General features: G+C 43.2%; 1 protein-coding gene across 2 annotated transcripts; it reads right to left on the reverse strand.

The window, feature by feature from the left end:
- Window positions 1–24,819: 24,819 nt before the first annotated feature.
- Window positions 24,820–30,756, reverse strand: LOC127325958 (uncharacterized). Of its 2 annotated transcripts, none has more exons than XM_051352773.2 (5): window positions 30,453–30,756; window positions 28,832–28,992; window positions 27,391–27,421; window positions 25,444–25,546; window positions 24,820–25,304 (listed from the first exon to the last, which is right to left on the reverse strand). In XM_051352773.2, the coding sequence occupies exons 1-5, from the start codon at window positions 30,726–30,728 to the stop codon at window positions 25,105–25,107; spliced, it is 771 nt and encodes a 256-aa protein (XP_051208733.1). In that variant the 5' UTR covers window positions 30,729–30,756; the 3' UTR covers window positions 24,820–25,104. The 2 variants fall into 2 exon arrangements, with proteins under 2 accessions (XP_051208733.1, XP_051208732.1); XM_051352772.2 differs by having other exon boundaries at window positions 27,391–27,424; window positions 30,453–30,755.
- Window positions 30,757–72,089: the final 41,333 nt, after the last annotated feature.

Below are 72,089 nucleotides of genomic sequence, written 5' to 3' on the forward strand. Positions count from 1 at the left end.
ATTTCAAAGTGAATCACAAATACAATATTTATTCCAGAATATAAATGTCACATAATCAAAAGCTCATAAACAAAAACTTGGGCTTTATTGATAACAACACAGATTACAAAGTCTTTACAATATTCTTGATACAAGAATTGATAAATAAGAAACAGAAATGAAAATGAAGATTACAAGTTTATTCCTAAACTAAAACCTAGACTAAATGGCTTGGAGAGTATCTTCTGGCCATGTCCATCTTCACAAACCTGCAATAATAAAGCACCAACACTAGCCAGAATATAAGTGTTAGCTCAAGATTCAGTTTAGACAGTTAGCAAGTGACACAATATTCAGTTTGGACAGAACCAAGTCCCAGCACACTTGTGATTCTCCAAAACCGAGGGACAAGACACAAGATAAGGGCGACGGACCAAACACGAGCACACACCGGGGCTCAAGTTTCAGCATATGAGAGCACACAGCTCAAGTGTCTTTGGGCAGCAACAAGCAAGGCCATGCAAAAGCATAGTCACCAAGCATGCCAGGCTTGTGTGTCAATGCGAGGAGAGAAGTAGGGATCATATAAAAGGAGTACAAACCCTAAAACCGGTGACCGATCGACCGAGATAAGATCACCGGGTGGGGGAAGCAAAAACAAGCATAGTTCATCTGTTCTTGAGCAAGAACAGAACCAACACACACAACCATTCAAGCCACCAGAGATCATGGTGACCTAGAAGATCATCCAAGCTCACGGAGGTGAAGGGTCTGTGAACAAACCCAACTCTGCATCAACAAAGCATTACTTTCTAGGAGCTGGAACAAGGTATACCTAGTTCCTGGAAAAGATCCAATGGATCTAATCCATCATATGCATAAGCATGGGATGAGCAGATGCTCATATGGGTAGATCATCACTTGGTTTTCACCAAGGATTCTTGCCGATCAAAAGCTACTAAGACAGAAACCATCCAGGATACGAGATCATGTGCACAGAGGCTAGAAAGCATGCACAGATGCACACTAGCAAGATCACATGCCTGAGATAGCACCGATAGATAGCATAGATTAGCAGCTAAGACTACACGAGAAGATCCTAAGCAAGCAACCATCGAAACCCTAGATTTCTTCACGAGGCAAGCATATTGGCATTCATACTTACTATGATCCCCTAATATGCAAGCAAAGTTGAGTAGCCAACAAGATCCAACCAATCATGTGAGCAACCGATCGGTAGCAAGGCTGCGAGGTCACATCACACTTAGCACCAATTAACGAAAGCCAAATAGATCACATCACTATCCAGAAATGGATTCAGATTTTAATTGCTTGTAAAAGAATCATGAACGACAAACTCATATACAAGCAAGACATTTAAATCATCTTTGCATAAGCGATTCATCATAATTAAGTAATCCAAGCATGAATTTATCACGAGATCCATGCTAAGCATGACAAAGACATCTTGTTAAGCAATACAACTTAATTCATAGCCACTAGAGCAAGTCTAGATAGCTAGAAATAAGCAACGAGTACAAGTAAGCAACGACACGGGGATGCTTGCGCATCGGCATCACCGGATAAGTGAATCATATAGCCACGGTGTTAGCCGGTAAACAATCATCGACAATCAATTGATCAAATTGATCAATCATAGCAAGCCAAGCTACACGAGAGAGATTAGCCAACAAGCAAGAAATGATCCAATGGATCATTGGCTTGCATAAGATCTTGAATCATATCACGGGCACCTACGCACACACACAAGTGTCACAGATGCAACACAAGTACACCTAGACAAGCAAGCATGATAAACCAGTAAGCATAGCAAGCCCATAAGCATGAACAGCAGGGTATATCAAGCCATAAGCAAGCACAACATAGCATGATAAGTAGAGAGCATGCTAGGAGTAGCAGAAAAGCAAGCATAGCATGAACAGCAAGCAAAGCATCATGTGCCAGTACCAAGAAATGGTGAATGGGCCATGAGCTTGCAAATAACTGAAACACAGGCAGCTTGCGCAGCCATAGCATGGCTCTAGATGATCACAGGACCACCAGAGAGCATCAGAGTATGAGGAGGAAGAAGAACAGTGGCAAGGGAGGCGCACAGAAGAGTAGGAGGAGGAGCAGAGGACCTTACCCGCGCACGGAGGCGAAGCTATGGCATGGCGAGGCGGTGCCCGCGCGGCCATAGCAGTGCAAAGCCAGGGAAGTCGCGGCGTTACGCCGACGAACACCACCACAAGAAGACACGGCATGGAGACGATGGCACGGGCGCGCAGCGCACCCGCGCCAGGTCGGTCTCGGAAGCGCACACGTCGTCGGCGAGGACGAGATCTCGCCGGAGTTCGTCGAGGCGATTCTCCAGTGGATCCAGATCGAGGCGATTCGCCAGGAGAGGACGAGAGGGGAAAAACGGCGCGGACAGATCGATAGATCTGCTCGCGGCGGTTCCGAATCGATAGGTGGCTACGGCGGAGAAACTCGGCGATGGCCGGAGCAGGGCGGCGGCCATGGCGGCGACGCCATCGCCACGGGGTCGCCAGAGGCTAGGGTTAGATCGAGTAAGGAGAGGGCCGAGTGCGAGTGAGTGAGGTGGGCCGCTTCGGCGCCACCGAACCCAAAAGGGGGCCAGCCTATTTGGGCCGTCCCTGGGTTTGAGTTATTGGGCTGGGCCCAATATGAGTCCAGGGGTATTTTGGTCTTTTTACATTTAATAAAAGACCAAAACTTTACCAAATTTTAATAAATCATAAACAACTTTAAAAATCCAATAAAAATTGGATTTATGAATGAAAAATAAATCTTAACAAGAATAAAATATGAAATGGAATTTATGAAACAAATTCAAAATGATGAATTTTCAGAATTTAAATAATAACTTGGAATTTAAAATTATTATTTCCTTGTAATTAAAATTCAAGGAAAAATCTCAAATAAGTTCAAATACTTATTTTCAAATATTTCAAAATGAAATTCTATTATTCCAAGTCATTTCTTTTAAAAGGGGGATTTTACCCAGAAAAATCCTATATTCCTTTTTATTCCAAAAACTATAGAGATAACTCTATAATTTCAAATTATTTTTGGAATAACTAAGGTAATTATCAAGTAAAATCATTTTACTTTAAATTGTTGTACTTTGTGTGAATTACAATGATTAATACTTTTAAATTAATTGTAAATTACCGTCAAAGACATAAATCTTAAATACAACCCTAAATTGTAATAACTCATTGGGATAAAGGGATTCAGCATAAAATAATCCATCCATGATTGCATTATTTGGATTTTCATAACATTGTCCTTACCGGACAATGATGCTTCTCTGAGAACCCGAGGTCCAGGTTCCATCAAGCGCATTGAAGCGCACTATCTCGCAGTCCACGGGCAAGTTCACCCTTGCTCATGTCAACTTGATTATTTTCTACTACTTTAATGCAAAGCTATATACTTATCATTCTGCATCGCAAATGAAATGTTATTTTCCAACTATGAATATGACTATGTGGTGGCAATGGAACCATGGTATGTGTTGATATGGTGGAGGTTCCATTGCAATGGGTTATATCACCCTAGGATTAATTACCAATGCCGTCCGGTGATTCTAGCGCCGTACAAATCGCGTTGACCATGAGATCTATAATGGCTCAGGAAAGCCAGCTGTATCTTTTCCCTTACGCACGCCAACGGATCGGAGAGACGGTGGGGTCTTTGAAGGCACCGCCGCAATAGGTTGGGAAATCCTTTTAAATCCCCATCCATTGGTGATGTTAATCTCTTCCGATCTATGAAGGATTGTCCAAAGTACACCATGAGTAAAGCCGTATTATCGGGGGAAAGTCTACTGGAGGTGTGCGGGTGGACAAAAGGGTGGGTTTGCAGTCGCGGAGAAGGCGGTGTGGGCTTGGATCTTTATACCTGGCCTCACACCAAAGGAAGTGTGAACGGGGGCAAGTCCTGCGGATGGCAAAAAGGGTGAGATCTCTTGTGGGAAAAGTAACGCACCTCTGCGAGTGTATCAAATTGTGGCTGTCACTCCCTGTTCGGGAAGGGAACTGCGAACGCGGGCAGAAAGGAACTCCACGAAGTTCTAGTCAACTGTGAAGACCGACGGGCATAGTTTTCATAATAAAAGCAACCTTTTGAAGAAATGTTTTCAAAACATGCATTGACCTGCGATTTCTGATCAATGGTCGTAGCTAGTGCATCAAACACCTTTTATTCTTTTAGAACTTCTTTGAGTACCTCTGTACTCACTTTCTTTCGACACCCTTGCTAGACCGTGATCGGAAGTGGAGGCTATCAACGATGGAGCACCGAGGAAGGAAGCTACGAGTTGGTCTACGATGAACCTGATCTTACGGCGGAGTGGAAGGTGTAGACTATGGGATAGTCTACGGACCGGATGACACGGAGGTGGAGGAGTAGTGACATACCCTAGTATCTTAGAGCCGAGCAACGTAGAATTTACCTAAATAAGTTGTTGAGCTCTTTATATATTTGTTATGAGTTGTAATCGTACTTAAGTAATATCTTAGGTTGTTCTCATAGGACCTATGAGAATACCAACTTGTTAAGACAATGTTTGTAATAAAGTATGGAGTGTTATGACCTGCAATGTTTCTGTTGTACGACTACGTGTTATTTGGGAACTTGTTAGGAAGCCCATTCAATAAGATAATTTCAACGACTTGTATACTACAACATGCGCAGTGGTATCTTTGGGTCACCGCAGTGGTATCGAGCAAATGTTGCGACCTTAGGTTGGAAAAACCTAGTATAGGGAAGAAACCTGTAGGAGTCTAGTAGAAATAGTAAAGGATTCTCTAGAAATATGGTGATTATTCACTTGAGAATAGCAAAACCATATATTTTAGTGCGATAATTCTTTATTATAGCTATTATGATGCATTATCACCACTAATATTCTGTTTTTGTATACAGCCATAATGGCGAACACTTTTCCTAAGAGGACTTTGAGGAAAGTTGAGGGTTGGCTCGGTGATTATGATGGACCAATAACAGCTCTCTGTGTGGGATCTTGAAGGAACTTCATTGTGATCCACGGATACTGTTATCAAGTATACTTACTATGATGGGGAAATCCTAGCCAAGTGCGAGTATCGGTCCAACTACCGGAAAAGCTGCTGATGAGTCGTATAATGCCATACGGAGAAGCCAAAACTATCACCACAGCCTACCATATGGGCCTATTCAAGGCAATCCTTGAGATAAGGCAGCACAAGTCGATAGAACTGCTATGTTCGAGTTTTCTCATATACCTCATGCCGAGGAAGATGAGGATCCCACTCTTAATCATTTGGTGTTAGCACACGAAGTCTGAAGCTGCAGCACAGCACATGGATAGCTGTAAGTCTTTATTGACCACGATGTACCTTTTACACATGAAGATGAGAGGTGAGATTGACCACATGCTAGCTGAGTTCACGGACCCTGACAAAGTCCAAACTCGGATGCGTGATTTGAGGGCACAACCACAACATACTACACCCTTCTTTAACCCAGATAGCGATGTAGATTTGAGTGACCAGTGGTTCAAGAGAAATCTACCTACAAGAGATCCACTTACACCTAACTTTGTTCCGCACTATCCACACGTGTCAGCATCATATGATACTGGATATGGGGGAGATCATTCATGGAACATAAACTGCTCGGAGTCGCCGATCGAGAACTCGACGGGTTGGCGTTTCGGGGAACCTTTCGGTGATGAGGAGGAGCCAATTCCATGTGATACAGGAGATGAGAGTGATGCGGTTAACCAGAATGTTAACCAAAGCTTTGAGCAGAAAGAGAAAGACACCAACTCCATTTCTTTAGATTTGGAGATGGGATTACCCAAAACATCCCAGTACGTCGTAGGTGAGAGTTCTGGAACAAAGAAGAAGAAGAAGAAGAAGAAGATGAGGGGTCAAGTGAATAGGAATCCTCCATGGATGACTGGGGAAGAGGAGATGTATTCCACTGGGGATATGTATGAGTCTTTATCTAGTTACTTTGGCATGACAGATCTCTGTCTCGGCACTTCGTCCGATTCAGACTACATACCTACGGGAAGAACTTTCATTCCGGACGGTCTTCGGAGGACAGACCGTTGTACCGGATGGACCCCAGGGATGTACGCGGAGGCGAATGAAGACGATGAGGAGTAGGGCTCCAATGAAGAATAAAGTAATCTAGGTGGTATTGTAATAGAACGTATTTTAAATTCCCGTTGGCTTGGGCTTTGAGCCAAATAAGTGGTTTATATATCCCACATGTAATATAAGTTTGTGAGTGTGTTATGTATTATACGGTGTATATACATAATAAATGTTTGTTTTGGATTTGCTTCTTGATTTCATTGTGTGACTAGTTCTGGGCATTGAGTTGAGCTCAGAAAACATTCGCATGGTGTAATTATGAGTAATCGCTCTTTGTTACAGGACTAGGGGGAAATGGCGTTAGTAGAAACCGAAGAGGCTCGCAGAGAGCGGGAAGCAAGAGAGAAAGAGGAGGCAGATGCAGCAGCTAGAGCAGAAAACGCACCACCACCACCACATCCAATGTTGCACCCAGACTTCCAACAGTATATGAGGTCAATGGAGGAAGATAGGAGGCGTTACCAGGAAAGCCAGAGCAAGAATTGAAGGAGATATGCCCTAGAGGCAATAATAAAGTGGTTATTATTTATATCTTTATGTTTATGATAAATGTTTATATATCATGCTAGAATTGTATTAACCGAAACATTAGTACATGTGTGATATGTAGACAAACAAGAAGTCCCTAGTATGCCTCTTAAACTAGCTTGTTGATTAATGGATGATTAGTTTCATAATCATGAACATTGGATGTTATTAATAACAAGGTTATGTCATTGTGTGAATGATATAATGGACACACCCAATTAAGCGTAGCATAAGATCTCGTCATTAAGTTATTTGCTATAAGCTTTCGATACATAGTTACCTAGTCCTTATGACCATGAGATCATGTAAATCACTTATACCGGAAAGGTACTTTGATTACACCAAACACCACTGCGTAAATGGGTGGCTATAAAGGTGGGATTAAGTATCCGGAAAGTATGAGTTGAGGCATATGGATCAACAGTGGGATTTGTCCATCCCGATGACGGATAGATATACTCTGGGCCCTCTCGGTGGAATGTCGTCTAATGTCTTGCAAGCATATGAATGAGTTCATAAGAGACCACATACCACGGTACGAGTAAAGAGTACTTGTCAGGAGACGAGGTTGAACAAGGTATAGAGTGATACCGAAGATCAAACCTCGGACAAGTAAAATATCGCGAGACAAAGGGAATTGGTAATGTATGTGAATGGTTCATTCGATCACTAAAGTCATCGTTGAATATGTGGGAGCCATTATGGATCTCCAGATCCCGCTATTGGTTATTGGTCGGAGTGAGTACTCAACCATGTCCGCATAGTTCTCGAACCGTAGGGTGACACACTTAAAGTTGGATGTTGAAATGGCAGCACTTGAATTATGGAATGGAGTTCGAATATTTGTTCGGAGTCCCGGATGAGATCCCGGACATCACGAGGAGTTCCGGAATGGTCCGGAGAATAAGATTCATATATAGGATGTCATTTTATGTGAAATAAAATGTCGCGGAAGGTTCTATGGAAGGTTCTAGAAAAGTCCGGAAGAAACCACCAAGGAAGGTGGAGTCCACAAGGGACTCCACCTCCATGGCCGGCCAGCCCTAGTGGGGGTGGAGTCCCAAGTGGACTCCACCATAGGGGGCCGACCACCCCACATGGGAGGTGGGAATCCCACCTTTGGGTGGGAGTCCTAGTTGGGCTAGGTTTCCCCCCTCCTATGGAAGGTTTTGGTTTCGGGTCTTATTCGAAGACTTGGACACCAACACTTGGGATCCACCTATATAATGAGGGGCCAAGGGAGGGGGCCGGCCACCCTAAGACCATAAGCTGGCCGCCCCCCTTGAGTGGCCGGCCACCCCCTCCCAAACCCTAGCTTTGCTCCTCCACTCCATATTGCCCGCGTAGCTTAGCGAAGCTCCGCCGGACTTCTACACCGCCACCGACACCACGCCGTCGTGCTGTCGGATTCAAGAGGAGCTACTACTTCCGCTGCCCGCTGGAACGGGGAGGTGGACGTCGTCTTCATCAACAACCGAACGTGTGACCGAGTACGGAGGTGCTGCCCGTTCGTGGCGCCGGAACCGATCGTGATCAAGATCTTCTACGCGCTTTTGCAAGCGGCAAGTGATCGTCTACCGCAGCAACAAGAGCCTCATCTTGTAGGCTTTGGAATCTCTTCAAGGGTGAGACTCGATACCCCCTCGTTGCTACCGTCTTCTAGATTGCATCTTGGCTTGGATTGCGTGTTCGCCGTAGGAAAATTTTTGTTTTTCTATGCAACGTTATCCTACAGTGGTATCAGAGCCGTGTCTATGCATAGATGGTTGCACGAGTAGAACACAATGGTTTGTGGGCGTTGATGCTCTTGTTATCTTTAGTTTGAGTACTTTGCATCTTTATGGCATAGTGGGATGAAGCGGCTCGGACTAACTTTACATGACCGCGTTCATGAGACTTGTTCCTCGTTCGACATGCAACTTGTATTGCATAAGAGGCTTTGCGGGTGTCTGTCTCTCCTACTATAGTAAAGATTCAATTTACTCTTCTATTGAAAACATTAGTATCAACGTTGTGGTTCATGTTCGTAGGTAGATTAGATCTCTCTCGAAAACCCTAAACCACGTAAAATATGCAAACCAAATTAGAGACGTCTAACTTGTTTTTGCAGGGTTTGGTGATGTGATATGGCCATAATGTGATGATGAATATGTATGAGATGATCATTATTGTATTGTGGCAACTGGCAGGAGCCTTATGGTTGTCTTTAAATTTCATGTTGAGTAGTATTTCAAAGTAGTTGTAATAGTTGCTACATGGAGGACAATCATGAAGACGGCGCCATTGACCTTGACGCTATGCCGACGATGATGGAGATCATGCCCGAAGATGATGGAGATCATATCCGTGCTTTGGAGATGAAGATCAAAGGCGCAAGAACAAAAGGGCCATATCATATCACATATGAAGCGCATGTGATGTTAATCCTTTTTATGCATCTTATTTTGCTTAGATCGCGACGGTAGCATTATAAGATGATCCCTCACTAAAATCTCAAGATAATAAAGTGTTCATCCTTAGTAGCACCGTTGCCAAGTCTTGCCGTTTCGAAGCACCTCGTGATGATCGGGTGTGATAGATTCAATAAGTACATATGACGGGTGCAAGACAGTTTTGCACATGCGGATACTAAGGTGGCCTTGACGAGCCTAGCATGTACAGACATGGTCTCGGAACACGTGATACCGAAAGGTAGAGCATGAATCATATGGTTGATATGATGAACACTTTGAGTGTTCGCCATTGAAATCACACCTTTTCTCGTGATGATCGGGTTTAGGTGCGGTGGATTTGGTTCATGTGATCACTAAGACAATGCGAGGGATATTGTTTTGAGTGGGAGTTCACTTAGTTTTTTAATTATATTGAATTAAAATTTGAACTCAATTTGTCATAAACTTAGTCTAAACTATTGCAAATATATGTTGTAGAGATGGCGTCCCCAATCAATTTTAATCAGTTCCTAGAGAAAGAGAAACTTAAGAGCAACGGTAGCAACTTCACCGAATGTTTCCGTCATGTGAGGATCTTCCTCTCTGGCGGAAATCTGCAATTTGTGCTTGATGCACCGCTAGGTGACCCTCCTGAGAAGATGAATCCGATGAAGTAAAAGCATTTACGCGACTCGGAAAACTCGGTACTCTCAAGTTCGGTGTGCCATCTGTGCGATCTGGAATCCGATCTTCAAAAACGTTTTGAGCACCATGATCCTCATGAGTTGATGAATGAGCTGAAAGCTATATTCGAGACTCATGCGGCCGTGGAATGCTATGAAGCATCGAAACATTTCTTCGTTTGTATGATGGAAGAAGGCAGCTCCGTTAGTGAGCACATGCTCGCCATGACCGGGCATGCGAAGAAACTCGGTGACTTGGGAATAGTGATTCCTAACAGATCGGGGATTAATCGTGTCCTTCAATCACTTGCCACCAAGTTACAAGAACTTTGTGATGAACTACAATATGCGAACATGAACAAGGAGTTACCTGAACTCTTTGGCATGCTAAAAGCTGCTGAGATTGAGATCAAGAAAGAGCACCAAGTGTTGATGGTCAACAAGACCACCAGTTTCAAGAAACAGGGCAAGTCTAAGGGAAAATTCAAGAAGGGTGGCAAGAAAGCTGCCACGCCTCCTATGAAGCCTAAGAACGGCCCTAAGCCCGATCTTTGAGTGTTATTCTTGCAAGGAGAAGGGACACCGGAAGCGTAATTGCTCCAAGTATCGGCTGATCTGAAGAGCGGCCTTGTCAAGAAGAAGAAAGAAGGTATATTTGATATACATGTTATAGATGTTCATTTCACTTTGGTTCTCGTTCTAGTACACGGGTATTTGATCTTGGTTCGGTTGCTCATATTTGTAACTCAAAGCAGGAACTAAAGAATAAACGACAAGCTGCTGAAAGATGAAGTGACGATGCGCGTTGGAAACGGATCCAAGGTCAATGTGATCGCAGTCGGCACACTTCCTCTACATCTACCTTCGGGATTAGTTTTAAGCCTAAATAATTGCTATTATGTACTGCGTTGAGCATGAACATTATATCTGGATCTTGTTTAATGCAAGACGGTTATTCATTCAAGTCTGAGAATAATGGTTGTTCTATTTTTATGAATAATATCTTTTATGGTCGAGCACCACAAAAGAATGGCTTATTTCTATTAGATCTCGATAGTAGTGATACGCATATACATAACATTGATGCTAAGCGAATTAAACTTAATGATAATTCTACTTATATGTGGCAATCGTCTTGGTCATATTGGAGTGAAACGCATGAAGAAACTCCATCTTGATGGATTACTTGAATCACTTGACTTTGAGTCACTTGATAGATGCGAAGCATGTCTAATGGGAAAAATGACAAAGACTCCATTTTACGGTATGATGGAGCGAGCTACGACTTATTGGAAATCATACATACCGATGTATGTGGACCAATGAGCGTAGCATCGCGCGGTGGTTATCGTTATGTTCTAACCTTCACGGATGATCTGAGTAGATATGGGTATATCTATTTCATGAAACATAAATCCGAAACTTTCGAGAAGTTTAAGGAATTTCAAAGTGAAGTAGAAAATCAACGTAACAAGAAGATCAAATTTCTACGATCTGATCGTGGAGGTGAATATCTGAGTTATGAGTTTGGCATGCATTTAAAGAAATGCGGAATACTTTCACAATTGACACCGCCGGGAACACCTCAACGAAACGGTGTGTCCGAACGTCGTAATCGAACTCTCTTAGATATGGTTCGTAGTATGATGTCTCTTCTTGATTTGCCGTTATCTTTTTGGAGTTATGCATTAGAGACAGCCGCATTCACTTTAAATAGAGCACCATCAAAATCCGTAGAAACGACACCGTATGAATTATGGTTTAATAAGAAACCTAAGCTGTCGTTCTGAAAGTTTGGGGTTGCGAAGCCTATGTAAAGAAGTTACAACCGGACAAGCTAGAACCCAAAGCGGAGAAATGCGTCTTCATAGGATACCCTAAGGAAACTATAGGGTACACTTTCTATCACAGATCCGAAGGCAAAATCTTTGTTGCTAAGAACGGAACCTTTCTTGAGAAAGAATTTCTCACTAAAGAAGTGACTGGAAGAAAAGTAGAACTTCGATGAGATTGATGAATCTATACTCGTTGATCGAGTAGCGCGATGCGGAAGTTGTACTGTACCGCCTACACCGGCAACAGAGGAAGCTAATGATAATGATCATGAAACTTCGAACGAGGAAACTACGAACCTCGCAGATCGACAAGGGAACGTGCCACTCCTGATTGGTATGATCCTTGTCTAAATGTCATGATTGTGGATAACAATGATGAGGACCTGCGACGTATGAAGAAGCGATGATGAGCCCAGATTCCAACAAATGGCAAGAAGCCATGAAATCCGAAATGGGATCCATGTATGATAACAAAGTATGGACTTTGGTAGACTTACCCGATAGCCGTAAGGCTGTCGAGAATAAATGGATCTTCAAGAGAAAAAGCAGATGTCGATGGTAATATTCTGTCTATAAAGCTCGACTTGTCGCAAAGGGTTTCCGACAAATTCAAGGAGTTGACTACGATGAGACATTCTCACCTGTAGCGAAGCTAAAATCTGTGAGGATTTTGTTAGCAATAGCTGCATTTTTCGATTATGAGATTTGGCGAGATGGATGTCAAAACGGCGTTCCTTAATGGAGACATTGAGGAAGAGTTGTATATGGTACAACCCAAAGGTTTTGTCGATCCTAAAAATGCTTGACAAAGTATGCAAACTTCAGCGTTCAATCTATGGACTGAAGCAAGCATCAAGAAGTTGGAACCGACGCTTTGATAAGGTGATCAAAGACTTCGGGTTTATACAGTGTCATGGAGAGGCCTGTATTTACAAGAAAGTGAGTGGGAGCTCTGTAGCATTCCTGATATTATATGTAGATGACATATTATTGATCGGGAATGATATAGAACTATTAAGCAGTGTTAAGGGTTATTTGAATAATAGTTTTTCAATGAAAGACCTTGGTGAAGCATCGTATATATTAGGCATCAAGATTTATAGAGATAGATCAAGACGCCTAATAGGGCTATCACAGAGTACATATCTGGACAAGATTCTAAAGAAGTTTAGAATGGACGAAAGTAAGAAAGGGTTCTTACCTATGTTACCTGGATAGGTATTGAGTAAAACTCCAGGACCGGCTACGGCGGAAGAATGAGAAAGGATGGGTACCATCCCCTATGCTTCGGCGATAGGCTCTATTATGTATGCCATGCTATGTACAAGACCGGATATAGCACATGCTTTGTTAGTTTGACTAGCGAGATATCAAAGTGATCCGGGAATGGAACAACGGACAGCGGTCAAGAATATCTGAAGTACTTGAAAAGAACTAAGGATATGTTTCTTTGTTATGGAGGTGACCAAGAGCTCGTTGTAACAAGTTACACCGATGCAAGTTGGAACAACGATCACGATGACTCTAAGTCACAATGCAGGTACGTGTTTATATTGAATGGTGCTGCGATGGCTGGGCAAGCTCGAAGCAGTGCACGGTGGCGAAGTCTTCAACAGAATCGAGTACATAAGCGGCTTCGGAGGCTTCATCGAAGCGGTATGGATGAAGAGGTTCATTGTAGAGCTCGGTGTGGTTCCTAGTGCATTGGACCCATTAATCATTCTTTGTGATAACATGGGTGCCATCGCCAATGCACAAGAGCCAAGGTCACACAAGAGGCTGAAGCATATCAAGCTGCGTTACCACTCGATTCGCGAGTACATCGAAGATGGAGAAGTAAAGATTTGCAAAGTACACACCGATCCGAATGTAGCAGATCCGTTGACTAAAGCTCTCCCTAGGGCAAAGCATGACCAACACCAGAATGCCATGGGTGTTAGGTATATTACAATGTAATCTAGATTATTGACTCTAGTGCAAGTGGGAGAATGAAGGAGATATGCCCTAGAGGCAATAATAAAGTGGTTATTATTTATATCTTTATGTTTATGATAAATGTTTATATATCATGCTAGAATTGTATTAACCGAAACATTAGTACATGTGTGATATGTAGACAAACAAGAAGTCCCTAGTATGCCTCTTAAACTAGCTTGTTGATTAATGGATGATTAGTTTCATAATCATGAACATTGGATGTTATTAATAACAAGGTTATGTCATTGTGTGAATGATATAATGGACACACCCAATTAAGCGTAGCATAAGATCTCGTCATTAAGTTATTTGCTATAAGCTTTCGATACATAGTTACCTAGTCCTTATGACCATGAGATCATGTAAATCACTTATACCGGAAAGGTACTTTGATTACACCAAACACCACTGCGTAAATGGGTGGCTATAAAGGTGGGTTTAAGTATCCGAAAGTATGAGTTGAGGCATATGGTTCAACTGTTTGATTTGTCCATCCCGATTACGGATAGATATACTCTGGGCCCTCTCGGTGGAATGTCGTCTAATGTCTTGCAAGCATATGAATGAGTTCATAAGAGACCACATACCACGGTACGAGTAAAGAGTATTTATCGGAGACGAGGTTGAACAAGGTATAGAGTGATACCGAAGATCAAACCTCGGACAAGTAAAATATCGCGAGACAAAGGGAATTGGTAATGTATGTGAATGGTTCATTCGATCACTAAAGTCATCGTTGAATATGTGGGAGCCATTATGGATCTCCAGATCCCGCTATTGGTTATTGGTCGGAGTGAGTACTCAACCATGTCCGCATAGTTCTCGAACCGTAGGGTGACACACTTAAAGTTGGATGTTGAAATGGCAGCACTTGAATTATGGAATGGAGTTCGAATATTTGTTCGGAGTCCGGATGAGATCCGGACATCACGAGGAGTTAGGAATGGTCAGGAGAATAAGATTCATATATAGGATGTCATTTTATGTGAAATAAAATGTCGCGGAAGGTTCTATGGAAGGTTCTAGAAGGTTCTAGAAAAGTCCGGAAGAAACCACCAAGGAAGGTGGAGTCCACAAGGGACTCCACCTCCATGGCCGGCCAGCCCTAGTGGGGGTGGAGTCCCAAGTGGACTCCACCATAGGGGGCCGGCCCCCCCCCACATGGGAGGTGGGAATCCCACCTTTGGGTGGGAGTCCTAGTTGGGCTAGGTTTCCCCCCTCCTATGGAAGGTTTTGGTTTCGGGTCTTATTCGAAGACTTGGACACCAACACTTGGGATCCACCTATATAATGAGGGGCCAAGGGAGGGGGCCGGCCACCCTAAGACCATAAGCTGGCCGCCCCCCTTGAGTGGCCGGCCACCCCCTCCCAAACCCTAGCTTTGCTCCTCCACTCCATATTGCCCGCGTAGCTTAGCGAAGCTCCGCCGGACTTCTACACCGCCACCGACACCACGCCGTCGTGCTGTCGGATTCAAGAGGAGCTACTACTTCCGCTGCCCGCTGGAACGGGGAGGTGGACGTCGTCTTCATCAACAACCGAACGTGTGACCGAGTACGGAGGTGCTGCCCGTTCGTGGCGCCGGAACCGATCGTGATCAAGATCTTCTACGCGCTTTTGCAAGCGGCAAGTGATCGTCTACCGCAGCAACAAGAGCCTCATCTTGTAGGCTTTGGAATCTCTTCAAGGGTGAGACTCGATACCCCCTCGTTGCTACCGTCTTCTAGATTGCATCTTGGCTTGGATTGCGTGTTCGCCGTAGGAAAATTTTTGTTTTTCTATGCAACGTTATCCTACAAGAATATGCAGGATTTCTTTACCCATGTCATCAATGATAGGGGTAATGAAGGCAAGGGAGTAACACTATCGGACTTCCAAAATGCAAGACCACTACCATTTACATCAGCTCCAGAACCAATGGACGCTGAAGATTGGCTCATGGATACGGAACGGAAGTTGAAGACCGTTGGTTGTAACGATGAGGAGAAGATTAGATTCACCACTTATCTGTTGTCAGGACCAGCAGCATCATGGTGGGAGAACCTTGTAGCAGTACACCCTCCAGATAAGGTATTCACCTGGGAGGAGTTCAAGAAGAAGTTTCGGGATGCTCATGTTCCGGACAGCGTGGTGGAGCTAAAGAAGAGGGAGTTTGAAGAACTAAGGCAGAATACTGCACCAATCATGCAGTATGTTCGGGATTTCAATAGGTTATCCAGGTATGCACCTGAGGATGTGGATACAGAGGAGAAGCGGAAGAAGCGGTTCATGAAAGGCATGAATCCATACATGAAGATGCAATCGAGGTTGGCACGGACTGCCGAATTCCGAGAACCGATTGACTCGGCAATCACTTTCGAGGATGACTACGAGCAAGTCCGGGAGGACGGGAGGAAGAGAGCTCGTATAGAGCCAAGGAAGTACCCAATCGGTAAACCATTACCTGATCGGAGTTTCAAACCTCGATACGGACCTACTGCGGTAATCAATACAACCGGGGAGGTCGAGTCGAACCCAATTAACCGAGATCATCTGCAAGTTGTGGCACGAGAGGGCATTTGCGGAAGGACATCGAAACCCAGAATCATCTGCTATGGTTGTGGGAAGGAAGGACACATCAAGCCGGAGTGTCCGAACAAGTCATCTTGGAGCGGACAGAGCTCTGGAGGACGAGGTGGAAACAACAACAACAACAACAATAACCGCAACTATAACTACAACAACAAGAAGGGAAAGCCTTATGGGAAGCTGAATTGCACATCTTTGGAACAAGCGGAAGAGTCAGATCAAACAGTCTTAGGTACGCTAAGCATTCTTACTCATCCTGGCAAAGTATTATTTGATACTGGAGCAACCACATCATTTCTTGCATTGGAATTTGTGGAAAAATTCGGGCTTAGATGTTCTAAGTTAGAAACCCCTATAACTGTCCTATCCGCGGGGGGAACGATCTTAGTAACCCACGTGAAAGAAGCACAAGTCCTAACCATATGCGACTGTGTGTATTTCGCGGACCTATTCATCATACCCATGAAGGACATATCAGTCATCTTAGGGATGGATTGGTTGACAGAAAATGGAGCGGTGATTAACTGTGGAGACAAAACAGTATCACTTCGCAACTCCATAGGAGGTCGAATAGTGTTCCAAGGAGATAGGTACAGTGAGTTGGAGATCGGATTGGAACTCAATAGCTTGAAGGAAGTGAGAATTGAAGATATCCCTGTAGTGAATGAGTTTAAGGATGTATTTCCTAAGGAACTACCGGGAATGCCACCCGATAGAGAGATTGAATTCACAATCGATCTGATCCCAGGCACAGCACCGGTATTGGCAGTTCCTGAACCTGGAAAGGATTATACGGTGTATTGTGATGCTTCCAAGAATGGACTTGGATGTGTTCTTATGCAAGATCGGAAGGTAATCACTTATGGATCAAGACAGTTGAAACCACGTGAACACAACTACCCAGTACATGATCTCGAGTTAGCAGCAGTTGTGTATGCTCTGAAGAGTTGGAGACAATTTCTATATGGATCCAAGTGTGAGTTATACACCGATCGCAAAAGCTTGAAATATTTCTTCACCCAGAAAGAATTAAACATGAGGCAGAAGAGATGGCTAGAGTTGATTAAGGATTACGATCTTAAGATCAACTATACCCCAGGCAAAGCTAATGTAGTAGCAGATGCTTTAAGTAGGAAGAGTACGGAGAATCAACCTACGGAATGGGAGATTCCAAAGGAACTTCGGAAAGAGTTAGAGGATGCTCAGATTTTGTTTATTCAAGGTGATGTCAAAGGAAGTATAGCAACCATGAGGATTATGGATGAGATGTACTCAGACTTGAAATATGAGATTATCCGAAAGCAAGCGGATGATTTGTTCATTCAAGAGGAGATCAAAAGGATTGGCAAAGGAAGACCATCGGAATTCCATCTAGGGGATTTTGATTCATTATACTTCCAGAAAAGGATCTGTGTACCAGATGATCCAGAAGTGAAGTCAATCATATTAAAAGAAGCACATGAAACCCCTTATTCCATACACCCGGGAAGTACGAAGATGTATATGGATTTGAAGGAGATGTTCTGGTGGAACAACATGAAAAGAGAAATAGCATAATATGTCTCAGAATGTCATACATGTCAACGAGTGAAGGCAGAGCATCAAAGTCCTGCGGGATTACTCAAACCACTAGAGATACCGGAATGGAAATGGGATGAAATAGGAATGGATTTTGTTACTGGTTTACCAATGACTAGTAAGAAGAAGGATATGATATGGGTAATAGTGGACAGACTTACCAAGAGTGCTCATTTCATAGCCGTAAACACAAAAGATACTGCGGAAAAGCTTGTGGATATATATGTAAAGGAAATTGTGAGTAAGCATGGAGTACCAAAGAAGATAGTCTCAGATAGAGGTTCGATTTTCACATCAGCATTCTGGAAACAACTACAAGAATCTTTGGGATCCAAGTTGGATTTCAGTACAGCATATCATCCACAAACCGGAGGACAAACCGAAAGAACCAATCAGATACTAGAAGACATGCTTAGAGCTTGTGCTCTAAACTTTGGAGGCTCATGGGAGGATCATTTACCTTTAGCGGAGTTCTCATATAACAATAGTTATCAGAGTAGCATTCAGATGGCACCGTACGAAACCTTTGTACGGAAGGAAGTGTAGATCACCAATTTGTTGGTTTGAAACTGGAGAAAACAAGGAGTTTACACCGGACTACATCAAGGAGAGACAAGACGTCATCGAGGTGATCCGAGATAGACTCAAGATAGCTCAGAGTCGTCAGAAGAGTTACGCCGACTTAAAAAGAAGAGATTGGGAACCGAAAGTGGGAGACATGGTTTATCTGAAGGTTAGCCCAATGAAAGGACTTAAGAGGTTCGGAGTGAAAGGAAAGTTAAGCCCTCGATATATCGGACCATTTAAGATACTCAGTCAGAATCGAGGAACAGCTTTTGAGTTGGAGTTACCGGCACAATTAAGTCAAGTTCATAATGTATTTCATGTATCACAACTCAGAAAATGTTTGAAGGCACCGGATGATCCTATCACATATGAAGAAATAGAATTGCAATCTGACCTAACTTATGTGGAAAGGCCTGAAAAGATCTTAGAAGTTCAATGGAAGAAGTTAAGAAACAGGGCAATCAAATATTGTAAAGTGCAATGGCAACATCATCCTGAGCGAGAAGCAACTTGGGAGACGGAAGAAGAACTCAGGAAGTCTTACCCCGAGATGTTCAGGTACCAAATCTTAACTTCGGGACGAAGTTTCTGTTAAGGGGGAGAGGCTGTAATAACCCAGAACATAGGAACAACGAAGGGTAGATTTAGAAATGGGATGTGCATTTCATTGCAAAACGGGGGAAATTTTCGCGCCTTATTGCAACTAAACCTAAGAGGGATCGAGGTTCTCTCTCATTTTGCACTTAGGGTTAGGCATTGTGAGTTAGGGAAATTTCGACATGATCTCTTTTGTATCTTGTTGATTTGGGGAATTGATTTCATTTGACAAGTGTCAAAACATTTAACAATAAGTATTGAACAAAATGAAAATGGAATTCATAATTTAAAAACACAACTCATGAATTCAAATCACTTTGAATTTCAAAGTGAATCACAAATACAATATTTATTCCAGAATATAAATGTCACATAATCAAAAGCTCATAAACAAAAACTTGGGCTTTATTGATAACAACACAGATTACAAAGTCTTTACAATATTCTTGATACAAGAATTGATAAATAAGAAACAGAAATGAAAATGAAGATTACAAGTTTATTCCTAAACTAAAACCTAGACTAAATGGCTTGGAGAGTATCTTCTGGCCATGTCCATCTTCACAAACCTGCAATAATAAAGCACCAACACTAGCCAGAATATAAGTGTTAGCTCAAGATTCAGTTTAGACAGTTAGCAAGTGACACAATATTCAGTTTGGACAGAACCAAGTCACAGCACACTTGTGCTTGTCCAAAACCAGGGACAGCACAAGATAAGGGCAGCAGCAGACCAAACCCGAGCACACACCGGGCTCAAGTTTCAAAGCATATGAGAGCACACGGCTCAAGTGTCTTTGGCGACAACAGCAAGGCCATGCAAAAGCATAGTCACCAAGCATGCCAGGCTTGTGTGTCAATGCAGGGAGAGAAGTAGGGATCATATAAAAGGAGTACAAACCCTAAAACCAGTGACCAGTCGACCAGATAAGATCACCAGGTGGGGGGAAGCAAAAACAAGCATAGTTCATCTGTTCTTGAGCAAGAACAGAACCAACACACACAACCATTCAAGCCACCAGAGATCATGGTGACCTAGAAGATCATCCAAGCTCTGGAGGTGAAGGGCTGTGAACAAACCCAAGTCTGCATCAACAAAGCATTACTTTCTAGGAGCTGGAACAAGGTATACCTAGTTCCTGGAAAAGATCCAATGGATCTAATCCATCATATGCATAAGCATGGGATGAGCAGATGCTCATATGGGTAGATCATCACTTGGTTTTCACTAAGGATTCTTGCCGGTCAAAAGCTACTAAGACAGAAACCATCCGGATACGAGATCATGTGCACGAGAGGCTAGAAAGCATGCACAGATGCACACTAGCAAGATCACATGCATGAGATAGCACCGATAGATAGCATAGATTAGCAGCTAAGACTACACAGAAGATCCTAAGCAAGCAACCATCAGAAACCCTAGATTTCTTCACAGGCAAGCATATTGGCATTCATACTTACTATGATCCCCTAATATGCAAGCAAAGTTGAGTAGCCAACAAGATCCAACCAATCATGTGAGCAACCGATCGGTAGCAAGGCTACCGAGGTCACATCACACTTAGCACCAATTAACGAAAGCCAAATAGATCACATCACTATCCAGAAATGGATTCAGATTTTAATTGCTTGTAAAAGAATCATGAACAGCAAACTCATATACAAGCAAGACATTTAAATCATCACTGCATAAGCAGTTCATCATAATTAAGTAATCCAAGCATGAATTTATCACAGATCCATGCTAAGCATGACAATGACATCTTGTTAAGCAATACAACTTAATTCATAGCCACTAGAGCAAGTCTAGATAGCTAGAAATAAGCAACGGTACAAGTAAGCAACAAGACACGGGATGCTTGCGCATCAAGATCACCAGATAAGTGAATCATATAGCCACGGTGTTAGCCGGTAAACAATCATCGACAATCAATTGATCAAATTGATCAATCATAGCAAGCCAAGCTACACAGAGATTAGCCAACAAGCAAGAAATGATCCAATGGATCATTGGCTTGCATAAGAAGTCTTGAATCATATCACAGCACCTCTGGCACACACACAAGTGTCACGAGATGCAACACAAGTACACCTAGACAAGCAAGCATGATAAACCGGTAAGCATAGCAAGCCCATAAGCATGAACAGCGGGGTATATCAAGCCATAAGCAAGCACGACATAGCATGATAAGTAGAGAGCATGCTAGGAGTAGCGAGAAAAGCAAGCATAGCATGAACAAGAAGCAAAGCATCATGTGCCGATTACCAAGAAATGGTGAATGGGCCATGAGCTTGCAAATAATCGAAACACGTGCAGCGGCTTGCGCAGCCATGGCATGGCTCTAGATGATCACAGGACCACCAGAGAGCATCAGAGTATGAGGAGGAAGAAGAACAGTGGCAAGGGAGGCGCACAGAAGAGTAGGAGGAGGAGCAGAGGACCTTACCCGCGCCTGGAGGCAGAAGCTATGGCATGGCGAGGCAGTGCCCGCGCGGCCATAGCAGCTGCAAAGCCAGGGAAGTCGCCGGCGTTACGCCGACGAACACCACCACGACGGCAAAGCATGGAGACGACGGCACGGCGCGCAGCGCACCCGCGCCAGGGTCGGTCTCGGAAGCGCACACGTCGTCGGCGAGGACGAGATCTCGCCGGAGTTCGTCGAGGCGATTCTCCAGTGGATCCAGATCGAGGCGATTCGCCAGGAGAGGACGAGAGGGGAAAAACGGCGCGGACAGATCGATAGATCTGCTCGCGGCGGTTCCGAATCGATAGGTGGCTACGGCGGAGAAACTCGGCGATGGCCGGAGCAGGCGGCGGCCATGGCGGCGACGCCATCGCCACGGGGTCGCCGAGAGGCTAGGGTTAGATCGAGTAAGGAGAGGGCCGAGTGCGAGTGAGTGAGGTGGGCCGCAGGCGCCACCGAACCCAAAAGGGGGCCAGCCTATTTGGGCCGTCCCTGGGTTTGAGTTATTGGGCTGGGCCCAATATGAGTCCAGGGGGTATTTTGGTCTTTTTACATTTAATAAAAGACCAAAACTTTACCAAATTTTAATAAATCATAAACAACTTTAAAAATCCAATAAAAATTGGATTTATGAATGAAAAATAAATCTTAACAAGAATAAAATATGAAATGGAATTTATGAAACAAATTCAAAATGATGAATTTTCTAAATTTAAATAATAACTTGGAATTTAAAATTATTATTTCCTTGTAATTAAAATTCAAGGAAAAATCTCAAATAAGTTCAAATACTTATTTTCAAATATTTCAAAATGAAATTCTATTATTCCAAGTCATTTCTTTTAAAAGGGGGATTTTACCCAGAAAAATCCTATATTCCTTTTTATTCCAAAAACTATAGAGATAACTCTATAATTTCAAATTATTTTTGGAATAACTAAGGTAATTATCAAGTAAAATCATTTTACTTTAAATTGTTGTACTTTGTGTGAATTACAATGATTAATACTTTTAAATTAATTGTAAATTACCGTCAAAGACATAAATCTTAAATACAACCCTAAATTGTAATAACTCATTGGGATAAAGGGATTCAGCATAAAATAATCCATCCATGATTGCATTATTTGGATTTTCATAACATTGTCCTTACTGGGACAATGATGCTTCTTCTGAGAACCCGAGGTCCAGGTTCCATCAACCGCATTGAATCGCACTATCTCGCAGTCCACGTGCAAGTTCACCCTTGCTCATGTCAACTTGATTATTTTCTACTACTTTAATGCAAAGCTATATACTTATCATTCCTGCATCGCAAATGAAATGTTATTTTCCAACTATGAATATGACTATGTGGCTGGCAATGGAACCATGGTATGTGTTGATATGGTGGAGGTTCCATTGCAATGGGTTATATCACCCTAGGATTAATTACCAATGCCGTCCAGTGATTCTAGCGCCGTACAAATCGCGTTGACCATGAGATCTATAATGGCTCTGGGAAAGCCGGCTGTATCTTTTCCCTTCGCACGCCAACGGATCGGAGAGACGGTGGGGTCTTTAGGCTGCCCGCATAATAGGTTGGGAAATCCTTTTAAATCCCCATCCATTGGTGATGTTAATCTCTTCCGATCTAGGAAGGATTGTCCAAAGTACACCATGAGTCAAGCCGTAGTATCGGGGGAAAGTCTCCTGGAGGTGTGCGGGTGGACACATGGGTGGGTTTGCAGTCGCGGAGAAGGCGGTGTGGGCTTGGATCTTTATACCTGGCCTCACACCAAAGGAAGTGTGAACGGGGGCAAGTCCCTGCGGATGGCAAAAAGGGTGAGATCTCTTGTGGGAAAAGTAACGCACCTCTGCAGAGTGTATCAAATTGTGGCTGTCACTCCCTGTTAGGAAGGGAATCGCGAACGCGGCAGAAAGGAACTCCACGAAGTTCTAGTCAACCTGTGAAGACTGACGGGCATAGTTTTCATAATAAAAGCAACCTTTTGAAGAAATGTTTTCAAAACATGCATTGACCTGCGATTTCCTGATCAATGGTCGTAGCTAGTGCATCAAACACCTTTTATTCTTTTAGAACTTGCTGAGTACCTCTGTACTCACTTTCTTTCGACACCCTTGCTAGACTGTGATCCGGAAGTGGAGGCTATCAACGATGGAGCACCAGAAGGAAGCTACGAGTTGGTCTACGATGAACCTGATCTTACCGGCGGAGTGGAAGGCGTAGACTATGGGATAGTGTACGGACCAGATGACACGGAGGTGGAGGAGTAGTGACATACCCTAGTATCTTAGAGCCGAGCAACGTAGAATTTACCTAAATAAGTTGTTGAGCTCTTTATATATTTGTTATGAGTTGTAATCGTACTTAAGTAATATCTTAGGTTGTTCTCATAGGACCTATGAGAATACCAACTTGTTAAGACAATGTTTGTAATAAAGTATGGAGTGTTATGACCTGCAATGTTTCTGTTGTACCACTCTGAGGGATATGGCAACTTGTGAGGAAGCCCCTTCACAAAGATCATATCAACGACTTGTATACTACAACATGCAGTGGTATGCTGGGTCACCGCAATGGACGAAGGTTAGGGCGAGGTGCACGGACCGGCACGCCATGATCCTGTCAAAGAGGAGAGCTCCACTGGCAATCCAAGCCAACACCACTGCACCACCAACTTCAACTCAATCAGCGACAGAGACCCCACCAGCGACAGATACCCCACCGGTGACCGAGGCTTCACCAGCGACATATACCTCGCCAGCAGCAACCCCGGAGGAAGTGCCTTGTACCCGGTGGATGATCTCGTCCTTTTATTTCCGCAGCTATGTAGTGCTGGCCGGCACACGGCCTTTTTTTAGTTCGCTAGACATTGATTTGCTCTCGAGATGACTCTGAATCTGCCAAAACTGTGAATTATGCAGTTTCCAGCGTTTCTGGCACGTAAGTATTCGGGCCGGCTCAGCTATTCAATTATCACGATTTTGTCTCCCCAAGGCCCTGCTAGCTACTAAACACGCCCATAGCTCCGCCACTATTGAGCAGCACGAGACATGAAGTACCTCCCCGCCAAGCATCACGTGAACCACATATTCCCGGTTTGAGTTGAATCCCGTAGAATTAATTTTCTCATGGGTAAATTGGAGCGGTTTTCATACATAATATTGAAGAAAATGTAGTAATTGGTAGGGTCCAAAATGTAGTCAGTTTTGATATGTTTGTCCAATACAAACAGAATGAAATCTCTATTTTATTCTCAATGAAATAGGCTAGATATTAGGTATACCAAAATAATTGTGCCAAAGTGGTGAAATAATACTCAACGACCTAAAAATATTCAATGCTCTACGAGAGTACAATTCAAGCTGGAGCAACGCAAAACATATCTGCTAGTCCCTCATATAAAGAGCAACAAGCCAACAAAGTACAAATATATGGCAATTCTCTTCACAATTAGCATTTTGGATTATTAAAAGCAGTGGGCAAGGGGCAGCGACAATTCTTTTTTTGTTACACTCCACTTCTTGAGAAAAGGATGAACAACAGTTCTCATACTACACTCAGTTCTCATAAATGCAGTTTTCACATCTCATCCCATTCTCATTTTCATTCCAGAGGTGCAAAATCAGTGAACATAAAGCACTCGCATAATCATGGAACACCTTTCTGTCTACGCACAATGCAAGATCCTGGCTAGAATGTGTGGTCCCCAAACCATTTATTGGTTTCGGGAATTTGGATATTGCTGATTTCTGAAACTTGATATGTTTCGGGCATTAGAATCATGCTGATTTCTGGAACTTAGGTCAAGTTGAAAGCTCCGACCAGTTTGACTCACGAAATCACCACCATGTGGACCAGGGTTGTGTTTCGAATTATGCTGGCCAAAATTGTTTTCCATATTCATGGGAGCAAATGCTGCATCACAGGAAAAAAGCAGGTGAGCGAATTGAATGAATAAACACAGGGTGGCATACAAAAGCTCCCACAAAGGAACACAATTTATGTAACCAATGAATAATAACAAGATAATCCAGCATCAAGATATGATATTTACCTCGTTCTCTCATTCTCCTTTCTCTGTCGTATTCAAACTTGTCACGAATTTGAGTAACACTTTCCCATGTTCCACCCTGTCTGCTACCCCCAGAACTGAAGTCCTGCAGTACAAACTTATTACTGACAACACCTGTGATGGATGATGACTCAGACTAACTAGCTAGTTTAGTGCCATTGACAACACCTGTGATCAGGGAGCACACAAATTTCACAAAGTATAGTACTCCCTCCGTTCCTTCATATAAGGTGTATAGTTTTTGGCATGGAAATTAAGAAAACGCACATGGATAGAAAATTACACAAGGTTTTGGCATGACTGATCATGGACAATTGACATGATAAAATAGAGGAGTTTTCAACAGATAAGGAAACACAAGAACATCCCAAAAAAAAATACACACAAGTTGTCCAACACAATATACCTTATATTTTGGAGACAGTTCTCAAAAAACTATACACCTTATATATAGGAACGGAGGGAGTATTAAGCAATTTTAACTCATTCAGCCATTATTAGTATTATGGAAAGCCTATCTCCACCCATTCTTCCACTGAAGCAACATGATATATACACAACCTTATACAAGTTGACACTACCTCATTTCCAAAATTAACAAGGTAAAACGTCCTTGCAAACTGAGGTGCAACAATGTACTACTCCCCCTCCAACCCATATTACTTATCGCAGATTTAGTACAAGTCATACGGGGCGGAGGGAATACAGGTTGTTGTTCCACTGTGCAAATAGCCTGCTAATTCAACTTCAGATTTGCAGGCCCAGTAACTTTCATCATATTCAGGAAGTTATGTGCTCAAATACCAGTCGTATGTTCCAACTGATGCACCCGCACTAGCACGTATGGACATAGACTAACACAAATGTAAGCAATGCACGCTAAAAGCTAAGCTTATTAGTTAATACTTGAACAAGGTGCTGCTCAATGCTTTTTTGATTGTAGGTGCTCACATACACTCAAGTCAGAGGAGGCCGAACCAAAGAGAACAATGTGAGCAGCAGCCCTAAAAGAGAGAACAACACACCATGAGAGTGAAACATGGTCCCTTTGATGTCCATTTCCTTCACTGGTTTCAACACAAGACAAATCATTGATTAACCCTAGATTCTGCCATCTGTTCTATGTGGGGAATTTGGCAGGTCTTGAGAGTTGTGGTCATCTTCACAACTCCGGCTGGGCATTTGCTAGGTGATCATTCACCAACTTGTATTTCTAGGCCAGTTACCTTATCCCGTTGAAGAGTTCTAAAGTTCCTGGAGACAAGAGACCCATATGCCTCGGTTCACCCGCATATCCCATTGGAGAGTTCTAAAGTTCCTGGAGATAAGACACCCATATGCCTCGGTTCACCCGCATATGACAATAAAATTAGGAGGGGATGGTAGAAGGTAAAAAATTACACTCAGGTTTCTGTTTTCTTTAATAATTCATACTAGATTTGGTTCAGTTATGGCAAAATTCAGGTAGCATGTGGTAATGTCATAATTTCAGAAGCACTTCTACTCGCTATTAGCTACCAAATCAAGATGCCCAAATAAAAGCACAAAATTAAGTTGGCTTTCTTAAAAATTACCAACACAAAGAGGGGAATTCCCTCTAACGGCTTAAAGAGCTCACTGAAACGCTTTACTCAGTTTTGTCCAACAGTTCTGTCAGGTGTCAGCTTGAATACTAGCTTCTGGTATTAAGCCTAAATAATTAGCTGAAACAGTTTACTCTTTTTTTTCAACAGTTTTGTCAGCTAGAGAATTAAGAGAGTGCAATTTGTGAAGAATATATAAAAAGCCCACAGTATTAGCATAGATTCATGCTCTCCCTCAAAAAAAAGCATACATTCATGCTCAGCCTGGGCAATTACATTCAAGTTCCTGTACATAACGAAATGATATGTAAACATGTACCAACAATATAAAGAGCAGATAAAATACCTTGTTTGGCTCTACGCTGGAGCTCCTTCTCCTGCTGCAAAAAAAAAAAAAAGTGAGACCACTTGAATCAACATCTGTTTGCACCATAACCTATTCATCTACTGTGGGTGTGACTAATTGAAAAGATCCACTACACATTTGGAAGCTGTAATAAATAATGAGAGGAAAGGTCAAATGTGGTTCTGCCACATATTTATAAAAAGATTACATTTGAGACAAACTTGGGTTGAAGTTCTGAAAAAAGAACAATTGAAATAGATATTCCCTCCGTTCGGAAATAAGTGGCTCAGCTTTTTCTAGATATGAATGTATCTGCACATTGAAATGCGTCTAGGTACATCCGTATATAGACAAAGTTGAGTCACCTATTTCCGAACGGAGGTACTAGTAGGTATGGAAATCAAAGATTTAGGGCCAAGTTCATCCTTCAAGTTTAGCTAAAAGGAAAAACTTAGAGCGTGCACACAGCATGTCCACATTTTCCATTAATCAGAGAAGCAAAGCATCCCTGAAGTTCGTACAAACTGTCCAAGATATTTGTGTTTTCGCTAAACACATCCCTGATACCCTACGCGGCACCGATACGGATAGATGTATCGGTATCGGACCAATACGGATACGGGGATACGATTTAAAAAATGCGTCGATACGAGGGTACCGATTTATTGATTGATTTACAAAAATATCAAAACGTACCCTCGTATCGATGCATTTTTTAAATCGTATCCCCGTATCCGTATCGGTCCGATACCGATACATGTATCCGTATCGGTGCCGCGCAGCTGATACCCTCCATTTCGAGAAAAAAAAAACATCCCTGATATGGCATGGACAGCCACATTGTCGTCAGTGGCGGAGCTAGAGCAAACTCAACCAGTGTGTACTAGCTTGTAATATGTGCTGATTATAGGGGTGCGCACACTGATTTCGCAGCTAATTGCAGGGTAAAAACTAAAGCTACCTGGGTGCATGTGCACCCCCTTGGCTCAATGGAGCTCCGCCACTGCCCATGATGATCAATAAATGGAACATGCGAACTGATTTTGGATTTTGCAAAGCTCCATCCTAGCAATGTAAAACATACTCCAACACTTGGAGAACAGACGATCAGCCACATATAGAATGATATTAAAAACAAAAGCTACCCGGGTGCATGTGCACCCCCCTTGGCTCAATGGAGCTCCGCCACTGCCCATGATGACCAGCTAATAAATGGAACATGCGAACTGATTTTGGACTTTTCAAAGCTCCATCCATGGACTTAAGAGGCCCTTGGAGATAACAGGTGTTGATGTGGAATGACCACCATCACCTTCTCTCGTGGGCTGTGATCGACGCAAATTGGAAACATCAGGGGCAAAAGTGGCCCATTATCAAAACTTGAGGGACCAATTTGTTCATCAGTGTGAAAAGAATTATAGAACTATTCAGGGTGTGCTACCTGTATGGTGAAAAGTCTAGATCATCTTCTTCAGCAGAGTCATAATTAGTGCGATCTTCAGCAATCTTTTTTGTATAACCTTCATCCCAGTACAACCGTTCCCAGTTCTCTCTAAGTTCTTGGTACATTTCCATATATTTTTTGCACCAAGTTTCATGTTCCTGAAAATTTTGTGATGGTTAAGTCTCCAAATACGGAAGTCAATGGTGGTATCAGAAATCTCCTAATAGCATTGAACTTATGCATATCATAGTTATCTACCTACATAATATCAACAAATTCTACATGTCCATGGAGGAAAGAGCTCCGCTTTATTTATCAATGTTCGCATTAGCTCCATTACCACAAATTTAACTAAGCACCTGATTCCTGACTGTTCAAGTATATACCTGAGATTGTATAGTGCTCTAGACATATTCTCTTTGTGTATTGGTACATGTATTCCGTCTCCTGTAATTGTCTGTAGACAAAAGAATGAATACCACGGCCTCGGTGTGGACTACACCATCTTACATGGTCCGAGTAAAGCCCCAACTTTTTTTCCTCCACTCTATCCGCTTCTGCTGCAACGTAATCCACCCAACCTATGATCGCCTTCTTCCAGCCAGCCAGCTTGATCGATTCTCACTACCTGCTAACACTAGCTAACTCCTGCAGCACGTGTTTGCTATTTCTGCTGCCCGCTCCCTAGCTTTCGATCGCTTCCGCCTGCAACTCCCGAGTCCTTTGCCAAGCAAGCAAGCCAGCCCATAGTTGGATTCGTTAAAAAAATAAAGAAGTTCTTAGTTGGATTTATCGGGCAAGCCAGCTCCTATTGGGATCGAATTGATTGGGTTGCTTCTCATTATAATCAATGAAATAAGCTAGCTAGATGCGGCTACCCAGGCGGTGGGTATCCTGGGGCCTATTCCAGATAGGATTACCGATTACAAGAGCTAACCAAACTAGCCTACCAAATGAACTGGCCTGTACTGACACCAGAAGAAAATCATTTGCATCCGAGCTCAACTAAATGTTTCATAAGGAATACAAAAACCCTTTTGCTAGTTCTAGATAGATCGAAAATTAAGTTAGTTCTAGGTGTACTCTAGGACCCTTAGAATTGCATCGTGATTCATGCGCATGGGTATTCAATTACACGTCTTTTTTTCCAGTTGCACATGAATTGCACATGGAAATGGGTGACATCACCTAACCGGGAATTAAGTTCGTTCTAGGTCAACAAAGAACTAGCAGCGTCCATACAAATACAGAGTATTAGCCAATTACACTCGACTTCACCCCAAATCCTGATGCAAAAGGCTGTGTTAGTCTACTGTCAAACCTGAAATATTTCCAAAGGAAAAAAGGACAAATGTGGACGCTCCGCACAAATCCAAATGGAATCCTTTTCAGCTGGATGGATACCCGACTAATGATTTCGTCCAATTAGGTTTGCTCCTCCGAGCAATCAACTTTTCATTATTTCGACCAGCTATAAGGAAACACCTAACGAAGGATAAAAGATCTAGGGTTTTTTTTGCGGGGAAAAAAGATCTAGGGTTGAAGGAATAGGTACCACAAGCTAAGCCATGGCAAGGGGGGGGAGGCGCGCGATATTACTAAGTGCCGTCGTGATTACCGAGTCCTTGAGGACGAGGCGCGTGCGGCGCATGAACTGCTCACGCATCTGCTTGCGGCGGCGGTTCGGGAGGTTGTCGCGCGGGATGGCGAAGCGCTCGCGGTGCGGTACGCCCTCCCCGACCTCGTGCAGCTCGCCGTCCACCGCCCACCACTCCGACTTCTTCGCACCCATAAAGCCCACGGGGCCGGCTTTCTGCGACCATCCGGTGCCGCCGGTGACGAAGCCGCCCCTGCGGTGCGCCCACCGACGCTGCGTGTGAAGACACTGTAACATCCTTCTGTTCTCCTTTGTCAGCTTTCCGTGTCAGGCTTAAGGGCACTTCCAAAGCAGGCCCTGTAAATGCCGCCGGGCCGTGTAGTTTCGGCCTTTACGGGCTCTGGCCGAAACGGCGAATTAGCAGGCTCGACCCGTCCGCCACGAATACAGGTCCCCTTCCCGGCCCGTCTCAACATGTACAAGTACACGCTACGGGTTCAAACCCTCACGCACAGCCCTAGCTCCGCCGCCCGCCGCCAACTACTCCGGCGAGCAATTAGTCGCCCTTAGCTCAACCCTAGCCCTCCTCCACCACCATGAGAAGCTATGGATCCCGTAGCGGATAGGCGGCCGGTCGCGCGGGACGCGGCGGCCTCCGTAGCCGGGCGGAGGAGGCGTGGCGGCGGAAGTTCGTCCGCTCCATCAGAGAGAAGCGGCGGTCGGCGAAGAAGTGGACGAACTGGGGAGAGGTTGCACCTGGCAACCTCTCCTTGTACCAGCCCGGCGGCGCCTACTACGAAGAGCAGGCTCCGATGGAGCCAAGATGGCGGCCTTCTTGGAGGAGTTCGCGGCGGAGGAGGAAGATCTTGCCGCGCATGCGCGTGCTCCCGAGGAGGGAATCGCGCCGCCCATCCCCAGGTACGTCTTCGCGGGCCGTGAGCTCTTCCCGGGCGAGGGGAGTTCGAGCGGAGGAGGAGGAGGAGGAGGAGGAGAAGGAGGAGCGCCGGCTGTCGTGGAGCACCTTGGACTCGGCGACGCGGAGGAGGCCGCCGCCGTCGCTAAGGCCATCGCCGAGTCCAAGACCGAGCTCGAGATGAAGGAGGAGGAGGAGGAGCGGCAGGAGTAGGCACGCGCCATCGCCGAGGTGAAGGCGTTCAAGGCGAGGGAGGTGGAGTCGCGCACCTTCGTCGGGGTGATCATCCTCGAGTAGGCGCGCCCGGTAGATCTAGGTTAGTTTAGTTTTAGTTAAAAGTCGCGATCTAATGTATGATCGTGCAATTTTGTGTGTGATGATTATGATAAACTATAAGAAATGGAAGAATTTCTCCCGCATCTTCAGATTTTAAAAATATAGGTTCGAATACAGGTCAGGTCCTAATTGAGGAGTACAAATCACCGCAAAAATGAGAATAGACCCCCTCACACGCCCCATACGGGTCGCTAGGATAGGGCTCTCCTAGACTTGCTCTAAGAGCATCACCAGCACCCTTAAAACGTTAAACCCATATTGATGTAGCCCTACCCAAGGTCGACACTACATCAAGACCGACAAGCCCTCCTCGTGGCGCAATGACACGAGCTCGAGCCCAAGCCATACATAAAGAGGTGAATTCGCTCCTTTCCACGTATGCATTTGATACCTCTTTGGATGGCATGCTACTTCATGCAAATACCTTGTGTTCAATCAGGTACATCGGTCAAGACACAAGCCATGGAGACCAAGCCAATGGAGAGGGAGCTTGATGAGGTCTAAGACCCCGTTTGTGGCCCGATCTCACGATTGACCCGAAATCCAAAGGGGAAGGAGAGGGAGAGGGCGAAGAACACGGAGAACACGAAGAACCAAACGCACACCAACCCGATACAATCGATACTTACCCCCGTGGCTCGATGGACCACGCCAATAGAATCAACCCGGAAGAGACGCACGGTAGAATCCCGAGGTGAGAGATCGGTGAGGGAGATGAATCTAGGAGTGGGAGAGAGAGTGGGTAGCACTAGAATCTCACACACCAAATCCAATCATCCAACAAGGGTAGCCTTGATACAAAGGGGATGAAACCCTAGGGAGACAAAGCTCAAATCCATGTCTAAGCCTAAATCTTGTCTAAGGAGTAAAGGGGACAACCTAGGTGCTTATATAGAGGTACAAGGCGACTTGGGTCGAATAGGTATGCGGTGGACCGACTCGGGCAGTTCCGGTCGAGTCGAATCCCGTGAAATCCGGTCAACCGGGCGGCAACCGGGCCTAGGACCGGACGGTCCGGTCCAAACCGGGCCAGGGACCGGGCGGCAACCGGGAAGGTCGCAAAAGTCCATCTGGTTGGCGTCGGTACGACGCCCGGTTGTCGCCGGGGTGGATCCGGTCTGGGGCCGGTGCGGCTCGGCCACAGGGCCGGCTTGGCCGGCCTGGGGCCCGGTTGGCCGGCCTCTGGGCCGGCTGGGCCTCTTCCTCCCGCCTCTTCTCCCTCTTCCTTCTTCTCTTCTTTCCTTCTTCTTCTTCTCTCTTTCTTGCACCATGGGAGTTCCTTCTCTCTTGGTCCTTGTCGACGTCGTCACCTATAGACACCATGATAATAGGCATGAGGTAGCATACCATTCAAGTTGGTGTTGAGGTCGACCATAGAGAGGAAGGAGTTCACCTTTACATATATGGCGGGGGTTTGTGTTGTTGGTCCACTTGGGGGATTCCTTGACCATGGTGTAGCGTCGACGATAGGCGGGGCTACATCATCTCCCCCCCTTGGGGAAGAGTCGTCATCGACTCTTGTTCCTCCTCATCTCCATGTTGTGGCGAGAGGTCCGAGATGGCGGACGTCTTGCTCACCAAGTACTTGGGAGTTTGTTTGTGGATGAAGCGGTCGAAGAAGAACTTGGGGAAAAACAACTTGCGAACGGAAAGCTTGTGGATGCCAATTTTGTGATCGGCAAACAAGAGGCTCTCAATCAAATACGAAGCATCAAGTCGTTTCTCCAAGAGGCATTTGGCAAAAATGGGAACCAAAAGAGTGTCGATGTATCCAAAATGTGGTAGGGCAAAAATTTGTGCATGTAAAAGTTTTCTCTGTAAAGTGTCAAAAATGTGTTGTGAAGTATTGTCCCACACAAATGGAACAATCAGAAGGCAAGTATCAGCGGCAAAATTTTGGGTAAAATTGTTATGTGCAATGGCAAAGCTATGGAGACTTCTAGCTTGGGAAAGTATGGTTGTCGTGAGCCGAGTATGAGTATCCTCAAGTGTCAAAGAATCCATTGCAATTGCCATAGGTGAAATGAGATATCCAAAGAAGAGCAACTTTTTGTGTGACATGTGGCACAAGATGCATAAGATGTCTCTCACATGTATGACATGGTCCTTGAGATTCTCAGAGTGTATGATGATATCCTCAAAACATACAACAACCATTGTGCCAACAAGATGTTTCAAGATATGTTGCATAAGAGGCAAAAGAGGTGACGAGGAATTGGACCAGACCGGAAACTCGACAAGACATGTCGGTAACACACGAGGGCGGAGGCTTTTGGGAACATACCCTTTGGTGTTAATCCCATGGGTTGGATCATGTATCTCATCCTTGTTGGGGTAGCTCTCAATTGCGCGTTTCGTGAGCTCATGCTCCGTAGCGGTGGAAGTTGTCATTCGGGTACCTATACACACAAAAGAGAAAACAAAAAGCGTGTGTGCATGGTAGAGGAACACATCATCCATCATGATGTTCCATGTATTGTGCACATCACCATTAGTGTCAATCAAGATAGTATGAAATGCATGGCAATGGTGCATATGGCAAGAAGGTGCATTCATGGCATGTGGTAACTTGGGATCATCAAAAATTGAGAAGGCTATGGGGGCCATCTCATGGACAATGAAATAAGCATTCTTGCATACCAAGCATAAGAAAGAGCAATTGTTCACAATCTTGGATGCAAGGAACATGGAATAGTGCAAACATTTTGGGCAAAGCATGTTCAACATTTTATCATTGTTGTCGACAACCCTATGGAAAGAGAAAGTGTTCATCAAGGGTGTCACAACACAAGCATGATCATTATCGTTAGCATGGCAAGCAAGCGTGGAAAAAGTGAAACTCTCGTAGCATGGCATGGTCATGGTATGACAAGCAATCAATTTCACATGATCAACAATGTTATCAAGCAAAGCATCACATGGGAAAGTGAAAGTAGCATGTGACGTAGCAAATGTATCATCAAGATCATGCATGCACTCATAAGGCATCATGTCCACTAGTGGGATCATGGCATCATCAACACCTATGTTGTTACCTTTGTAGGTCGACTCATTTGAAGTAGGTGTTGTGGAAGTAGGAGGATCCATGTGGTCGACATGTCCGTCTTGAAGCAAGCATGGTGAGATATCATCATCTTCATGCACCATGTACATCGTCTCCATGAGCGGGAACTCGTCCTCCGTGGAACCTAGTGCAACATAAGAAGACACAAACGAGGGAGAGTTTAATGTGTTAGCAAATGCGATGTCCTCCATGGACCTATCATCTACCTCTCTCAACTCACTTGGTGTATCACTCATGTCCTCCAAATGGAAGCACTCAAACTCACATATGGGGTGGGAGTCACTCAACTCACTATCACTCTCACTCAAGCGGGCTAGGTGGCTCTCATGCTCACATGGGATTGGTACTGTAGGATAACGTTGCATAGAAAACAAAAAATTTCCTACCGCGAACACGCAATACAAGCCAAGATGCAATCTAGAAGACGGTAGCAACGAGGGGATTATCGAGTCTCACCCTTGAAGAGATTCCAAAGCCTACAAGATGAGGCTCTTGTTGCTGCGGTAGACGTTCACTTGCCGCTTGCAAAAGCGCGTAGAAGATCTTGATCACGGCGCCACGAACGGGCAACACCTCCGTACTCGGTCACACGTTCAGTTGTCGATGAAGATGACGTCCACCTCCCGTTCCAGCGGGCAGCGGAAGTAGTAGCTCCTCTTGAATTCGACAGCACGACGGCGTGGTGTCGGTGGCGGTGGAGAACTCCGGCGGAGCTTCGCTAAGCGTGCGGGAGCTATGGAGGAGAGGGGGGCGGCTAGGGTTTGGGAGGGGGTGGCCGGCCACTATAGGGATGCGGCCAGGCTGTGGTCTTGGGGTGGCCGGCCCCCTCCCCTAGGCCCCTCATTATATAGGTGGAAGCCCCAAGTGTTGGACTACAAGTCTCCGAATAAGACCCGAACCCAAAACCTTCCATGTGATAGGGAAACCTACCCAAGGTGGGAATACCACTTGGGGTGGGATTCCCCCCTTCCATGTGGGGGGGTGGCCGGCCCCCATAGGGGGAGTCCACTTGGGACTCCTCCCCCTCTAGGGTTGGCCGGCCATGGAGGTGGAGTCGGACTCCACCTTCCTTGGTGATTTCTTCCGGACTTTTCTAGAACCTTCTAGAACCTTCCATAGAACCTTCCGGATCATTTTAAATCTCATAAAATGACTTCCTATATATGAATCTTATTCTCCGGACCATTCCAGAACTCCTCGTGATGTCCGGGATCTCATCCGGGACTTCGAACAAATATTCGAACTCCATTCCATATTCAAGTTCTACCATTTCAACATCCAACTTTAAGTGTGTCACCCTACGGTTCGCGAACTATGCGGACATGGTTGAGTACTCACTCCGACCAATAACCAATAGCGGGATCTGGAGATCCATAATGGCTTCCACATATTCAACGATGACTTAGTGATCGAATGAACCATTCACATACGATACCAATTCCCTTTGTCATGCGATATTTTACTTGTCCGAGGTTTGATCATCGGTATCACTCTATACCTTGTTCAACCTCGTCTCCTGACAAGTACTCTTTACTCGTACCGTGGTATGTGGTCTCTTATGAACTTATTCATATGCTTGCAAGACATTAGACGACATTCCACCGAGAGGGCCCAGAGTATATCTATCCGTCATCGGGATGGACAAATCCCACTGTTGATCCATATGCATCAACTCATACTTTCCAGATACTTAATCCCACCTTTATAACCACCCATTTACGCAGTGGCGTTTGATGTAATCAAAGTACCTTTCCGGTATAAGTGATTTACATGATCTCATGGTCATAAGGACTAGGTAACTATGTATCGAAAGCTTATAGCAAATAACTTAATGACGTGATCTTATGATACGCTTAATTGGGTGTGTCCATTACATCATTCATATAATGACATAACCTTGTTATTAATAACATCCAATGTTCATGATCACGAAACCATGATCATCTATTAATCAACAAGCTAGTTATACAAGAGGCTTACTAGGGACTCCTTGTTGTTCACATAACACACATGTATCAATGTTTCGGTTAATACAATTATAGCATGGTATGTAAACATTATCATAAACACAAAGATATATAATAACCATTTATTATTGCCTCTTGGGCATATCTCCAACAGTCTCCCACTTGCACTAGAGTCAATAATCTAGTTTATATTTGTAAAGATATAACACCTTGGCCTTCCAGTGCTTTATCATGTATTGCTCACGGGAAAGGTTTTAGTCAACAGATCTGACACGCTCAGAAATGTATGTATTTTGTAATTCATTTGCGCCTCAACGCATCACTCATTTCCCAATGAGTCGGCATTAAATATGTTTGGTCTTCTGGTGGAACCTTAATTCCGCGGTCTGAAATATGTCACTAATATTGTCACACACAATATAGCTTCAAAGTTCTGACTCTGTCGGAACTACACCAAGTTCTCAAAGAACCTCTTGACTTAACATCCTCTGTCATTGTCGAAACAATGACATACTCTGCCTTCTTTTGTAGAATCCGTCACAATATTTAGAACTCTTCTAAATCTAGCATAGACAACTTCTAGCTCATTGTGCTACCTTTTAAACAACACTTAGTCTAATTTGAGATTGAAATTTTATTTTCATATGTGACAAAACAAATATCGGTGCAACACTTTACAGCGATTTGTTTGTCATTTCTCCATACAAAACTATATATATATATATCCGTGGTTCTTCTTAAGTACTCAAGAATACTCTTACTGTTTTTCAATGATCATCACATGAATCATTCTGTTATATGCTCCTAACTCTTTAGAGCACAGGACATCTGATTTTGTACATTTTCTTCGTGATCTAAATCACTCATGTGTTTTTACTCATCGAGTGTCAGATACACTTAAGTCTTGTTAAAACTTCTCATGACAAGAACATTTTCTTAATATTTCTATATTGAACTATTTCAATATCCATTCTATGTACTTTGACTTAAACATATTTATGTGTTTCAATCTATCTTTATAGATCTTGACACAAAATTTGTTTTAGTCCATATCCTTTCATTGAAGTTAATTTCTCAATGAAACCTTTTAATCAAGTATATAATTACATCATTTATAACCAACTATATGTCTTCTACATAAGTATTATAAATATGTCTCATTTCTTGCAAATGCAAGCCTCTTCATCGTCTCTGATGAAATCAAAAACTTTTTGACTATTTCATCCGGTGAAGATTCCAACTCCGCGATACTCACTTCATCAAATTGAAGTTTGTATACCTATCTAGTATTCCACGGACCAGCAAAACTCTTGGTTGTATCTTGTATACACCTTTAATACATACTTCTGATAAGTAATGTATTTTGCCATCCTACTAGCATATCTCATAAAAGAAATATGTAGTGATTACTAGAATAATCCACATAAACTATAAGCATTGCTACGGAAGATCTAATCTTATCGTAGTTAACTCTTTGAACTTTGTCGTAAACAATTTTTCGATAAGTTGAGCTTCTTCAAGGATATTTCATCCAAGTCTATAGATCCATTTACTTTCAAAAAAGTATTCATCTATCTTGGATTTCATGGCGTATAGCCATTTGAACGGAGTCAGGGTCCATCATAACTTCTTTGTTTGTAGTTGGTTTATTATTGTTCAAAATCAATCCTTTGTCCACAAATCATTTATTTGATCACAAAGTAAACCATACCTACAAGGTTCAATATGTACTTCGATCTCCATGGCTAAAACACTTTGTAGTCATGGGAGCCATGATCGTCGTGGCCGCTTCCGAAACCAATTCCGATGTTGCGCTACTCTGATCATTATGCTCAGGTTCATAAACCTTATCAAATTATATTGTCCTCCCACTCAAATACTTCACTAGAAACAATTTCTCAGAAATAAGAAACATTGACAAACACTTTTGTCTTTGTCTCGTGGGAAGAATGTAGGATAACGTTGCATAGAAAACAAAAATTTTCCTACCGCGAACACGCAATCCAAGCCAAGATGCAATCTAGAAGACGGTAGCAACGAGGGGGTATCGAGTCTCACCCTTGAAGAGATTCCAAAGCCTACAAGATGAGGCTCTTGTTGCTGCGGTAGACGATCACTTGCCGCTTGCAAAAGCGCGTAGAAGATCTTGATCACGATCGGTTCCGGCGCCACGAACGGGCAGCACCTCCGTACTCGGTCACACGTTCGGTTGTTGATGAAGACGACGTCCACCTCCCCGTTCCAGCGGGCAGCGGAAGTAGTAGCTCCTCTTGAATCCGACAGCACGACGGCGTGGTGTCGGTGGCGGTGTAGAAGTCCGGCGGAGCTTCGCTAAGCAAACCGGACAATATGAAGTGGAGGAGCAAAGCTAGGGTTTGGGAGGGGGTGGCCGGCCACTCAAGGGGGGCGGCCAAGCTATGGTCTTGGGGTGGCCGGCCCCCTCCCTTGGCCCCTCATTATATAGGTGGATCCCAAGTGTTGGTGTCCAAGTCTTCGAATAAGACCCGAAACCAAAACCTTCCATAGGAGGGGGCAAACCTAGCCCAACTAGGACTCCCACCCAAAGGTGGGATTCCCACCTCCCATGTGGGGGGGTGGCCGGCCCCCTATGGTGGAGTCCACTTGGGACTCCACCCCCACTAGGGCTGGCCGGCCATGGAGGTGGAGTCCCTTGTGGACTCCACCTTCCTTGGTGGTTTCTTCCGGACTTTTCTAGAACCTTCTAGAACCTTCCATAGAACCTTCCGCGACATTTTATTTCACATAAAATGACATCCTATATATGAATCTTATTCTCCGGACCATTCCGGAACTCCTCGTGATGTCCGGGATCTCATCCGGGACTCCGAACAAATATTCGAACTTCATTCCATAATTCAAGAACTACCATTTCAACATCCAACTTTAAGTGTGTCACCCTACGGTTCGAGAACTATGCGGACATGGTTGAGTACTCACTCCGACCAATAACCAATAGCGGGATACGGAGATCCATAATGGCTCCCACATATTCAACGATGACTTTAGTGATCGAATGAACCATACACATATATTACCAATTCCCTTTGTCTCGCGATATTTTACTTGTCCGAGGTTTGATCTTCGGTATCACTCTATACCTTGTTCAACCTCGTCTCTGACAAGTACTCTTTACTAAATACCGTGGTATGTGGTCTCTTATGAACTCATTCATATGCTTGCAAGACATTAGACGACATTCCACCGAGAGGGCCCAGAGTATATCTATCCGTCATCGGGATGGACAAATCCCACCGTTGATCCATATGCCTCAACTCATACTTTAGGATACTTAATCCCACCTTTATAGCCACCCATTTACGCAGTGGTGTTTGGTGTAATCAAAGTACCTTTCCGGTATAAGTGATTTACATGATCTCATGGTCATAAGGACTAGGTAACTATGTATCGAAAGCTTATAGCAAATAACTTAATGACGAGATCTTATGCTACGCTTAATTGGGTGTGTCCATTACATCATTCACACAATGACATAACCTTGTTATTAATAACATCCAATGTTCATGATTATGAAACTAATCATCCATTAATCAACAAGCTAGTTTAAGAGGCATACTAGGGACTTCTTGTTTGTCTACATATCACACATGTACTAATGTTTCGGTTAATACAATTCTAGCATGATATATAAACATTTATCATAAACATAAAGATATAAATAATAACCACTTTATTATTGCCTCTAGGGCATATCTCCTTGATCTCCCACTTGCACTAGAGTCAATAATCTAGATTACATTGTAATATACCTAACACCCATGGCATTACGGTGTTGGTCATGCTTTGCCCTAGGGAGAGCTTTAGTCAACGGATCTGCTACATTCAGATCGGTGTGTACTTTGCAAATCTTTACTTCTCCATCTTCGATGTACTCGCGAATCGAGTGGTAACGCAGCTTGATATGCTTCACCTCTTGTGTGACCTTGGCTCTTGTGCATTGGCGATGGCACCCATGTTATCACAAAATGATTAATGGGTCCAATGCACTCGGAACCACACCGAGCTCTACAATGAACCTCTTCATCCATACCGCTTCGATGAAGCCTGCGAAGCCGCTATGTACTCGATTCTGTTGAAGACTTCGCCACCGTGCCTTTGCTTCGAGCTTGCCCGGCTTCTGCAGCACCATTCAATATAAACACGTACCCAGATTGTGACTTAGAGTCATCGGGATCAGGTTGTTCCAACTTGCATCGGTGTAACCGTTTACAACGAGCTCTTGGTCACCTCCATAACAAAGAAACATATCCTTAGTTCTTTTCAAGTACTTCAGGATATTCTTGACCGCTGTCCAGTGTTCCATTCCTGGATCACTTTGATATCTGCTAGTCAAACTAACGGCATGTGCTATATCCGGTCTAGTACATAGCATGGCATACATGATAGATCCCATCGCCGAGGCATAGGGGATGTTACACATCCTTTCTCTTTCTTCTGCTAGTAGCCGGTCCTTGAGTTTTACTCAATACCTTGCCCGGTAACATAGGTAAGAACCCTTTCTTACTTTCGTCCATTCTAAACTTCTTTAGAATCTTGTCCAGATATGTACTCTGTGATAGCCCTATTAGACGTCTTGATCTATCTCTATAAATCTTGATGCCTAATATATACGATGCTTCACCAAGGTCTTTCATTGAAAAACTATTATTCAAATAACCCTTAACACCGCTTAATAGTTCTATATCATTCCCGATCAATAATATGTCATCTACATATAATATCGGGAATGCTACTGAGCTCCCACTCACTTTCTTGTAAATACAGGCCTCTCCATGACACTTGTATAAACCCGAAGTCTTTGATCACCTTATCAAAGCGTCGGTTCCAACTTCTCGATGCTTGCTTCGGTCCATAGATTGAACGCTGAAGTTTGCATACTTTGTCGGCATTTTTAGGATCGACAAAACCTTTGGGTTGTACCATATACAACTCTTCCTCAATGTCTCCATTAAGGAACGCCGTTTTGACATCCATACGCCAAATCTCATAATCGAAAAATGCAGCTATTGCTAACAAAATCCTCACAGATTTCAGCTTCACAGGTGAGAAAGTCTCATCGTAGTCAACTCCTTGAATTTGTCGGAAACCCTTTGCGACAAGTCGAGCTTTATAGACGATAATATTACCATCGGCATCTGTTTTTCTCTTGAAGATCCATTTATTTTCGACAGCCTTTCGGCTATCGGGTAAGTCTACCAAAGTCCATACTTTGTTATCATACATGGATCCCATTTCGGATTTCATGGCTTCTTGCCATTTGTTGGAATACGGGCTCATCATCGCTTCTTCATACGTCGCAGGGTCCTCATCATTGTTATCCACAATCATGACATTTAGACAAGGATCATACCAATCGGGAGTGGCACGTTCCCTTGTCGATCTGCGAGGTTCGGTAGTTTCCTCGTTCAAGTTTCATGATCATTATCATTAGCTTCCTCTCGTTGGTGTAGGCGGTACAGTACAACTTCGATCGCGCTACTACGATCAACGAGTATAGATTCATCAATCTCATCGAAGTTCTACTTTTCTTCCAGTCACTTCTTTAGTGAGAAATTCTTTCTCAAGAAAGGTTCCGTTCTTAGCAACAAAGATTTTGCCTTCGGATCTGTGATAGAAAGTGTATCCTATAGTTTCCTTAGGATAACCTATGAAGACGCATTTCTCCGCTTTGGGTTCTAGCTTGTCCGGTTGTAACTTCTTTACATAGGGCTTCGCAACCCCAAACTTTCGAACGATGACTTAGGTTTCTTATTAAACCATAATTCATACGGTGTCGTTTCTACGGATTTTGATGGTGCTCTATTTAAAGTGAATGCGGCTGTCTCTAATGCATAACTCCAAAATGATAACGGCAAATCAGTAAGAGACATCATACTACGAACCATATCTAAGAGAGTTCGATTACGACGTTCGGACACACCGTTTCGTTGAGGTGTTCCCGGCGGTGTCAATTGTGAAAGTATTCCGCATTTCTTTAAATGCATGCCAAACTCATAACTCAGATATTCACCTCCACGATCAGATCGTAGAAATTTGATCTTCTTGTTACGTTGATTTTCTACTTCACTTTGAAATTCCTTAAACTTCTCGAAAGTTTCGGATTTATGTTTCATGAAATAGATATACCCATATCTACTCAGATCATCTGTGAAGGTTAGAACATAACGATAACCACCGCGATGCTACGCTCATTGGTCCACATACATCGGTATGTATGATTTCCAATAAGTCGAGCTCGCTCCATCATACCAGAGAATGGAGTCTTTGTCATTTTTCCCATTAGACATGCTTCGCATCTATCAAGTGACTCAAAGTCAAGTGATTCAAGTAATCCATCAAGATGGAGTTTCTTCATGCGTTTCACTCCAATATGACCAAGACGACGATTACCACATATAAGTAGAATTATCATTTAGTTTAATTCGCTTAGCATCAATGTTATGTATATGTGTATCACTACTATCGAGATCTAACAGAAATAAGCCATTCTTTTGTGGTGCTCGACCATAAAAGATATTATTCATAAAAATAGAACAACCATTATTCTCAGACTTGAATGAATAACCGTCTTGCATTAAACAAGATCCAGATATAATGTTCATGCTCAACGCAGTACATAATAACAATTATTTAGGCTTAAAACTAATCCCGAAGGTAGATGTAGAGGAAGTGTCCCGATTGCGATCACATTGACCTTGGATCCGTTTCCAACGCGCATCGTCACTTCATCTTTCAGCGGCTTGTCGTTTATTCTTTAGTTCCTGTTTCGAGTTACAAATATGAGCAACCGAACCAAAGTATCAAATACCTGTACTAGAACGAGAACTAGTGAGATAAACATCTATAACATGTATATCGATATACCTTCTTTCTTCTTCTTGACAAGGCCACTCTTTAGATCAGCCGGATACTTGGAGCAATTACGCTTCCGGTGTCCCTTCTCCTTGCGGTAATAGCACTCAGCATCGGGCTTAGGGCCGTTCTTAGGTTTCATAGGAGGCGTGGCAGCTTTCTTGCCACCCTTCTTGAATTTTCCCTTAGACTTGCCCTGTTTCTTGAAATCGGTGGTCTTGTTGACCATCAACACTTGGTGCTCTTTCTTGATCTCAATCTCGGCAGCTTTTAGCATGCCAAAGAGTTCTGTAACTCCTTGTTCATGTTACGCATATTGTAGTTCATCACAAAGTTCTTGTAACTTGGTGGCAGTGATTGAAGGACACGATTAATCCCGATCTGTTAGGAATCACTATTCCCAAGTCATCGAGTTTCTTCGCATGCCCGGTCATGGCGAGCATGTGCTCACTAACGGAGCTGCCTTCTTCCATCATACAACCAAGAAATGTTTCGATGCTTCATAGCATTCCATTGCCGCATGAGTCTCGAATATAGCTTTCAGCTCATTCATCAACTCATGAGGATCATGGTGCTCAAAACGTTTTTGAAGATCGGATTCCAGATCGCACAGGATGGCACACCGAACTTGAGAGTACCGAGTTTTCCGAGTTGCGTAAACAGCTTTTACTTCATCGGATTCATCTTCATAGGGAGGGTCACCTAGCGGTGCATCAAGCACAAATTGCAGATTTCCGCCGAGAGAGGAAGATCCTCACATGACGGAACCGATCGGTGAAGTTGCTACCGTTGCTCTTAAGTTTCTCTTTCTCTAGGAACTGATTAAAATTGATTGAGGACGCCATCTCTACAACATATATTTGCAATAGTTTAGACTAAGTTTATGACAAATTGAGTTCAAATTTTAATTCAACATAATTAAAACCCTAGGTGAACTCCCACTCAAAACAATATCCCTCGCATTGTCTTAGTGATCACACGAACCAAATCCACCGCACCTAAACCCGATCATCACGAAAAGGTGTGATTTCAATGGCGAACACTCATAGTGTTCATCATATCAACCATATGATTCATGCTCTACCTTTCGGTATCACGTGTTCCGAGACCATGTCACGTACATGCTAGGCTCGTCAAGGCCACCTTAGTATCCGCATGTGCAAATCTGTCTTGCACCCGTTGTATGTACTTATCGAATCTATCACACCCGATCATCACGAGATGCTTCAAACGATAAGACTTAATAACGGTGCCACTAAGGATGAACACTTTATTATCTTGAGATTTTAGTGAGGGATCATCTTATAATGCTACCGTCGCGATCTAAGCAAAATAAGATGCATAAAAAGGATTAACATCACATGCAGTTCATATGTGATATGATATGGCCCTTTTGTTCTTGTGCCTTTGATCTTCATCTCCAAAGCACGGATATGATCTCCATCATCTTCGGGCATGATCTCCATCATCGTCGGCGTAGCACCAAGGTCAATGGCACCGTCTTCATGTTTGTCCTCCATGTAGCAACTATTACAACTACTTTGAAATACTACTCAACATGAAATTTAAAGACAACCATAAGGCTTTCACCGGTTGCCACAATACAATAATGATCATCTCATACATATTTATCATCATATCATGGCCATATCACATCACCAAACCTGCAAAAACAAGTTAGACGTCTCTAATTTGGTTTGCATATTTTACGTGGTTTAGGGTTTTCGAGAGATCTAATCTACCTACGAACATGAACCACAACGTTGATACTAATGTTTTCAATAGAAGAGTAAATTGAATCTTTACTATAGTAGGAGAGACAGACACCATAAAGCCTCTTATGCAATACAAGTTGCATGTCGAACGAGGAACAAGTCTCATGAACGCGGTCATGTAAAGTTAGTCCGAGCCGCTTCATCCCACTATGCCATAAAGATGCAAAGTACTCAAACTAAAGATAACAAGAGCATCAACGCCCACAAACCATTGTGTTCTACTCGTGCAACCATCTATGCATAGACACGGCTCGATACCACCGTAGGATAACGTTGCATAGAAAACAAAAATTTTCCTACCGCGAACACGCAATCCAAGCCAAGATGCAATCTAGAAGACGGTAGCAACGAGGGGTATCGAGTCTCACCCTTGAAGAGATTCCAAAGCCTACAAGATGAGGCTCTTGTTGCTGCGGTAGACGATCACTTGCCGCTTGCAAAAGCGCGTAGAAGATCTTGATCACGATCGGTTAGGCGCCACGAACGGGCAGCACCTCCGTGCTCGGTCACACGTTCGGTTGTTGATGAAGACGACGTCCACCTCCCCGTTCCGGCGGGCAGCGGAAGTAGTAGCTCCTCTTGAATCCGACAAAGACGACGGCGTGGTGTCGGTGGCGGTGTAGAAGTCCGGCGGAGCTTCGCTAAGCAAACCGGACAATATGAAGTGGAGGAGCAAAGCTAGGGTTTGGGAGGGGTGGCCGGCCACTCAAGGGGCGGCCAAGCTATGGTCTTGGGGTGGCCGGCCCCCTCCCTTGGCCCCTCATTATATAGGTGGATCCCAAGTGTTGGTGTCCAAGTCTTCGAATAAGACCCGAAACCAAAACCTTCCATAGGAGGGGCAAACCTAGCCCAACTAGTACTCCCACCCAAAGGTGGGATTCCCACCTCCCATGTGGGGGGGTGGCCGGCCCCCTATGGTGGAGTCCACTTGGGACTCCACCCCCACTAGGGCTGGCCGGCCATGGAGGTGGAGTCCCTTGTGGACTCCACCTTCCTTGGTGGTTTCTTCCGGACTTTTCTAGAACCTTCTAGAACCTTCCATAGAACCTTCCGCGACATTTTATTTCACATAAAATGACATCCTATATATGAATCTTATTCTCCGACCATTCCGGAACTCCTCGTGATGTCCGGGATCTCATCCGGGACTCCGAACAAATATTCGAACTTCATTCCATAATTCAAGAACTACCATTTCAACATCCAACTTTAAGTGTGTCACCCTACGGTTCGAGAACTATGCGGACATGGTTGAGTACTCACTCCGACCAATAACCAATAGCGGGATCTGGAGATCCATAATGGCTCCCACATATTCAACGATGACTTTAGTGATCGAATGAACCATACACATATATTACCAATTCCCTTTGTCTCGCGATATTTTACTTGTCCGAGGTTTGATCTTCGGTATCACTCTATACCTTGTTCAACCTCGTCTCCTGACAAGTACTCTTTACTCGTACCGTGGTATGTGGTCTCTTATGAACTCATTCATATGCTTGCAAGACATTAGACGACATTCCACCGAGAGGGCCCAGAGTATATCTATCCGTCATCGGGATGGACAAATCCCACTGTTGATCCATATGCCTCAACTCATACTTTCCGGATACTTAATCCCACCTTTATAGCCACCCATTTACGCAGTGGTGTTTGGTGTAATCAAAGTACCTTTCCGGTATAAGTGATTTACATGATCTCATGGTCATAAGGACTAGGTAACTATGTATCGAAAGCTTATAGCAAATAACTTAATGACGAGATCTTATGCTACGCTTAATTGGGTGTGTCCATTACATCATTCACACAATGACATAACCTTGTTATTAATAACATCCAATGTTCATGATTATGAAACTAATCATCCATTAATCAACAAGCTAGTTTAAGAGGCATACTAGGGACTTCTTGTTTGTCTACATATCACACATGTACTAATGTTTCGGTTAATACAATTCTAGCATGATATATAAACATTTATCATAAACATAAAGATATAAATAATAACCACTTTATTATTGCCTCTAGGGCATATCTCCTTCAAAGAATTCCCAATTAAATCTCTGGGATAACCAACAAAGACATTCATCCGATTTTGGTTGTAAACTCTTAGACCAAAATTTAAAGAAAAGACTATTAGGGTTTATACCCATACCATAACTTGTATGGTGTCATTTCAACGGATCATGATGATGCTCTATTCAGTGTAAAAGAGGTAGTCACTAAAGCATAATCCACAAAAATATAATGGCGTCATAATATTTTATCTCATCATTAATCCAACAAGGTTTGGATACATCTCTCGGATACTATATCATCATTATGATACTCCAAGAAATGTGAGTTGTAGAACAATTTCATGACTCTCTTAGATGTTCGCTAAAACTCGTAATTCAAATATTTTTCCAATGATCCAATCATAGATATTTGACTTTTCTATTACGATGATTTCCACTTCATGCTGAAATTTATTTGAATCTATTCAAATGTTTCAAACTTCTTCCTTATCGAATATATCCACATATATATACTCAATTCATTGTTGGAAGTTTTCATGAAGTAGAAGAATCTCCCGCACACAACTATGCCCAGTGAACCACATACATCATCATGTATTTTTTCACTAAGTTTGTTGCCCGTTCAACTCTTGGCCTATGAACGGTATTTTAATCATTCTCTTTACAAAAGATTTGCAAGCACCAAATGATTCAAAAATCAAATGACTCCAAAAATCCATTTGCATGGAGTTCCTTCATGCGTTCCTTTCTAACATGACCTAAATGGCGGTTCCACAAATAAGTGGAATTCATATCATTTGTCTTATGGCATTTTAGCGTCAGTGTTATGTATGTGTGTTTCACCATTAAGATTTATAATAACTTATCCATCGTACATGGAGTAATGTCATAATTTGAACAACTCATTGTTTTCATTTGACCAGAGCAAAATAACAATTATTAAGTTCTTTATTATAAATTCTAAGGGCTAGATAGAATGCTAACGACGAACATAATAACACTTTATTTTGTTCCAGACGTGCATTCTTATCATATTCCTTGTCAGTCACTTAGGCCATTGTATTCTTGTATTGCGTTGTTTTGTATGACACTTCATACCAACCAATATAGTACTAATGCCCAAGAATTTCATAGTGTGACTTAACTAGGAATACAACCATAACATGTATATCATTTATATACACCTGAGCTAGACTTTCTAGTCTTTTCTTTTCTTTTTGCCAAAATATCTTTTGCAGTTTCTCTTTTAGCTTTCCTCATTATTCAGAAAAACACTTTAACATTATTAACTTCTAGGTTTGTTGGTCAAATACCAATAACCTTGAGGTTCTTACTTTAAGTTGATCATCATATGACAAGTGTTTTAGATTTCACTATTAGTAACTTTGTAATATGATGAACAATTTCACTCATAATTTTATCCATTGTATCATGATGACTTTCTGAGACCATGTCTGTACATGCTAGGCTCATAAAGTTTAACCTTAGTATTCGCATGTGCAAATCTGGCTTGCACCCGTTGTATGCACACGTAGAATCTATCACACCCGATCATCACGTGATGCTTCGAAACGACGAGTCTTAGCAACGGTGCATACTAGGGACGATTACTTCATGGATATGTGAATATTGTTAGTGCCCCAATAGTTGGAGGATTGGGACGCCTTACGTCTTCAACCTTCGTACATTCCCATAAAACTTATGAGTTTATGTAGTCTCACTAAATTATATTCTATCATCTTGTAATAAGGTCTTAGATATCACATATATCTCATACCTTGATTATTTCTGAAAACTAAATTTTCAGCTCCTTATTTTTCAAACAGATTTGAACTTCAAGTTTCACGGAGACAAGATAACTTTAGGTACTAATTGAAACCATAGCTCTTTGAATCAACAATGTGAGGTTTACTAAAAATTTGCAATAGGACTTAATCAATTCTTGATTCTTTAACAATACGGTACCAATCCGTAAAGTTTCTTATCAGATTTTAACAGTATTTCTATCTCAATTACAAGACTAGCGCATAGTAGTAAACGGATGCCAATACTACAAAATTAATTCAAAATACTACTCAGACTATGTTTATGATAATTAGTTCATGTTTTAATCTAATTACTAATGAACTCCCACTTAATACAACATCCCTCATAGTTGTTAAGTGGTACACGATCCAAATCCACTACACCAAAACCGATCATCACGTGAGATGATGTAGCTTCAATGGTGAACATCAACATGTTGATCATATCATCCATATGACTCGTGTTCAACCTTTCGGTTTCCGTTGTCCCGAGGCCATGTCTGTACATGCTAGGCTCGTCAAGCAAATCCAAGTATTCCGCGTGTGCAACATTGCTTACACCCGTTGTATGTGAACGTTGAGTCTATCACATCCGATCATCACGAGATGCTTCGAAACGATGAACTGTACAACGGTGCATACGAGGGGAGAACACTTTATTATCTTGATATTAATGTGAGGGATCATCTTATAATGCTACCGCCGCGTTCTAAGCAAAATAAGATGCATAAAGGATTAACATCACATGCAATTCATATGTGATATGGTATGGCCCTTTTGTCTTTGCGCCTTCGATCTTCATCTCCAAAGCACGGACATGATCTCCATCATCAACGGGCATGATCTTCATCATCGTCGGCGTAACGTCAAGGTCCATGGCGCCGTCTTCATGGTTGTTCACCTCATGTAGCAACTATTACAACTACTTTGAAATACTACTCAACATGAAATATAAAGACAACCATAAGGCTCCTGCCGGTTGCCACAATACAATAATGATCATCTCATACATATTCATCATCACATTATGGTCATATCACATCACCAAACCCTGCAAAAACAAGTTAGACGTCTCTAATTTGGTTTGCATATTTTACGTGGTTTAGGGTTTTCGAGTAAGATCTAATCTACCTACGTACATGAACCACAACGGTGATACTAGTGTTGTCAATAAAAGAGTAAATTGAATCTTCACTATAGTAGGAGAGACAGACACCCGCAAAGCCTCTTATGCAATACAAGTTGCATGTCGAACGAGGAACAAGTCTCATGAACGCGGTCATGTAAAGTTAGTCTGAACCGCTTCATCCCACTATGCCACAAAGATGCAAAGTACTCAAACTAAAGACAACAAGAGCATCAACGCCCACAAAACCATTGTGTTCTACTCGTGCAACCATCTATGCATAGACCTGGCTCTGATACCACTATAGGATAACGTTGCATAGAAAAAAAAATTCCTACCGCGAACACGCAATCCAAGCCAAGATGCAATCTAGAAGACGGTAGCAACGAGGGGATTATCGAGTCTCACCCTTGAAGAGATTCCAAAGCCTACAAGATGAGGCTCTTGTTGCTGCGGTAGACGTTCACTTGCCGCTTGCAAAAGCGCGTAGAAGATCTTGATCACGGCGCCTGATGACCCACAAGTATAGGGGGTGTATCGTAGTATCTTCGATAAATAAGAGTGTCGAACCCAACGAGGAGCAGAAGGTGTTGACAAGCAGTTTCGATGAAGGATTCACTGTAAATGCTCACAGACAAGTATTCAGGGGGTTTTGATGTAACAGACGAATAAAGTACGAGTAAATAAAGTGCGAGAGTAACAATTGCAGCGAGTGGCCCAATCCTTTTTAGCACAAAGGACAAGCCAGTTTGTTTACTTATAATGACCAAACGTTCTCGAGGACACACGGGATTTTAGTCTAGTGCTTTCGCTACATACGGCTAATTAATCTTCATTGTTTTGATAAGTGTTATGTGGGTGAACCTGTGCTAATGTACCGCCCTTCCTAGGACTAATACATACTTGTGATTATACCCCTTGCAAGCATCCGCAACTACAAGAAAGTAATTAAGATAAATCTAACCACAGCCTTAAACTCTGAGTTCCTGCTATCCCTCCTGCATCGATATACCAACGGGGGCTTAGGTTTCTGTCACTCTGGCAACCCCGCAATTGGCAAACGAGTACAAGATGCATTCCCCTAGGCCCATAAAGGTGAAGTGTCGTGTAGTCGACGTTCACACGACACCACTAGAAGAATAACACCACAACTTAAATATCATAACATTGAATATTACTCAACCATAATTCACTACTAACATTTAGACTTCACCCATGTCCTCAAGAACTAAATGAACTACTCACGAGACATCATATGGAACATGATCAGAGGTGATATGATGACAAATAACAATCTGAACATAAACCTTGGTTCAACGGTTTCACTCAATAGCATCAATAACAAGTAGAAATCAATACCGGGAGAGTTTCCCCTATCAAACAATCAAGATCAAACCCAAATTGCTACGGCGGTGACGATGTCCAGCGGTGGAGACGGCGGTGATGATGGTGGAGATGATGATGATGGTGATGGAGATGATGTCCAGCTCGATGACGGTGGCGATGGCGTCGATTTCCCCTCCCGGAGGGAATTTCCCCGCGGATCTCAGCCCGCCGGAGAGCTCTTTTCTCTCTGGTGTTCTCCGCCCCGCAGAGGCGGCTGTAACTCTTCGTGAGGTACCCTCTGGAGCTTAGGTCTTCGGAACGAAGGATTTCGCGAAGAAAAGGAGGCGAGAGGGGCTGTGGGCCCCCCTCCTCACCAGGCGGCGCGGCCAGGCCATGGGCCGCGCCGGCCTATGGTCTGGGCCCACCTTGGGTCCCCTCGGCTCCCCCTTCTGGCTTCCTTCGTCATCCGGAAAAATAGGATTTTTGGTATAATTTCCTTCAACAGTTGATCTTCCGAAATATTGCGTTCGACGGTGCTTTTTCTAGCGTAATCCGGCTCCGGTGCTCGATCCTCCAATAATCATGAAACATGCAAAATAGATGAAATAACATAAGTATTATGTCCAAATATGAAATATATCAATGAATAACAAAGAAATTATGATACAAAATAGTGATGCAAATTGGACGTATCAACTCCCCCAAGCTTAGACTTCGCTTGTCCCCAAGCGAAACTGAACTCAGTAAACAGGACCACATGTTTATGGAGTGAAGAGTCGATCAATAAAATACGGACAAGAAGCATCATATTCATTCACACAAGACATAACTCAACTTGAAACAAGTATAAGGTAATCACAAATAAAGGTGCATAAGAAATCATAGTTGGTGATGGCAAACTTCGTTCTTGGTCAGAGAACAATTAACAGATTATACTTATCTCATTGAGCAGCATTCTCATGTTAAAGTTTATATGGCACAACTTGCATACTCAATCATAATAGTCTCCTCATGATCATTGATAACTTGCAAAGCTATATTCATTTAGATAAAACTTGTACTGAACAAGGAAGAATAAAAGACATGATGAAGCAAATCACAATATAATGGTTTGATTACAACTACTCAAATGCTTGCTTGAGATGGAGGGAAATAGGTTTACTGACTCAACATAAAGTAAAAGACAGGCCCTTCGCAGAGGGAAGCAGGGATTAAATCATGTGCTAGAGCTTTTTCAGTTTTGAAATCATATAAAGAGAATAAAAGTAACATTTTGAGAGGTGCTTGTTGTTGTCAACGACTGGTAGCGGGTACTCTAACCCCCTTGCCAGACAAACCTTCAAAGAGCGGCTCCCATTTTATTTTTATTTTGTACGGCACTCCTTCCAACCTTTCTTTCACAAACCATGGCTAACCGAATCCTCGGGTGCCTGCCAACAATCTCATACCATGAAGGAGTGCCTTTTTATTTTAGTTTTATTATGATGACACTCCCCCCAACCTTTGCTTACACAAGCCATGGCTAACCGAATCCTTCGGGTGCCGTCCATCAATCACATACCATGCAGGAGTGTCTATTTAGTTTATTTAATTCGGGACTGGGAATCCCATTGCCAGCTCTTTTTGCAAAATTATTGGATAAGCGGATGAAGCCACTAGTCCATTGGTGAAAGTTGCCCAACAAGATTGAAAGATAAAACACCACATACTTCCTCATGAGCTATAAAACATTGACACCAATAAGAGATAGTAAATTTTGAATTATTTAAAGGTAGCACACGAAGTATTTACTTGGAATGGCAGAAAATACCATGTAGTAGGTAGATATGGTGGACACAAATGGCATAGGTTTGGGTTAAGGTTTGGATGCATGAGAAGTATTCCCTCTCAAGATGTGTCTTTGGCTAGCAAGGTTAATTAGCAAGCATAAGAGTTGAAGGAAACAAACAAATATACATGTGATAGAAATAATCATGCATCTTCCTTATAAGCACAAACAGTTTTAACTTCAGAATAATAAGCTATGAGCTAACAAGAAAGAAAGACAATGAAACAACTACATGTATTTCTCTTTTCTATTTAAACCTCAAAGTGTTGTTGCTATTGACCAATGCTAAGTTTGCCAAAACCAAATAGATTTATTCAATGCTCCCAAAGTGATACCAATACTAATGACAAGATAAATCATATAATAGAGATTGCAAACTAAAATAAGATGTGCAACATGTAAATGATAAGACTTCTCATTAATATTCCATAACAATAACTCACACCAAGGGATACATAGACGACTAACTAAAGGAGAGATACTTCCAAACTGCAACCCATCTTATATGATAACTTCCCTACTCATGATATGACACTACTTGATAGTAAAAAGTAAAAGGTAGTGATAATGTGATACCGCGGCACTCCCCCAAGCTTGGAACAAACCAAGGGGATGCCAATACCGATGATGAATTACTCCTTCGGCGATGATGGTGATGAACTCCTCCCGCGCTTCTTACAGATCTCCTTCGACTTCGGTTTCCACTTGGCAATTCTGCACTAAGACTCGAAGAGATTCATTGTTATCTGAAGTTGGTGATGATGACCTTGTGATGGGAATCGAGTAGTATTCCAGCATTCTACGGAGACGGTAATTCTCCTCCTGGAGTATCTCCACTTCCCTTCTTAGAGCCCGATATTGATCACAAAACTCATCGGTAGTCCGTAGAGCTTCGTCCAACACGGGGAAGGAGTCGAGGCTAAAAGAGGGTGGTAAGGGTCCCTGCAAGTTATGAGAAAAAGAACGTCGAGTGTCAACAGATCCCACCAAGATTTGCTTGCTCCCAACGGCTTGCTGCTCTTGTTTTGATGGCACCCTCTTCACTTCTTCCTCCGAAAACCCCTTGCCCTTGTTGTTGGAGGCCATGGTGCTTCTAGACCGAAAACAGATCCTGGCAGAAACAGCTCAAAACAAAACACGTCGAGAAAACGATATACGGACCTCTAGGGGTCCGGGGGATTATTTAGCAAAAATTTTCACGACAAAAGGAAAGTACCAGGTCGAACCGAAGTCGGAAAGAGGCGACGAGGTGGCCAGCACATAGGGCGGCGCGGCCTAGCTGGGGCCCGCGCCGGCCTATGGCGGCACGCCCTTGTGCGTCTCCTCCACTCCGTTTCGATCTCGTAATTTTTCATATTTTCCAAAAAGAGCAAAAATATTGTTCGGAAAGTAAATTGCGAACTTTTCATTACCAGTACTCTTACCTATTCAAAGTCGAGTTCTGGCTGACAGTCGATTTGTCCTTTGATGAAAACCTCCGGTGTTTCCACTCGAATAATATCAACATCAACATTATAAGAATCACCTGAGATATAATGCTTGAGTCTTTGTCCATTCACCACTTGCGTGGCATTGCCTTGGAGAGAGCTAATTTTAATTGCTCCTGAACGATACACCTCCTCAACAACATATGGTCCTTCCCATTTTGAGAGTAATTTCCCTGCAAAGAATCTGAGACGAGACCGATACAATAGGACTTTATCCCCAATATTAAATTCTCTTTTGATAATCCTTCTATCATGCCATTTCTTAACTTTCTCTTTAAAGAGTTTAGCATTTTCATAAGCTTCACTTCTCCATTCATCTAGAGAACTCAATTGCAGCAATCTCTTATTACCGGCAAGTTTAGGATCTTTATTTAATTCTCTAACTGCCCAATAAGCTTTGTGCTCTAGTTCTAAAGGTAAATGCCAAGCTTTCCCATAAACCATTTTATAAGGTGACATTCCCATGGGATTTTTATAAGCAGTTCTATAAGCCCATAGTGCATCCTTCAATTTACTAGCCCAATTCTTTCTAGTTTTATTAACAGTCTTTTCCAAGATAGATTTAATCTCTCTATTTGATAATTCTACTTGCCCACTAGTTTGAGGATGATAAGCGGAAGCAATTCTATGATTAATACCATATTTAGCAAGAGTTTTTCTAAAACCACCATGAATAAAATGAGAACCTCCATCAGTCATAATATATCTAGGAACTCCAAATCTAGGAAAAATAATATCTAAAAGCATTCTTAAAGAGGTCTCACCATCAGCACTTTTTGTAGGAATGGCTTCCACCCATTTAGTAACATAATCAACAGCAACAAGTATATGAGTGTTACCTTCTGAAGAGGGAAAAGGTCCCATGAAGTCAAATCCCCAACAATCGAACGGTTCAATAACAAGAGTATAATTCATAGGCATTTCATTGCGTCTGGAGATATTACCAACCCTTTGGCATTCATCACAAGATAAAATAAACTTTCTTGCATCTTTGAAGAGAGTCGACCAATAAAAACCTGATTGTAGAACCTTTTGCACGGTTCTTTCTCCGGCGTGATGTCCTTCATAAGCACTACCATGACATTTACTCAATATCTCTTGTTGTTCATATTTGGGAACACATCTTCGCAGAATACCATCCACTCCTTCTTTATATAAGTGTGGGTCATCCCAGAAATAATGCCTCAAGTCATAAAAGAATTTCCTCCTTTGCTGAGCTGAAAAGGTTGGAGGCAAATACTTGGAAACAATAAAGTTAGCATAATCAGCATACCAAGGACTGTCTCGTGAGCTCACCTTTATTGCAGCCAATTGTTCATTTGGAAAACTATCATTAACAGGAACAGGATCATAAGCAATATTTTCCAATCTAGACAAATTATCAAAGAACAGGATTATCAAGACCTTTCCTATCTACAATATGTAAATCAAATTCTTGCAACAGAAGTACCCATCTAATAAGCCTTGGCTTAGCATCTTTCTTTTGCATAAGGTATCTAATTGCAGCATGATCAGTATGTATAGTAACTTTTGAATCAACAATATAAGATCTAAACTTATCACAAGCAAAAACTACAGCTAGCAATTCCTTTTCAGTAGTAGCATAATTTCTTTGAGCAGCATCAAGAGTTTTACTAGCATAATGAATAACATTCAATTTTTTGTTTACCCGCTGTCCAAGAACAGTGCCTACAGCAAAATCACTAGCATCACACATAATTTCAAATGGTAAATTCCAATCAGGGGGTTCAACTATAGGAGCAGTTGTTAAGGCCTTCTTTAGAGTTTCAAAAGCTTCCTTACAATCATCATCAAAAACAAAAGGTACATCTTTTTGAAGAAGATTAGTACGAGGCTTTGAAATCTTAGAGAAGTCTTTAATAAACCTCCTATAAAACCCAGCATGACCAAGAACACTACGAATACCTTTAACATCCCTAGGATAGGGCATCTACTCAATTGCTTCAACTTTAGCTCTATCAACTTCAATACCTCTCTCGGAAATTTTATGTCCCAATACAATTCCTTCATTAACCATAAAGTGGCATTTCTCCCAATTAAGAACAAGGTTAGTTTCTTCACATCTCTGCAAAACTTTATCAAGGTTCCGCAAGCAATTATCAAAAGAATTCCCATAGACAGAAAAATCATCCATGAATACCTCTACAATACTCTCGCAAAAGCCATGAAAAATAGCAGACATGCATCTTTGAAAAGTGGCAGGAGCATTACATAAACCAAAAGGCATACGTCTATAAGCATAAGTTCCATAGGGACAAGTGAAAGTGGTTTTCTCTTGATCCTTAGTTTTAACAGCAATTTGTGAAAATCCAGAATAACCATCAAGAAAACAAAAATGAGTATTTTTAGATAACCTTTCTAACATTTGATCAATAAAAGGCAAAGGGTAATGATCTTTTTCAGTAACCTTATTAACTTTCCGATAATCAATGCACATTCTATACCCTACAACTACTCTTTGAGGTATGAGCTCATCATTGTCATTAGGTACAACAGTCATTCCTCCTTTCTTAGGAACACAATGCACAGGACTAACCCATCTACTATCAGCAATAGGATATATAATACCAGCTTCAAGAAGTCTTAATACCTCATTTCTTACCACATCCTTCATCTTAGGAATTAGACGACACGAGGTTCAACAACAGGCTTCGCATCATCTTCCATATTAATGGCGTGTTGGCAAATAGAGGGAGAAATCCCCTTCAAGTCATCAAGAGTGTAGCCAATAGCTCCTCGTTGCTTCTTCAATATTTCCAATAACCTTTCTTCTTCAAACTCTGTAAGCTTAGAACTAATAATAACAGGATATATTTTCTTATCATCAATATGAGCATATTTAAGATTATCAGGCAAAGGTTTTAAATCAAAGACAGGATCTTCCTTCGGTGGCGGTGTCGTACCCAGATCTTCCACCGGTAAATCATGGTTAAGAATAGGCTGGCGAAGAAAAATTTCCTCAAGCTCATCTCTTTCTTTCCTAAAAACTTCACTCTCGCTATTCTCCAAATGTTGCTGCAAAGGATTATTAGGAACAAGAACAATAGATGCACACTGTTCCATTTTAAAATCATTATTAGGCAAATCAGCTTTATAAGGAGTTTTGGTAAATTTAGAGAAGTTAAACTCATAAGATTCACCAGCAAATTTAGTCAAAATTTTCTCTTTCTTGCAATCTATAATAGCTCCACAAGTATTTAGAAAAGGTCTACCAAAAATGATAGGACAATAATCACTAGCAGCACAACCAAGTACCAAAAAGTCAGCAGGATATTTAATCTTACCACATAGAACTTCCACATCTCGAACAATACCAATTGGAGAAATAGTTTCTCTATTAGCCAGCTGAATAACCACATCAATATCTTCAAGTTCACAAGAACCAATTTCGTGCATAATCTCCGTGTAAAGCTCATAAGGAATAGCACTAATACTTGCACCAATATCACATAAACCATAATAGCAATGATCACCAATTCTAACAGATAGCATATGAACACTAGCTTGCTTGGGTTTATTAGGATGTGAAACAATATTAGAAGCATCTTCACAGAAAATAATATGACCTTCCTCCAAATTTTCAGTCACAAGATCTTTAACTATTGCGACAGCAGGTTCAACTTTTATTTGTTCTTCAGGTTCTATAGGTTTCTTTTCACTTTTATGAACCGCACTATTTATAACAGAGTACTCCTTCATTTTAGCAGGGAAAGGAGTTTTTTCAATATAAGCTTCAGGAATAACATGACCAACAGTTTCAACTACAACGCATTTATCAATAGATGAATCAATTTTATCTTTATACGGTTCATGATACTTATCAAAATTCTTCTTAGGCAATTCATAATGAGAGGCAAAAGCTTTATAAAGATTTGCAGCAACTTGAGAATCAAGACCATAAGTAGCACTCATATTACGAAATTTATCAGTATCCATAAAAGCTTCAATGCATTTATAATCATAATTTATACCTGATTCTCTATCTTTGTCGTTCTCCCATCCTTCGGTATTTTCCTGGATCCGATTAAGAAGGTCCCTTTTAAGAATGATCCAGAACAAGAAGTATCCAGCAAGGTCTTGTCTTCAAAAGAAAGTCTTGCATAGAAATTATCAATAATAATATTACCAGGAAGCTCATGAATGGGGCATTTGAGCATTAAAGACTTCAATCTCCCCCACGCTTGGGCAATACTCTCTCCATCATGAGGCCAAAAATTATATATGCGATTCCGATCCTTGTGAATTTCACTTGGAGGATAGAACTTAGAATAAAATCGGGGCACAATATCATTCCATTCAAGAGAATCCCCATTATCCAGTAATTTATACCAATGCGCCGCTTTACCAGACAACGATATAGAGAATAGTTTCTTCCTCAGTTCATCCATAGCAATACCTGCACAGTTGAATAAACCGCATAATTCATGTAAGAACAGTAAATGATCTCCAGGGTGGACAGTTCCATCCCCTGTATAACGGTTACCCACTACGCGTTCAATAATTTTCATAGGTATTTTGTATGGTATCTCTTCCTCACCGGGCGCCTCATCCACTACCTTTGCGAGTAGCAGATTTTCCAAATAAACATTCAAAAGGAGATCTCTCCATAATGAATTATGGCAAGAAAGTGCAGAAATAAAATCAGCACAAACAAGAGAAGTTTCCCTTACCAATTCCACTTACCAATAGCGCTTCACTCACGGCAACGGCGCCTTAAAATAGTCTTGATGACCCACAAGTATAGGGGTGTATCGTAGTATCTTCGATAAATAAGAGTGTCGAACCCAACGAGGAGCAGAAGGTGTTGACAAGCAGTTTCGATGAAGGATTCACTGTAAATGCTCACAGACAAGTATTCAGGGGGTTTTGATGTAACAGACGAATAAAGTACGAGTAAATAAAGTGCAAGAGTAACAATTGCAGCGAGTGGCACAATCCTTTTTAGCACAAAGGACAAGCCGGTTTGTTTACTTATAATGACCAAACGTTCTCGAGGACACACGGGATTTTAGTCTAGTGCTTTCGCTACATACGGCTAATTAATCTTCATTGTTTTGATAAGTGTTGTGTGGGTGAACCTGTGCTAATGTACCGCCCTTCCTAGGACTAATACATACTTGTGATTATACCCCTTGCAAGCATCCGCAACTACAAGAAAGTAATTAAGATAAATCTAACCACAGCCTTAAACTCTGAGATCCTGCTATCCCTCCTGCATCGATATACCAACGGGGGCTTAGGTTTCTGTCACTCCGGCAACCCCGCAATTGGCAAACGAGTACAAGATGCATTCCCCTAGGCCCATAAAGGTGAAGTGTCATGTAGTCGACGTTCACACGACACCACTAGAAGAATAACACCACAACTTAAATATCATAACATTGAATATTACTCAACCATAATTCACTACTAACATTTAGACTTCACCCATGTCCTCAAGAACTAAACGAACTACTCACGAGACATCATATGGAACATGATCAGAGGTGATATGATGACAAATAACAATCTGAACATAAACCTTGGTTCAACGGTTTCACTCAATAGCATCAATAACAAGTAGAAATCAATACCGGGAGAGTTTCCCCTATCAAACAATCAAGATCAAACCCAAATTGCTACGGCGGTGACGATGTCTAGCAGTGGAGACGGCGGTGATGATGGTGGAGATGATGATGATGGTGATGGAGATGATGTCCAGCTCGATGACGGTGGCGATGGCGTCGATTTCCCCCTCCCGGAGGGAATTTCCCCGGCGGATCTCAGCCCGCCGGAGAGCTCTTTTCTCTCTGGTGTTCTCCGCCCCGCAGAGGCGGTTGTAACTCTTCGTGAGGTACCCTCTAGAGCTTAGGTCTTCGGAACGAAGGATTTTGCGAAGAAAAGGAGGCGAGAGGGGCTGTGGGCCCCCCTCCTCACCAGGCGGCGCGGCCAGGCCATGGGTCGCGCCGGCCTATGGTCTGGGCCCACCTTGGGTCCCCTCGGCTCCCCCTTTTGGCTTCCTTCGTCATCTGGAAAAATAGGATTTTTGGTATAATTTCCTTCAACAGTTGATCTTCCGAAATATTGCGTTCTGACGGTGCTTTTTCCAGCAGAATCCTGGCTCCGGTGCTCGATCCTCCAATAATCATGAAACATGCAAAATAGATGAAATAACATAAGTATTATGTCCAAATATGAAATATATCAATGAATAACAGCAAATTATGATACAAAATAGTGATGCAAATTGGACGTATCAGCGCCACGAACGGGCAGCACCTTCGTACTCGGTCACACGTTCGGTTGTCGATGAAGACGACGTCCACCTCCCGTTCCAGCGGGCAGCGGAAGTAGTAGCTCCTCTTGAATCCGACAGCACGACGGCGTGGTGTCGGTGGCGGTGGAGAACTCCGGCGGAGCTTTGCTAAGCGTGCGGGAGCTATGGAGGAGAGGGGGCGGCTAGGGTTTGGGAGGGGGTGGCCGGCCACTATAGGGGTGCGGCCAGGCTGTGGTCTTGGGGTGGCCGGCCCCCTCCCCTTGGCCCCTCATTATATAGGTGGAAGCCCCAAGTGTTGGACTACAAGTCTCCGAATAAGACCCGAACCCAAAACCTTCCATGTGATAGGGAAACCTACCAAGGTGGGAATACCACTTGGGGTGGGATTCCCCCCTTCCATGTGGGGGGGTGGCCGGCCCCCATAGGGGGAGTCCACTTGGGACTCCTCCCCCTCTAGGGTTGGCCGGCCATGGAGGTGGAGTCCCGGAGGGACTCCACCTTCCTTGGTGGTTTCTTCCGGACTTTTCTAGAACCTTCTAGAACCTTCCATAGAACGTTCCGGATCATTTTAAATCTCATAAAATGACTTCCTATATATGAATCTTATTCTCCGGACCATTCCGGAACTCCTCGTGATGTCCGGGATCTCATCCAGGACTCCGAACAAATATTCGAACTCCACTCCATATTCAAGTTCTACCATTTCAACATCCAACTTTAAGTGTGTCACCCTACGGTTCGCGAACTATGCGGACATGGTTGAGTACTCACTCCGACCAATAACCAATAGCGGGATCTGGAGATCCATAATGGCTCCCACATATTCAACGATGACTTAGTGATCGAATGAACCATTCACATACGATACCAATTCCCTTTGTCACGCGATATTTTACTTGTCCGAGGTTTGATCATCGGTATCACTCTATACCTTGTTCAACCTCGTCTCCTGACAAGTACTCTTTACTCGTACCGTGGTATGTGGTCTCTTATGAACTTATTCATATGCTTGCAAGACATTAGACGACATTCCACCGAGAGGGCCCAGAGTATATCTATCCGTCATCGGGATGGACAAATCCCACTGTTGATCCATATGCCTCAACTCATACTTTCCAGATACTTAATCCCACCTTTATAACCACCCATTTACGCAGTGGCGTTTGATGTAATCAAAGTACCTTTCCGGTATAAGTGATTTACATGATCTCTTGGTCACAAGGACTAGGTAACTATGTATCGAAAGCTTATAGCAAATAACTTAATGACGTGATCTTATGCTACGCTTAATTGGGTGTGTCCATTACATCATTCATATAATGACATAACCTTGTTATTAATAACATCCAATGTTCATGATCACGAAACCATGATCATCTATTAATCAACAAGCTAGTTATACAAGAGGCTTACTAGGGACTCCTTGTTGTTCACATAACACACATGTATCAATGTTTCGGTTAATACAATTATAGCATGGTATGTAAACATTATCATAAACACAAAGATATATAATAACCATTTATTATTGCCTCTTGGGCATATCTCCAACAGGTACCAACTCATCAATCAAGCATATAGGAGTAGGTTCGACTTTCTCATCTCCATGCGCCTCCTTGGTTGAAGGGAAATTCCCATGCTCAACCAGCTCAACTCCATCGCCTCCCAAGTCATCCTCTATCGGTGGCGCCATGGTGTTGTAGAGAGCTAGGCTCGGCTCAACTTCACCCTTGAGTTCACCTTGGCGATCTTCATCGTGAAGTGTTGGCGTCAAAGGCTTCTTGGTGGCTTGGGCTTGTAGCTCGTCGAAGTAGAGCATCTTGGTGCTTGGCTTTGTGCATTGCCATGCCTCGTGACCCTTGGTCTTGCATACCTCACATAGGAGATTGGGACATTCCCGTGGGCGGTGGCCTTGTTGCTTGCACTTGTAGCATCGGAGTCCATAGGCATGTGACGAGCTAGGGGCCATTGTGGTGGTGGCGCAAGAGGTGGAAGTGGCCATATGAGGAAGGTATGCGCGATGTGCACTTGCCATCCTTGGAGTGGTGGACACCGAAAGATGGTGTTTGTCGTCTTCATGTCAAGGCTCTCGTCGTCGAAGATCCGTGGAAGATGTTGGCCGATGGCGCTCATGGGGTGACTTGTGTCGGTGAAAATCACGTGGTGACATGTGTCGATGGGATCCATGAGATGGTGGTTGGCGACGACGAGCATGTGATGGTGTGTGTCGATAACGATCCTCGACACGCCTACATGATGGCTCATGCGACTTGGTATGTTGCTTGTGGCGCCTTGTGGAGCTTGGAGGAGAGTGTCGATGACGATCATGTTGGGGACGCTCTTGATGCTCCAAATCATGTACTTGAGGTCGACGATCTTGTGCACAAGCACTCTCATGGTGGCGCCTTGTGGAGCTCGGAGAAGTGTGTCGATGACGCTCATGATGTGGACGCTCTTGATGATCCATATGATGATGCCATTGTGGAGGTCCTCTATCTTCATATGTAGCTCCATTGGCCAAGTAGGGGTCTGTGGGAGCACCGACGTTGCTCATGGTGGTGTCGAGGTGAGGCTCCGTCACAGTGTCGATGTCGTAGGCGTGGTGTTGCTCCACCATGTCATCCATGCTTGGTGAGCCATTGTCGATGTAGAGCTCCTCGATGTCGGTCATGTCGATGATGCTTGTGGAGCCATAGTCGGTGTCGAGCTCCACATGTTCCTCCACATCCGCGGTGCTTGAGGAGGCATCCTCCTCGAAGTGCTCCGTGTACTCCTCCGTATCTTCTTCGTCGCTATACATGTTAGCACGACAAGATCTATATGGTGTATGTTAGTGGAAGAACACTACCTCACAACCTTACCGTGGTATGACAAGATTGGGGTGATCCAACAAACCGAGAGTTAGAACAATTGTATCGGATACTCACACAAAAGCACACGCAAAAGCTAGCAAATATGGTGTTAGGTGAGTATGGTGGAAAGCCAAAAGACGAAATTCGAAATCAAGTGTATTGTCAAGAGTGGGTGAAATCCAAAAATATCAAATGTCAAAGCGATGATCACTATAAACACGGGAAATATATGGAACGCACACACGAGATGAACGGGGTTAGTGCGACCAAGGAATGAGCGGAAAAGTGTAAGAAGCCCTTAAGCAAGGGTGCTCGGTGTCACACTAACACAAGGAGAGGCAAAGCTTTGGTTGCAAACGGAGAGACAACAAGATTTACACGCGGCCTCTCTTCTCTTTTCTATCTTTTGCTTAAAAGCTTTTTCTCTTTTGTATTTGGTGGCACTTGACACTCTTTTGTATTTGTATGCATGGGGGCACTTGCACTCTTTTTCTCTTTTTGTGTTTTGGCGGCTTTTTTTTCACACTATGTTAGCGTTAGCTCGCTTTTGCTATTTTGCCACACGAGTTTTGCTTAGAAGCTTGACTCCACACTACACACACACCTCACCATCGGGGCCACGTGCAATGTCTCGCAACATTAGATAAGCAATGCTCGATAGGATAGATCGCAAAAGAAGAGGGGTTACAAGGGGAATGCAAGTTATACCTAGATGAAAATGTTAGGCGGTGTCGGAACACATAACTTGCGATGATGGCGATAGTGTCAAGAGTACGGTTGCAAGTTCGGGGTGCCTCGGATGTCGTCGCTTGCTTCGGAGCTACGGGTTAGTTTCAAAAACAAGGCACTCAAACTAGAACAAGCAAACACAAGTTAGCGGAAGAAAAAGGGTCAAAGTAGCTTGGCGGTGGTGGCGGTGGTAAGCCGGTGGTGGGTGGTGTCGATGCTCTTGCGGTTGCGGCGGTGGTTATGGGGCCGCGGTGGTGTGTACCGGTGGTTTGGGAGGGTGACGGAGCTTGCCGGTGGTGGAGAGGAGTGGTGGTGGTCGGCGGCGGAGGTGGGAGTGGTGGCGCCCGGTCTGGGGCTCAGTTGATCGGCCTCGGGGCCGCTGGCCCGACCGCCGCCCGGCTGACGGGTTCAGCCCGGTTGGCGCCTCGGCTGACCGCCTCGGCGCCAAGGCCGGCCCGTCTGCCGCCCGGTTGACCGGGCTCTGGGCCGGTTTGCGTTTCTCTCTCCTGTTCTTGAGCAAAAACCAACCAAATCGACCCAAATCGAAGGGAAACGATGGAATTGGGGGCTAAAAGTTGGGGAAGTAGTAGATCAAGCACAATAACATCGAATCCATTGACCAAAACCACTCAAAACGCAACGAAATCGCAGATCCGTCAAAAGGCAATTTAGGGCTATTTTTGGGGATTTTTGGGGAAAAAATTTCAGAGATGAAATTGGGTGGGTGGGGGGTCAAATCCGCGGAAAACAAAGGCTCTGATAGCATATGATGAGGTCTAAGACCCCGTTTGTGGCCCGATCTCGCGATTGACCCGAAATCCAAAGGGGAAGGAGAGGGAGAGGGCGAAGAACACGAAGAACACGAAGAACCAAACGCACACCAACCCGATACAATCAATACTTACCCCCGTGGCTCGATGGATCACGCCAATAGAATCAACCCGAAAGAGACGCACGGTAGAATCCCGAGGGGAGAGATCGGTGAGGGAGATGAATCTAGGAGTGGGAGAGAGAGTGGGTAGCACTAGAATCTCACACACCAAATCCAATCATCCAACAAGGGTAGCCTTGATACAAAGGGGATGAAACCCTAGGGAGACAAAGCTCAAATCCATGTCTAAGCCTAAATCTTGTCTAAGGAGTAAAGGGGACAACCTAGGTGCTTATATAGAGGTACAAGGCGACTTGGGTCGAATAGGTATGCGGTGGACCGACTCGGGCAGTCCCGGTCGAGTCGAATCCCGTGAAATCCGGTCAACCGGGCGGCAACCGGGCCTGGGACCAGACGGTCCGGTCCAAACCGGGCCAGGGACCGGGCGGCAACCGGGAAGGTCGCAAAAGTCCATCTGGTTGGCGTCGGTACGACGCCCGGTTGTCGCCGGGGTGGATCCGGTCTGGGGCCCGGTCTGACCGGCCCTGGGACCGGCCTGGCCGGCCTAGGGCCCGGTTGGCCGGCCTGGGGCCCGGTTGGCCGGCCTCTGGGCCGGCTGGGCCTCTTCCTCCCGCCTCTTCTCCCTCTTCCTTCTTCTCTTCTTTCCTTCTTCTTCTTCTCTCTTTCTTGCACCATGGGAGTTCCTTCTCTCTTGGTCCTTGTCGACGTCGGCACCTATAGACACCATGATAATAGGCATGAGGTAGCATACCATTCAAGTTGGTGTTGAGGTCGACCATAGAGAGGAAGGAGTTCACCTTTACATATATGGCGGGGGTTTGTGTTGTTGGTCCACTTGGGGGATTCCTTGACCATGGTGTAGCGTCGACGATAAGCGGGGCTACATCAGAGCTGAAAATGAAGAAGATGGAGCTACAGCGCCCCAGCCGGAACTTCCGCCCCCAGGAACGGAACTTCCGCCCAGATTCCCTGTGAAGAGCATCCAGCCGGAACTTCCGCCCCGAGAGACCGGAACTTCCGCCAACCGGAACTTCTGCCCAAGTTCCGCCCTAGTTCCGAAAATGCGCCAAAACGCCCCGGGATGTTACTGCAAGGAAATCGGTCGTTTCCGGAACTAGGCCGGAAGTTGGCCGGAACTTCCGACCCGACCGGAACTTCCGGCCTCCAGGACCGGAACTTCCGCCCGACCGGAACTTCCGCCCCCTGAGGCCGGTGTAGGGATTCGTTGCATAGAAAACAAAAAAATTCCTACCGCGAGAACGCAATCCAAGCCAAGATGCAATCTAGAAGATGGGAGCAACGAGGGGATGAACGAGACTAACCCTTGAAGATTTCCAAAGCCTATAAGAGTAGGCTCTTATTGCTGCGGTAGACGATCACTTGCCGCTTGCAAAAGCGCGTAGAAGATCTTGATCACGGTGCCACGATCGGGCAGCACCTCCGTACTCGGTCACACGTTCGGTGTTGATGACGACATCCTTCTCCCCGTTCCAGCGGGCAGCGGAAGTAGTAGATCCTCCTCGGAATCCCGGCAGCACGACGCCGTGGTGGCGGTGTCGATGGAGATCTCCGGCGGAGCTTCGCTAAGCATATGCGGGAGAAGTAGTGGAGGAGGGGTGCTAGGGTTTGGGGAGAGGGGGTGCCATGGGCGCCGGCCTCAAGGGGGCAGGGGTGGTGCGGCCAAGCCATGGGCTGCTGATACGTCTCCGACGTATCGATAATTTCTTATGTTCCATGCCACATTATTGATGATATCTACATGTTTTATGCACACTTTATGTCATATTTATGCGTTTTCCGGAACTAACCTATTGACGAGATGCCGAAAGGCCAGTTGTCGTTTTCTCGTTTTTGGTTTCAGAAATCCTAGTAAGGAAATATTTTCGGAATCGGACGAAATCAACACCGGAGATCTTATAATTCCCGGAAGCTTCCAGAGCACCGGAGAAAGGCCAGAGGGGAGCCAGGGGGGCCCCACCCCACAGGGCGGCGCGGCCCAGGGGGGGCGCGCCCCCCTATTGTGTGGGCATCCCGTGGCCCCTCCGACTCCGCCTCTTGGCCTATTTAGTCGTCCCTGACCTAAAACCTCGACCCAGTTCGACGAAACCAGAGAAAACCATCTAGAGCCGCCGCCATCGCGAAACTCCAATTCGGGGGACAGAAGTCTCTGTTCCGGCATCCTGCCGGGACGGGGAATTGCCCCCGGAGTCATCTCCACCGCCGTCTCCACCGCCATCTTCACCGCCATCGCTGTCTCCATGATGAGGAGGGAGTAATTCACCCCCGGGGCTGAGGGCTCCGCTGTAGCTATGTGGTTCATCTCTCTCTCTTTGTGATCAAGTTGAATATCATCTATGTGCTACTCTAGTGATGTTATTAAAGTAGTCTATTCCTCCTCCATGATGTAATGTTGACAGTGTGTGCATCATGAAGTACTTGGTATATGCTATGATTGTGATCTCTTGTGGATTATGAAGTTAACTATTACTATGATGGTATTGATGTGATCTATTCCCCCTTTCATAGTGTGATGGTAGTAGTGTGCATGCTATGTTAGTACTTGGTTTGGTCGTGTTGAGCTATCTTGCAATCTAAGGTTATTTAAATATGAACATTGAATATTGTGGAGCTTGTTAACTCCGGCATTGAGGGTTCGTGTAATCCTACACAATTAGTGGTGTTCATCATCCAACAAAAGAGTGTAGAGTAGTCCTATTATGTGATCATTGTTGAGAGTGCCCACTAGTGAAAGCAGGATCCCTGGGCCTTGCTTCCAAGCATCGAATCTCCGTTTGTTTACTATTTTGTTGCATGTTTACTCGCTGCCATATTTTATTCAGATTGCTATTACCACTCATACTCATCCATATTACTTGCATCTCACTATCTCTTCGCCGAACTAGTGCACCTATACATCTGACAAGTGTATTTGGTGTGTTGGGGACACAAGAGACTTCTTGTATCATGATTGCAGGGTTGCCTGAGAGGGATATCTTTGACCTCTTCCTCCCTGAGATCGATAAACCTTGGGTGATCCACTTAAGGGAAACTTGCTGCTGTTCTACAAACCTCTGCTCTTGGAGGCCCAACACTGTCTACAAGAATAGAAGCTCCCGTAGACATCAAGCACTTTTCTGGCGCCGTTGCCGGGGAGGAAAGGTAAAAGGAACTCATACTCCGGTTCCAGGTAACTGAGTACTTTTCTGGCGCCATTGTGTGTGTGCTCGAAGCTATTTCCTTTATATCCTGCAATTGCATCTTTTTGTTTCTTGTTTTACACTAGTTAGGCATAATGGAATACAACTATGAGCTTTTTGATTTATTTCCTAAGTTAGGACATGAATTGTGTGATGCGAAAATTAAAGAACCTATGGAGCCTCAATTGCATGCTAGTAACAATGTTATTAGTATGAACGCAATCACTGCTAATGCTATGGATAAGTCTAAGCTTGGGGAAGCTAGTTTATATAAAAATAATCTTTTTTGCTCTTCAGCTTTGGAGGAAATATTTTGCTCTGATAATGCTTTATCTCCCATATGCGATAACTCTAATGATGCTTCTAATATTTTAAATCCACCTACTGCAAGTACTTCTTTCAAGATACCCATGAAAATTATTGAACGTGTTATGGATAACCGCTATGAAGGGGATGGAACTGTCCATCCTGGAGATCATTTACTGTTTTTGCATGAATTATGCGGGTTATTCAAGTGTGCAGGTATCTCTATGGATGAAGTGAGGAAGAAGCTATTGTCTGTTTCGCTGTCTGGTAAAGCGGCGCATTGGTATAAATTGTTGGAGAATAGTCATTCTCTTGGTTGGGAGGAAATTGTATCTCTCTTTTATTCAAAATTTTATCCTCCTCATGAAGTGCATATCGATAGGAATTACATTTATAACTTTTATCCTCGTGATGGAGAGAGTATTTCTCAAGCGTGGGGGAGATTGAAGTCACTAATGCTCAAATGTCCCATTCATAAGCTCCCCCGTAATGTTATTGTTAACAATTTTTATGCGAGGCTTTCAGGACAACACAAGGACTATCTGGATGCCTTTTCGGAGGGATCTTTCACAAGCAAGGAGGTTGAAGCTAAGTGGGATCTTCTTGATCGGATTGAGGAGAACGCTGAAGGATGGGAGGACAACAAAGGTAAAGAGTCAGGTATAAATTATGATTATGAATGCATTGAAGCTTTTATGGATACTGATAAATTTCGAGATATGAGTGCTACTTATGGTCTTGACTCTCAAGTTGCTGCAAATCTTTATAAAGCCTTTGCTTCTCATTTCGAATTGCCTAAAAATAATTTTGATAAGTATCATGAACCTTTTAAAGAGGCTTGCATGAAGAATGAAATTGTTGTTAATGATTGCAATAAGCATGCTCAAACTCCTAAGAATGCTATTTCCTATAAGCATGTTAATTTTTGTGGAATGCATAGACCTTGTGGAATTAATCAAATCAAAGATGAATATTGTATCCATCATATTAATGAAAAAACTAGAAAGTGGTTTAGGGCTCTAGATGATCTTGGTAAAAAGGTGTGTGCCCTCTATCCTTTTATTTGTGAACTTTGCCATAGACTGGGTCATTTTAATTTTCAATGCTCCTCCAATGATAATTTGAACCCAATGAGTGCAGCAAATTTTTATTGTGATGATGAAATTACTCCTAATCAGCATGATGAACTCACTTTATTTTTGTGGTGTGAAGAGTTATCAAGGAAAATTTCTTTGTTAGATATTAATGATCTTGATATTGATGATGTCCTGCATGGGTGTTTTTCTTATTGCATTGATAATAGCCATACAAATACTTACATACAAAATATTTTAGAAGATGACACCTTGCCAAAATATGATAGGACCGCTGTGTGTTTTGAACTAATTAATGAAAAGGAGGGATCCTCCCAAGTTTCTTCTATTGTTTTTGAAAGTAAATCAGGTTATGCGGACAAGCCACCCTTCAAGCCTCTTCCTCCTAAAGAAGGGAACGAGGAGAAGGAAGAGAAGAAGAAGAAGAAGAAGAAGGGAACGAAGAAGAAGAAAAAGAAGGAGAATAAAAAGAAAGAGGTAACGGCATATCCCCGCGTGAATGAGATAACGCTAGGTAACCGTAAGTATGTTGCTCCTAATGATTATTATGATAATGAATCTGAATACAATGATCTTCCTATGCCCTTTATATACATTAGTGATCATGATTTGAATGAGCACACTACTTTTGATATTGCAAATCTCTGGGAAACTAATTCTGAAAATGATGATGATAATAATTGCCATAGTATCAGTGCTATCCATGCTTCCTCCCATAATGATATAGAAAGCTCTAAGCTTGGGGAAGAGGTGTTTGAAAATCCTTTTGCTACTGATCATTATGTGCTTGATACATCTCCTTCTAATAACAATGATGGTATGGTCACAGATAAACCGACTGTGAAAGATAACTATTCTATTTCCTATGATGACACTGTGCCTCCGACCTTTGATGATTATTATAAAGAATGCTATGATATAGGTTATAACTATCCTTATGAAACTTGTCATAGTCATGATTGGATTACCAAAAACAATTCCCTTAATATGCAACTTGTTTACCATGTTCAAATTCTTGATAATAATCTTGCTCCAATTACTATTAATGAGAAGAACTCTTCTTATGCCAAAATTAATGATACTTCTATGCATATGAACCATGATAAGAATGTTTTAAGTGATGGGTATATTGTGGATTTTATCAATGATGCTACTAAAAGTTATTATGAGAGAGGGAAACATGGTTATAGGCATCTTTATAATATTAAGTTTCCCCTCTTTATGTTGAGAATCTTGAAGTTACTCGTGTTTTATCCTCTTATGCTTGTCACTTTGTTCTTCATGAATTCATTTGTGTACAAGATTCCTTTTCATATGAAGCATGTTAGACTTAAATGTGTTTTGAATTTGCCTCTTGATGCTCTCTTTTTGCTTCAAAAACTATTTCTTGTGAGTGCATCATTAAGACTGCTGAGCCCATCTTAATGGCTATAAAGAAAGAACTTCTTGGGAGATAACCCATGTGTTTATTTTGTTACAGTAACTTTGTTTTATATTTGTCAACCCCCGGATTTTTAAGTCCGGATGCCTATTATGTCATACATCGCAATCCCAGGAAATTGTTGTTGCGAGGCATAATAGTTAAGTATCACAGTCATCATTCATTACAAACCATAATGTCTTACAAATTGGAATCACATGATCCATATTACACGAATAGTTGATCTAATGATCAACGAACAAACACAAGTTCATAGCGGAAGCGTAAGATACAAGGACTCTCTAGTCCACAGGCCAACGCTTGACGTTAGAAGCTCCTAGTTGTGGTAGAC

Source organism: Lolium perenne, chromosome 6 (assembly GCF_019359855.2).
Source record: "Lolium perenne isolate Kyuss_39 chromosome 6, Kyuss_2.0, whole genome shotgun sequence".
Classification (NCBI taxonomy): Eukaryota; Viridiplantae; Streptophyta; class Magnoliopsida; order Poales; family Poaceae; genus Lolium; species Lolium perenne.

Coding starts and splice junctions, on each gene's coding strand:
- LOC127325958 (XM_051352772.2), bottom strand. CDS start 30,728: ATGTTACAGTGTCTTCACACGCAGCGTCGGTGGGCGCACCGCAGGGGC. Junction 27,425..28,831: donor CTAGACTTTTCACCATACAG/GTAGCACACCCT, acceptor TTTTTTTTGCAG/CAGGAGAAGGAGCTCCAGCG. Junction 25,305..25,443: donor AAGGAGAATGAGAGAACGAG/GTAAATATCATA, acceptor CCTGTGATGCAG/CATTTGCTCCCATGAATATG.